Source organism: Pseudomyrmex gracilis, unplaced genomic scaffold (assembly GCF_002006095.1).
Source record: "Pseudomyrmex gracilis isolate BER0280 unplaced genomic scaffold, ASM200609v1 scaffold_144, whole genome shotgun sequence".
In the NCBI taxonomy this organism is placed as follows: Eukaryota; Metazoa; Arthropoda; class Insecta; order Hymenoptera; family Formicidae; genus Pseudomyrmex; species Pseudomyrmex gracilis.
In genome coordinates, this window is record NW_018020728.1 from 135,746 (window position 1) to 207,834 (window position 72,089).

A 72,089-nucleotide genomic window follows, 5' to 3' on the forward strand; every position below is an offset into this window, starting at 1 on the left:
TTACAAATATTTTATCCGTATAAAATCGCGCGCACATAAGCGCTTGTCGTCATTAAATTAAACCCGCGCGCGAATAAATCATCGTTGCTTGCGCAACGCCTAAATTATTTAATATTTTTGTCAAATAAGACAAACGGTTAGTCACGTTCTCTCTAACGGTTGTTGAATTCACTTTCACAAATACGGGCGTAAAATTAATAACAAAATAACAAAAAAAATAATAATAATAAACCCCATTGACAGCGTAATCTAGATGCCGTCATTTACAACAATAACACACCGTTCAATGATTGCATCACAAAATTAATGACGTCGAGCGGCGATTCGGCGGAAACTCGGGAGAATGATCGATGACGCCGTATACAATTCTCTCACACGGGGTTTCTATAACTCTCTTTCTCTCTCTCTCTCTCTCTCTCTCGCGCCGCGGAGATCATAAACCTCACCTCACGATCAGATTCCTCTCTCGACTGGCTGCGGCGTTTGTTGCCTCTCTCTCTCTCTCTCTCTCTCTCTCGACGGACAGTTATCCCTCAGTCAGAAGTCGAAATGGCAGCAACGGCCGCGATATCGCGATCACAGCTCTCGCCGCGATGTGTTCCGTAGACGGAACGTTATTAGCGAAGCATCGAGAAAAAAAAACTCCCCCGACTGTTATTGCTCGCGGATTGTATAGAGAGGCAGTCAATAGACCATCCACGTTTTATGTGGGTACACATACGCGCGCGCGTTACACAAACGTGTGTAAATAACATGCCGTTGGTCCAGAACCGAGACATTATACAAGGGAGTTTCTCATTTTCTCCGGTTATATACTCGGGGCACCGGGAGAAAGAGAGATGCTTATCGAAAACCGAGGGCTTTGTGTTAAAGAGCCTAATTCCCAAATGAGTTATTACCTATAAAACGCGCGCGGCCCTTGAGAGAGTGGACGGTAATATTACCGGCGTAATAAACGGGCATTTATGATGAACCAGAACTCCCTCGGTCTCTCCTCTCGCGCTTCGTCGTTTCTCCTTTCCGATTCTTTTTCCACAGAAGCGAACGCGTTTAATACAACAGCGATGCAAATAAAGCGTCGACGAAGGTGGGAAGCTGATTCTCTTTTTTCTACGTGATGTAGCGAGACGTTAAAACGGCTCGCGATTGCATCGCCACGCGGCGTCGCGCGCCTAATTAATTAGCGCGTAACAATGCGGGCCACGGCGAAACACGCTCGCGCAATGTAACCCGAGAAAATCGCGAACCACCTGCTGTTGTGTAATTAGACGGCCGCGGTCTTTAAGGTGTGGCGAATATCGACGCGTTTGCTTTCGAATGCAAAAGCGTACGGGGTGGGTCCTTCACATTTAAAGAAAATATTGACGATATTATAAATTTAATTCTCGTAATTATATTTAACGTTTTTCAAATAAAAACCTTTAAATACTACAAGCAAAGCGCAATTTTAATGATTTTAATGTGAGACGCCGATGTCAAAAGACGTTGTGTAAAGTCTGTATTTTTTGTTGCGTGTCACATAAATAACTGAGAAATTTAATATGAAGATTATATATTTTACAAGAATGATATATTTTTTCTTTTTTTCAATATTTCTAAGAAATTATTTTTTAATAAACTTTTAATCAAATTTTCGAATTATATCGCGCGATGCAAAAACATGTATCTTTTTTTTGTATCATACAAATGTTAAATAAATAATATTGCGAAATAAATAATATTATATTAAAATAAATGAAATAAATGAAAAAACATCGGTCATATTTTAAGAAAATAACATTTTTTTTTTTTTTTTCGACCAGCTGATGCAGGCCGTAATAAATACGACATCATTTCGGAAACTGGGCGCTTCTAAATGAGCCTCTTTAGGTCGGCATTAAATTATAAATTATGACAATTTTATCTCCCGCGCACGCATTTGATAAACCGAACGTTTTACCGTGATCATTAATTTCTTACCGACACCTAGTAGGAACCCACGATATATATTTCATGGCTCTCGAAAAACTGGTTCGACCCCAATTCAACAAAAAAAAAAAAAAAAAAAAACCGGACGATGCAGAAGCTTTAAATCATTTTAAATTCACATATATCTCACATATCGATATATCGAGAGATATTTTATTTCTTACCACACTTTCTATCTTTGAAATGAAAATTATCTTCAAAAGTATATTGCGCAACATAAAGAGACGTAACTGAATTTCAAACGAATTTACGGACGACAAACAATCGAACGCTAATTGTGCAAAAACGAATCTGAAAAACGGATCTGAAACGAGTCTGAACGCGCGTTCTTGTCATCGAGAGAGTTTGCACATCCTCTCACGTTAAATAAAATTTTGTTATGTTGTTACCCGTCATCGTCAGCGATTTCTCTCGAAACACATCACGATTTCTCGCGGAGCGCATCGGCAGTGTCCAGGTCGTCTTCACCGGCGTAAAAAACGTTATTTGCGACGCGTCGCAGCGTGTTACCGATTAAAGTGCGTCCGAACGTATATACGGGAACTTCGATCGCCGATACTTTATGCGCGCCGGGCATTAAATTTCGCGCACGGCGGCGCACGCACCGACTTCGTCGCTTCGCGCACTCTCGGGAACGCGTGAAACAGGGCGCTTAAACGCGGACTAAGGAGACGTAAAAAGCGATTCTTATTGGCGCAGGACGGATATATACGGATCCGTGGAAACGATACGGATCTATGCAACAAGACGCGACTTAATCCACGGGCCCTTCTTCCCACGTGGCGCCCCGCGGTGTGCACGGCGCTTTATTAGCCGTCAATTGTTTGTTCAACATTCTCCCAAAAACCCCCGTAAACGTTTGCCGGCCTGATTTACTGCCCGCTCTTTTGCCGGGAACTCCACTAACCCACCTCCCTTCTCTTCTCTCGTCTTCCCCGCGCGTGACGAGGATCCTTTAAAAATCCTTCTCGCATCTTTCCGACCTGCGGAGGCGTTTCTCCAGGAAATCAACTTTAATGTAACCCCATGGCGAATTTCGTTCGCTATATATTTTTCTTTCTCTCCCGCGGTCTCCCCCCGTAGTATATACCTGAAGTGGTATATCGCGGGAGGCGATCGATTTCGACCTTTAACCCACGCGATGCAAATTAATGTCGACAAATGGACCGCTATTAAGCCGTACGTCTTTGTGTCGGTATTTACCAGCGTGCCTCTGACGTTCGATAATCAATCATCGCTTTTTCTAGAGTATTTCACGAAAAAAAAATACATAATAACAAATACGTGCATAAAGTTTTATTAAGGCTGTAATTGAGTGAGTGAATTGTGAAACACTATCTCTCTTTCTCTCTTTCTCTCTTTCTCTCTCCAAGGCTGCGGGAATACGTGAGTTCCGTTTCGACGGGAACAAGCTAATATTCAACCGAGCACCGAAACGATTTAGATAAGATCCCCATCGATGACCCCTTCGCCTCTCTCGTCAGGGTCGATCCTCGTCAAGGATCACGGGAGAGAGGGCGAGGCCCCGCGTATAACTATAATAAGCCACCGCGCGCGAGCCCATTAGTTGGATTATTAAATTTCTCGGTCGCGTTTCACTCACAACGGACGAAGAGAGGAGGAGGAGAAGGAGGAGGAAGAGGAGGAGGAAGGGGAGGAAGGGAAAGGAGGGTTCGAGACCGAGCAGGTTTCGCGTTTAGGCAGCCATTAGCTCGAGATTTACACCGCGCCGTAACTCATCGTGTTCATTTGTTCGTCGGGACTCTCTCCCGCTCTCGCGCGCCTCGCTCTTCGCCAACGGAAAGGAGAGAAGAGCGCGCGCCTTCTCGCTCTCGCTCGCACAACCCGGGTCCACCCTCGTGAGCCTTCGACAGACTCCATTCACCGTGGCTACGCGATTGGTTGATCCTTCATTCGGCGCGTATCCCCCTGTCACGTTTCCGTTCCCTTCGTATACTGCCGTGTAAACAGTCTGTTTTAACGTGTTCCTCTCCCGTGTCGACTGCGGCCCGAGCTTCCCCGGAGAGAGAGAGAGAGAGAGAGAGAGAGAGAGGCTCTTCGAGTATGCGTGCCGGTGACGCGTTATTAATTCCACGCTCACATACATCTCGCACCGTGTCGAAGAGTCGTCGTTTCTCCCAGTGGTAGCCACGGAAATTCACTCCGCCGTCAATTACACGAGTACCCGAGCGTCGAAGAACGCTTCGTTGTACAAACACGGAGGTTGCGACTTTTCCGTCCTTCGCTTTAGCAGCGTTTCTCTACGCTCTTACGTAATGTATCTTTTGCGCGAATTTTAAAAGTTTCAAGTCTATGAATAATTTTTTTCAACAGTTCTGACTTTTTTGTTTTTATTGTTCGCGCAAACGGCTTTGCGCGATAAATAAATCTCAGCGAGAAACGATCGTCAGACGTCCACAACAACGGGAACGTCTACGTCGATCTCGCCGATAAGATTTCCGCGGGCGAAAGGTGTGTCGGAGCAGGTGTCGAGTGACTATATAAAGTTAACTTCGAAAAAAAGAGTGTCGGCGCAAAACGGGGATATACTAACGAGCGAACGGAGCTTGGCTATTTTCGGCGAACGTTGCCGAATGATTTGTTGGCTCTTCTCGGTTTTAACCGTGACGCGATGCATTCGACGAGATGAAACCGGAAAGAATTTTCTTCTTTACTATTTTTATCTTCACACATTTCTTCGACGCTTATAAATAGAATTTATTCTCTTATCGCACATTACACGATACACGAATTTTTCCGATAAAAAGCTATTTTTTCCCATCAACTCCTCTTTTAACGTTTTTTTTTTTTTTTTTTTTATCAGTTTTTATTTCTTTAGATTTATTACACGTAAATAAGCGCGTGAAAAAGAAGGCACGAAAGCGACGCAAGAGCAACTCTTACATTTTTCTGGTTGCTCGGAGAGTAGTCTTCGTTCCCGCGTGGATGGTTAAAGGGATAATTCGCCGATACTTCGCGCTGTAACAAGATAATGCGCGGTTTGCGGCGACGGAAAGACACACACAGTGTGGTCGATATTATCCTTTTCATTCTCGCGCTTCACGTGCAAAGAAAGCGTCGTCATTACGAAACGCGTGTAATGAGGCCGGCGGAGCGTGTAACGTTGCGCGCGGTACGATTACATTTGCAACTTTTCAAAAGAAATACAGGTTGCACACCGACACTCGTGTCGGAATACGAAAACGCATTATCTCATTTGCTTTCCCGGGCAAATGAGATAATACGCGGTTTCGGAAAGGAAAATAACTCGCGGCTAATGGCGCGCTCTTCTCTCTTTCTCTTTCTTTTTCTCGCGCGCGCGCGCGCGCGCGATGTACACCACTCGCATCCGCCGCATTTTGGGTCCGGTTGGTGGCGAGTTTCACGCGAGAAACGCTAAATTGAATTCCCAGAAGAGCGAGTCGCCGCGCATCGCGAGGTGACGATGTAGCTGTGGAATAATAACTGTGTTTCGCGTCGGTGCGCGGCAATAATAAGTCGTAATCGACGCTTATTTCGAGCCTTTTGCAAATTGAAAATTTATTTTCGTATCCCGATCCTTTTCTTCGTCCGGCACGAAGCGCTACTATGTGATGATACGTGAGAGCGCGGACGTTGCAAATCGCGCGTATAAGAAACGCGCAAAGGACCGCAAAAGTTGCAATATAATTGCAGGGAATGCGCTCCGTGCCTCGCTGAGACCGATGTTTCCCATGGAAAAATGATCCGAGTTGTTAAAGTGAAATTTGACGAGTTTTTTTACGAGAGACAACAACTTACGCAAAAAAAAATATGATTGAAGACACAAGCAGATCTCTCAAATAAAACTTGCGAATTAGGGTTTTTTTTTTTTCTATTCGAACTGTAAGTAAATATGCAAAACAAAGAGTTGTTGCGGCGTATACGGTGATAGTTTTTAACGTTATTATATGACGTAAATGATGATCGTTGACGCAAAATCCTAGACATTGTTTGCGACATTTGACGAATGACGGGCGATAAAACGGCGCGTTCGTGGGCGCGAACACGGGCGCGCGCGCGAGTTCGACGAGTGAGAAAATATCACTGCGGCGCATCGACTTAATGGCTCGCGCCATTATCCTTATTTATTGCCGCGTTGAGTTGCCAGCATCAAACATAAATAATCTGCAGTAATTGCGGGTGCGCGAAATACGTATGAACCAATACGCGCGTTTGAGATTCACCAAAGCGATAAGATATGAAACGCTGTCGGTTTCTTTTTTAATGAAAAATAAAAAAATTAGTGAAAATATCAATCTTCTTGAGACGTACAACATACGAGACGCGAAGTTCTATACGATGAAAAGTAAAAAAAAAAATGCACGAACAGTTTTGTACAAAGTTATCATTACAGAAATTATTTTGTATACGCAATAAATATCTGCTTTAGAGATCGCTGCCGCTGATGATGCTAATTACGCTCGTAATGATCGACAGCAATTATTTCTTTCTTTTGTACGTGCCCCGCGGCGCACGCTCGTCCGCTCGCGTGATCGACGTTCGTGTCGACGTAGTCAGTACTTTTCCGATGATAATAAGAGCACGATTCGTTGAAGGGATTTTAAGATGCCCGCTTTGTGTGTAACTTTGTGAAAGATTTGAGAAACCGATTAACATTCGAGCAAGTCTAATATCTTTCTATCGCAATAAAACTTTTTTCGTATACTTAGAAGATTATTTTGTATCTCTTTTTTTTTTTTTTAAACATAACAGAATTTTTCGGATGACGAAAGATGTCACAATGCAGCATCCGCGAGCCAATCGCCGAGTTTTCGAAAAATCACGGAGAAACATTTGTCACGTCATTCTTTTAACAGGCAACCGGTGAATTTCCCTGGTGCCTGGAACGTTGCTTTGTTCTCGTCATTCGATAACTTCTGACGTATTTCGTGACATATATATGGGATACCTGTATAGGTATGTATATACGGCATCTAGATGGAGGCGATCTCTGTCGTAAATCCGGTCGGGATCCGAACGGCGAAGTTACACACAATGTACTTACAATCGCGTCAAAATACATCTCAACGGATACTTAAGCGGCGACGATAAACCCCGGGTCAGCCGCCGTTACTCAACGCGGCGCCATTAATTCGGTAATTTATAAACTCAAGCGGGGATCGCGTGAGGCGCCATTATCGCTGTGACGTAAGATATCATTACTGACGATTTTTGTTTTCCTATTTTTTTCATATCCGTTGGTCCACAACACCGAAATTTCGGCGTGATGAAGATCAACCGGCCGTCAACGGTGCAAGAAAATGATGATGAAGCAGAGAGAAACGGCAGAGAAAGGAAACGAGGGGAAAAGAAGAAGGAGGATGAAGAGAGGTAAGAGGCGCAAGAAGAAAGAGAGACGCGAGATGGAACGGAGAGACCCCTGATGGAGAACGGAGAGGATGGAAAGGCGGGGAAACGTTTTTTTTTACACCGACGAATGTTGGGACCGCGGCGTGGCCGGGACCGCGATGATTTGTACGTACGTCGAGGGATTGTTTATGGCGGTCTAGGCAATTGTTTAACTTAATTGCACGCTGTTACGTCGGCACGGTTAGTTTCCCCATATAGCAGAGAACGCGCGTGTGTATTAACCGAGCGAAACGAGCGTGCGAGCGAGCACAAACGAGCGATCGAGCGAGAAGCGAGTCGGGAGAGAGGATAGAGTTATTACCTGTCCGAGACTTTTAGAGCTCCCCTCTCTCGACACGCCCTTCCAGTGTAGCGGTTATTAGTAATGCGGACTATTAGGATTTTTCATGCGGCACGCGGGAGCCACCACCTAACCACCCCGAGCAATCGCGGTGGAACATTACGCGATATGTACGCGCACGGTATCGGCTGTCCGGTTATAATTGCGTTCGTCGAGACATTTGTCATACAATTATCTAAACGATCGCTGTTCAACACAATTTGTGTGGTACAAATAAATGTAAAAAAAATACAATAAAAATGATCCCATCTTTAACATATATTATGATCCCATCTTTGAAAAGCAAATGAATGCGGGAAGTCCGGGACTCTCTGGTCAAGAGGTGTTCTTTTTTTGCAGTGATTTTCTTAAATTAAAAAAACATTCGCAGAGGGATAAGAGGATTATTGTTTCTCTACGTACGATGATACAAGTCAAGATGCATCCAATGTAAGACTTTCGAATTTTAACGCGTCTATATTGATTTACACTTCACAAGAAATATTTCACAGCATCGAAACGTTTGGCTCTCGTTCCGGTCTTTTTATTTCACATGTAGTTGAATATTAAGAGAGACGTGCGCGCGATCTGCACAAATTTGTATATTTGTTTAAAAAAAAAGCACGTTCCGCTGCCAAAAGATTTCACGCGATATTAGCTACGTGTCGCGTTTGTTACGTTTCACGAAAATAAACAAGATTTATTCCGCGAAGAAAATGTTTATATGCAAGGGAATGGTCGATGTGAGAAGTATATCTCGCATATTATTTGTTCTCTCGCCTTCCTTCTCGCGCGTAAATTCATCGGAGTTACTTTCGGAAGGGCGAGAGAAGGCCCGTCTTCCCCCTCTCTCGTTTGGAAGAAGCGCGCAACAAAAGCACCCGAGGCGAAAGACGCCCTTTATCGCGGAATTTTCTGCCCAATAAAGTTGCGCCGAGCGTGGTGGTAAAACCGACGTCGGTACCACGGCGCGTTTGGGGATCGTTTTCGACGATTGAGAATCTTTCTATGGGCTTTATGACGTGGCATCGTCCCCGTCGTTTCCCCACTCGTTCGGCTTTCATTCGTATCGGCGTTCGTCGCGACGACGACGACGACGACGACAACGACGACGACGACAATGCGAAGTGCGTTTGCCTCGCGTTCTCGCAACGACAACGGTCATTCCTCATGTCCGCTCGTGCGTGTACGTACGTATACATATATATATGTATATATATATATATACATATCTTTCTCTCGGCCGAGAGCCATTTGTCCCCGTAACTCTTCGTGCTAATCCAAACGTGATTTTCACGAGCGAACGCGTCCCAACGGCGTGCCAAAACCTCCCAGCCAGCGCGCGCGTACAAGCGGAATGACTTCCTTAACGCTGAAAAGCGCGACGATTGACCCAGTTAAATTGCCGTTCACGCTGGTATGAAATTTGAGAGATACTTCTTCTCGCGTACGCTATATATCATTTCTCCGAGGAGAGAAGTTACACGATAAATTAAACGTTGAATGTATCAACCAATTATTTCAGAAAAACAGATAAAGCGCTGTGTATTTGTCTTTTTATATATATATATATATATATATATATATATATATATGTATATATATATATATTGTGTCGCGAGAGATAAATAAATTTCAAATATATTCGCTTCTCTGTAACGCCCTTGTGTGCATGACGGTATCCTATATTAAAAAAGGCATTTGAACCGAGAAGTGCGCGTTTAAAGTCGAATATATCCCACCTATTGTTGCCTCTTTTCCGCGTTGCCGATTAGTTGGTTGGTTGATCGAGTCGAATCGAATCGGTAAGATTGAGAGAGTAAATAATGAAAAGCGATTTTGAGACAGTTCGTTATATTATATATAACATTAAATAATACATATTATACATATAATTTATTATATATTTATAATATTATACTTTATATTGTATTATATGTATTATATACATACAGTAATGTCATTGACCTCCGCCGCGCAACTTTGGCGGGGTCACTGACCTCGGCCGCGCGGCCTTGGCGGGGTCATTGACCTCGGCCGCGCGGCCTTGGCGGGGTCAATGACCTCGGCCGCGCGGCCTTGGCGGGGTCAATGACCTCGGTGGCGCGACTGCGGTGGAGTCATTGACCTCGGCCGCGCGACCGCGGCGGTGTTACTGACTTCGGTCACGTGATTACGGTATATATATATACGGTATATATATATATATACATATATGCGTATGTGTGTGTATTATATATAGATATAGAATATTACATATAATATATATAATATTCTCTTTTTTACCCTTTTCCCTGTCACGTGACTTTAGTTACGTGTTGTTTTTCCACTTCTCTCTCTCACTATTTTTTGAGTTTGATTTTCATGCGTTATTTCTGACATTTCTCATATGTATTATATGTTTTATAAGACGTATATATTATCTGTCATCGCGGTGACAGGTTGTGATCAGTGACAACACGTTAAATAAAAATAACAATAGCGTGCGCGTAGCGCGCGCCTGTGTTATGCTAGTAAAAAAAAAAAGAAGAATTTTGTCTGCATTATATCCAAATGAAAATGACGAAGCTATATACACGCTAGCAAAATGTAACAGTTATTCACGCGATATTTTGCGCCTCTTTGCTTTCTCTCTCTCTTTCTCTCTCTCTCTTTCTGGAAGCGCCATCGATCCCATTTCACGATTCCCCCTGATCTCGAGAGTGGCCTCTTTTCCTTGCTGGCAGAAACGATTCTTCCAAATGAATTGCTCCGACGTGAGATCTCAATCTGCGGCGTCGTCCTAGAGCCGCGCCGTATCGAATATTAGATGCTCATGAGAAGTCCATAGAAAATTTGTTTGCATTCATTCTGCCGCGCGGTCAACGCCGGCCGGGGCGGCAGGTGATATCTCTCGATCCCTTCGCTCTCTCTTCCGTCATCGCCGTCAGAGAAAAAAAAAGAACAGCCGAGAGGGATCTTCACCGCGCGCGCGCGAAGAAGAAGAAGAACGACCATCGAGAGGCTGTTCTTCTCTTCGTGCGGGGGTCAACCTGCGAATTTCCACGCGGTCGATCTCATTGTTCCGCGGATTCCGTGGCGAATGAAGAAAAAGGGGCGGGGCGGCGAAGCGCGAAGGGTGGAAAAGTCTCCGCGAGAATTTTGGCTTTTTGTTGCTCCGAGTGTGGATTTCAGGCCGTCCATTGTCGGGGCCTCGAGTGCCTTCTTTACGACGTAGCGATCGAGAAAACTCGTGCTCTGTGTGATAGATATCCCCGGCCCGTCCATTGTCGGAGTCAATCTTTGCCTCGTTAGGCGCTTATTTTCGCGCTTATTTACACGCCCTCGACAATACGGCGCGGCTGTGGGACGCTCATGCGGAAATCGATGAATCTCGCGCTCGCGCGCGCGTGACGCTTATGGAAGAGACACATACAGAGAGAAAGAGAGAGCTCGCGATTTGTTTGCCTTTCTTTCGGAACGATGTCATCGCGTCTATGGGACGATCAGTTCCATAAAGAGTATATACATCGAGCAGATGAAAAAAGGAAATCGAAGACGAATGGTTTTTCTCGGAAAAACGTCTCTGTTATCGATGAAGCGAGTCAATGACGCGGCTGTCGCGATATTATCGCGAGCGCGCGTTGGAGCTCTTTTTGAAAAAAAAAAAAAAAAGATGGAAGAAAATGATAATTATCTCTGCCCGCGCTTCGGAAGAATCGCTGATTATTATTTCAGGAGAGAATCGAGCGAAATTGAAATCTCAAAGGTCACAACGCGCGTCGAACAAACAGCGAGTTTGTTAACAGGAAGCTTCACACATTTTTTTTCTCGTTCATGAACTGTTTATTGTGAGAGCGATACATCAATTCTCGCTCGACATTGCACCTGGCGTAATCATCCCCAAAAGAAGATCCACTAGTTCGGTCCACAAGTTCCAGACAGAAATTGAAACGATTGACACTTCCTGATACTTTTGTACGGCAAATCGTTCGCATTCGGGTAGTTGCAGGGTAAAATATGTAGAAAAAGATTTGATTTCGATTCTGTTAAATAGACACAGTTTGCAAATAATTACAGTCAAAAGCTTAGTGCAGTGTTCATTCATGTTTCCTTTTCTCAAAAAGTTGACAATAAAACGTCATTAAATTCTAGCACCCGTCCATTTAACTCGCGGAAGAATGGCTTATTGTCAAGTAAAAGACCTCATTAAAATTAGTTCCGGACCGTGGACAGCGTTTTGTAGAGTTTTACGGGCGCATTCAGCGCTGGTTATTTTTTTCTTCAAAGAAAGGACGATCATCGATCGTTTTGTAGCAAGGTGCGAAAAGAACGGAAAAGTCAAGCCGCAATCGTTTAAGAAGCCTCTCCGAGCCTAACGAGGAAAAACTTTGTCGTTACATTTTATGGCGACTCTTTTTTTTTACAACAACGGTTGATTTAGTGGCGCAAGCGGTGGTCCCAAACAAACTTACGAGGTAGTTATTTTTTCCATTGTAGGTTTCATTGCCACGTGGCACATTCAAAGTCACGTACCTACCAGCCGCATTGAGAACTCCTTTTTGAAGTCTCCAAATTTTTTTCTACCCGAGTAATCGCACGATAATGGCATCTATATAAGGAAATATTAAAAGTGTGCGCGTGTATATGACTCGTACAACACGTGATAATGATTTTATAGAGCGGAATTTCTCGGTCATTTGTTCTCACTTATTCAAGTTTTCTTTCGCGCGGTTGCACTCGGTTTTAAATTCGCCGATCCAATTTTTCGATCAAAAGTTTTTTTTTTTTTTTGATCGCACGCGCGTCAAAAGTTACGGGAACGATCGTCGATCGGGAACTCAAGTATCAGGACATTGATCGTGATCGGCGAACTGTCTTCGCGTAAAATCGAGCGTAAACTTCTTAATTATGACCGCGTATACATTTGTAACGAACAGCCGATAACAGCCACGAAATAAAAAAAAAAAAAACAGACTCGCCGTCTCGCCGGTCCAACGTCGTCGTTTTTTATATCGCGCCATCTCGTCGTCGTAAAAGTCGCGCGTTTGCGAGCGCTCGATTCGCGATCGTTATTCAAATCGAGGGTGCGCGCGCGCTCGCTCGCTCGTCTCGTTCGCGCTCGGCTCGGCTCGGGCGCGTCAAGCGTGTGCGACAGGCTTATCTGGCAAGGTGGTCGGTTTACGAGTTTCCTTTTCGAATGCAGCCTACGGTTAAACCAGGTGGTTGATACTCTTTTGGACAGGCAACCTCCGCCCCGAATCGCTTTTCTCTTTCTATTCTTCTTTTTTTTTTTTTTTTTTTTTTTCGGCTATTCTTTTTTCGGCGAGTGAATTTTTGCCCGGGCCCGTCTCGTCGTCGCGCGTCGCCGAATTTACGGCACGACGACCCTGACATATCGACACGGACGATCTGCACAGTCGCGGCGCAATTTCTACGAAGATTGCGCTCCGTCCGGAAATTTGATGGCCGTATACGCGCGCGGGGACCCCGAGTTCGCTCCAACTACCGATTCGGTAATGAATATAAAGCGTCACCCCTATGTACAATAAAAACGGACGTCCGCCGACGGAATAAACGAGCCGCAATAAAGCGATGAAATTATGACAGCTCTTTGTGTCGTAAACAATCAAGCAGAGTAATACGCTCCGAAATTTATTTACCATCTATCTCGCGATCTTTCATGTTTACTATACTATATACTTTAGTAACTGCGACCATTAATATAAATGCGTGTGTACAGCTTTCTCGTCGTTGAAAATTCTTTTGTTTGTTTGAACGCGCGAAACAGGTTCTCCCGCGCGCGCGCGTTCGACTTCGCTCGGACACACTCGCGCAGCTGCAGCGCATTGTGAATTAACGCGACGTTGTACAACTCAAAGAGTACACGGTAAAAGATCGTATACTTTCTCGCGTAATCACACGTTTCTTCGTATATACTTATATACACTCAGTTAATTCCTGAAAAAACCGTTACGATTACTCGGTACAGGGCGATCTTGATTTATTAATGAGGCGAAAATAATTAAGAGCCGTCGGCGTTATCGGTGAGGCGTGAGAGGCGCTTTCGAAGCGGCGCGCGATTAATTTCGGACGATCGTAGAATTAAGGTCGGGCCCGGGTCGCAACGGTAGTATTTAAGAAACCTGTTCAAAGGAGAGAAACGAACGAAGAGATGCGAACGAAGAAGAGGAGAAGGGAAGATTCTCAGAGGCTCGAGAAAGAGAGAGAGAGAGAGAGAGAGAGAGGTGGAGAGTGGCAACCTGGCAGCGGGATGAACGTGCTAATATACGTACGGACCATAAACAATCATCATAAATATTTCGGTCGACACATTAGCCGGCTCGTCTGCCAACACTGGAGCCCACCTTTTGCAATCCCATGCGTCCTTAATCACGCGGAGAAAGGAAGAGGAAAGATCCCGCGCATCCCTGGCACCCGCTACCCGTCCCATCGGGGGGTTCTCTCGAATGCCTCGTTTCATCTAATTAAGATAATAACGTTTCGGCCCGTTCGTCCAGGATTTCACAAAATCGCGAAATTTTCTGCGAATTCATTCGTCATACATATCCCTCGAGCGCAAAACATTTGTTTTCGAAATTTGTTCTTCGCACGTAAAATATTCTCACGTAATTGAAATTGAAGAAGATAAAAAATTGAAGAATGTGATACTGAAATCGAACGTTTCTTGTAGCTCGCGCGTATTATCACGGAAAGACACGATAACGATTCCGGATATGACGAAAACATAGTGATATCAGGTTTCCTCTATAGCTGGGTTTCTGTCTCATCCTGTCGATATAGAAGCATTATCGACCATAATCGTCTTTTCTCCCTCTCTCTCTCTCTCTCTCTCTATTTCTCGACGGGCGCCATTTGAATTATTATCGCCATTAGGCGGTGTTATTTTTTCGTAGAAGTTCGTCGAGAGCTCCGTTCGTCGGCAGCAGAAGAACGGGGATTACGGCTCACGAGAGGCTATCAATGCGCCCACGAAGAGGTGAGGCGCTAATGATATTGAAATGGATGCGAGTTATGTGCCGCATTTCGGTTCTGCCCTTCGGCTCCCTCTCGGGCTCTCTTCTCTCGGCCCGAACCCGCCTGTGGAACCTTCCGTCCAATGGTCCAGTTCCCTCTTTCCGGGTCCCTGGGGTTAGGTTACCTTGTTAGTTCTGGCCGCTTCCATTGCCCGTGTGCCCTCTGGCCAGCCCGTGGAATTGCTTTCTATTGTAAATAACAGCTCAAAATATATACCGGTACCCCACGAAATTGATTTTTCGTATCACAGCCCGCGCGAAAAGTAATCGTTCCGCGATCTCTCGTTCGTTGGCGACGATTTCCATCGGGACCCGGACCCGGGGAAGATTTGTGTTCGATGACTCTCGTGTGACGTTGGAATAAACTTTTTTCAAAATCGAAAATGAAACAAATCCACGGTGTTTTTTTCGAAATAACTTTGGAAACGCGCAGAAACAAAGTTGCAAATGTATTATCGCGAGAAAATAGTTTTTTTTTTTTGCGTAAGATAAATATGCGATTATGCACAAATAAATGCGCAGTATCAATACGTACGTAATTAAATGTGCGATTTAATTTGAAAAAATGCTTATCGCACACGATAAAAAGCAATTTCTCACTTTGTCCGTGCGAAGTTGGCTTTCACCGACTCTCACCACGCGCACACACACGCGCGTGCATAATTGCCAAACGTATTAAATTAAACTCGCATAATCGAAGAACGCGCGACGCACGTCGCGCGCGAAAGGGAAACGCGCATGATTTCTACACCGATCGTTCAATTCTTCTTGCGATTCCGCGGCTCGTCCTCAAAGAGGTAATCGCGCGCTGGAATCGTTATCGCGCCACGGATCGAAGTGGGAAAGTTGGATTTCTCTGCGATCTTTTCGCGACCCCCCTCGCATAATGTCAAATGATCCGGCGTCTAACTCGCCTCTAACGCAACAACAACGCACTCTCGATTGCGATTGGCGCGCTTTAATAAATTCCCGCGATTAAATAGTTGGTTATCGTCGCGCTAAATTAATTCGTTTCCCGCGAAACGCGCCTTCAGCGCGCGTGTGAACAGTCGATTTTTCTCTTGTACCTACTCGAAGTCTTACAAACTCACCTCGCTCGGAAAGATAACGACAAACGAGATTTCTGATTAACTATCTCTCTCTCTCAGTTCGGGCTTATCTTCTCTCTTGCTAATAAAATACTTACAAAATATATCGTTGCGTCTACGGCATCGTTTTCTTCACGCTTTCCGCTTCGCGCGTGCGAAAGAAACAGGAAGCTCGAGTCACGCTACACACATGTGCGCAACTCCGTCGCGCGCGCGTGTGTCACAGAAGAAGAACGCTGCGGGCTCGGAGAGGAAAGGGAGGAAGGGAGGTTTTGTGCGTAATATATATATATATTTCAAAAAAGTTCGTGGTTCATTAAAGTAGCGACGGCGTAACGGGGTGTATCCTTTCCGAAGCGGAGAGCTGCGTGAAAGGATTAAAGCCTGGAAGGCTCCGGCGCGCGGTCAAATTTGTAGCCACTAAAACCACCGGTTTTATGGGACGAAATTTACTGCGTTTTCACGCCGGAGTAACAAAGTAACCGTCGTCGTCGTCGTCGTCGTCGTCGTCGTCGTCATCATCGGTCTCGAAGTCGCACGCACGCATCCAAGTAGGTACAAGTGGGCCACGTCGATTTGATTTAGCGATCTTTTTTATTATCCGCCGATATTGATCATTGTGACCGGCGTTTCTCGGGAGGAGAGACTCGCCGCGCGAACTCACCTTCGCAGACGTGTCCGTTGCAAATGGCCCTTTGTGCCGCGCTCTTGCGAAATCGCTGCCGCGCGAGAGACGCGCCCGCGCCACGACGCGACTTCTGCTCAAATTTGTACGTTCATAAATCTCGACGAGTCGAGGTGAAAAGACCCTGGTTCAATTTCGGGACGCGCTAAGATGCAGCATTTTACGAGCGTTGCGCGTGTTTCTCTCACGTGCAAGTAATTTTGTAATTATTCTGTAAAATTGTCACGATTTCGTAAATAAAGAAGCTGAAAATTATCGACTCTCATGTGCACCTTTTAACTTGGCGTCACTTTGACACAAGCTGCACAAATACATACATATATATGTATATATCAAGAAGAAAAACATTTCAGCGGTGATCTGCACCTATAATGACTTTTATTTACTCAGTGTAATATACTCGGGGAGAGTTACACGTAACGTAAGCCGGAATTAAGATAATTGCCGGACAGAGAGAGTCGCGCGAATCGCGAATAATAATAATTCAGCGACGCGTCTCGAGGTCGGAGATGCGTTTTTTTTTTTTTTTTTTTGAGCAACGACCACACTGGGCGTCATCATTTCGCGATCGCTCGTTATTAATGTCGGCCATTTCGCCGCGGCAGTGCAAGTTATTAAATCGAGTTTTATTCGATGAATTATGCAGGGCGAATCAAGGAGACAGCGCGCGGACGACGGAAGAAGTCGAGCGAGAAGTCGTTTTGCAGAAAACCGCGTCGAATCGCAGCACGCGAACAATCCCCGTCATTATAACGACATTAGTTGCATTACATGTTTATGGGTTCATTTCCCTTTCCCCTCTTCGGACCTTCCTGTGATTTATGCGCACGACGTGTACATGTATAATATCCTCCGTTTTAACATGTTGAAATACTCGGCTCTTTCATTTTTCATTTAGTCTGATAACAAGCGAAAAAGAAACGACCGCGCGCGCGCGCGCGCACACACACACACAACTGGAATTAAATTAGTAAACTTACAATTGTGAAGTTTTGTGAAAAAAAACGCTACGCGCGCTGCGAAACGCCGACCTTGCAGCGCATAGCTGCAATTAAAATTAAAATCAGCGCACGAAGCGCAGCGTGCGCGCGCGTTTCGCATTGAAATTTCCGGCGAACTTTTTTTTTTGTTCCTGAAACAAGCACGCACCGCTCGTATCCGGGCTGAAACAATTGTTTGTGATGTCGGTGCGGGAGAGAGAAAGAAAAAAAGAGAGAGAGAGAGAGAGAGAGCGGCATGCAATTGCGACCGATGACGTCGCCGATAACACGGGCGATCTGCACACGTGAGGTCACGTGGACTAGGTCCATTAAATGCCCCGCAAAGCGCATTATCTGTGCGCCCGCGCGCCGCTAATGTCAGGCAGATTAAGACGAAAAGGGGGTAAAAAGAAACGGACGTTGTGCCCGCTAATAAAGCCGGGGGGCTCACGCGAGAATAAAATTCCCCGCCAAGGAAACGTGAATTGTCTAAAACGCTACCTACGCCATCGCGATAACGAAAGACATCGGATTAATTATAAACATCTCTGTACAAATAAATATAGATAAATTATAAAATTAAAACCAAAATGTATTAATTATTTACTCCCTACATTAAATGCATTAATGTAGGGAGCTGATGCATTGTTGTACGTATATATTAGAAGGTAAAAAGAACTTTCACATATCGTAGCTCCCTAGATTAATTTTTAATTTTTAATTCGAAAAAGTGAAGCTTATTTTATTATTAAATAATCGTAACTATAAAAAAACAGAAATTGTTAGTAAAATAAGGTTGCAAACAATATTTGTAAAAACTCTTTCGGCGTCATAATAAGCAAGAGATAATATCGGTGTAATATATATAAAAAATCTATTTACACGAATACACGAATTATTTGCGAGAGTATCACGAAGCAAACGCGTTCAATTAAGATTCGATGAGATAAAATTCGAATAATATTCATCGCGACATCGTTACACATCTTTTCACTCGACGAGACGGTGGGAATCGCGCGTGTATCTCGCACACGGGTTACGACGAAAATTTGCGGCCGATGAGTTCGCACGCACGCGAACAAGTTAACGTGTAGGCATTCAGAATTCACGTCGAAGGTGCGACTCAAAACGAGGCAATTTGAATACATATCAATTAAATTTGCCGTGGCGCGTCGTAACGCCTGTTGAAAATTCGCGCGGATCGACCAGATCGTATCGGCGCGGGCGCGACTCGATATTCAAATTTTCAAACCGGTGCCGTGTCAGGGAGACGTAATAATCCGTCCGATGGCGGATCGGGGCCGGAGGAACGGTTTCCAGGATGGTTCGTCCGCGAAGCCACCAGGAGCGTACAATTTTCATCGTTGCCTCCCATTTCTTTCCGCTTCTCTCCGTCATTCCCTCATGTCCTCCCGCTCTCTCTCTCTCTCTCTCTCTTTCTTTCTTTCTCTTTTCTTCTTCTTCTTTCTTCACTGAAATCCCCGTGGCGCGACCATTCGTCATGCTTAAGTATACTAATGCAAGCGTAACGTATTAATAAACCGGGCCCGCTCGAGCGCGGCCATAAATTCCTGCGAGGCGCGGGGCACCGCGTCGTGCATGCTCCGCGCGTGTGTTGTGTGTGCGCGCGCGCGCGCGCCTGTGTATATCCACATACTTATGCTAATGATAGCCGAGAAGAGAAAGGTGTAAGCCTTTTTCCCACCTGCTCTGCCCTCCTGTAGAGTCCGTAATGTACACGGAACGTCCCCTTTCTTCTCTTTACCCCGCACTTTTGCTCGAGAAACAGCTTGTTTTTCTTTCTCCCCGACTTTCCAGCGTAATATCCCACTTCGGCCTTTCGGCAATTTTTAAGATCAGTTACAGAGGCAAACAAGTATCTCAGAACAATTAACCTGTCAAGTTTGAACTCCACTTAACCAAATTGCAGCGACAATGACAACGTGTTTATACCCCAATCCCTTTAACTAAGACTTTTTGTAAAGAAATTTCTTTACAAAAAGAGATCAGGATATGAACATTGTGCTGATCCTTGAAAATCCTTTTTCGGAGTAAGATCTCAATCACAGACATAATAACGAAATCGAGCCCAAAAAAGATTTGTCAAATTTCCACGGCATATAAGTGATTCAAAAATAAAGAAAGAAACAGCTTCTTTGCCAACTTTGAAAAAAAGAATAATAGACAACGAGTATTATCCCCTATTACTAAATTATACTTCAAGCGAACTTTAACATTAAAAAATCATTTATAATTGCTAATTACAAGACTGACTGTAACGTTAGAATTATTAACTGCGGATTTCTTCATACTTCTTGATAGCTATCCTCTATATATAGATAAAGATGTTTGTGATACATGTGATATCTTTTAGATAAAGTTATCGCGAACTTATCTAGAAATGAAAAAATTGGCTGTAAGACGTGTGTCTAAACGTCAACTCGTCGGTTTAATCCTCGGCGCGCATTTGTCGAAGTGCGATATACTGCGTCTTGATATTAAAACATTAGACTCCGTTTGGCGCCAACGGTGGTGCGAAACGTGTACTTTACATTTCGATATTTTTCGTTCGAATTCACGCGGCGATAATCGTTTCCTAGCCGCGAAATCAATAAAGTATATACGCGAGGTGGCGCGGCGGAATTCGCCGTACAGCACCGGGACGCCGTCACCGCGTACAGAAGTGATAATTTCGTGATTGAATATATATCGAAGGGGGCCCACATGCTGGGCCAAACCCGTCCGAGGCGTTCGAGGCCCCGGCGAAACGCCGAGTCGTGTACACGCACATAACCCGAGTCCGGTGGTGCGCGCTACGGCACGTACATACATTATAACGCCATTAAAGCATCCCGAGCGAAACACCGCGCGACTTGCGAACCCTTATTTTACGTCCCGTCCCGACGCTGCACGTCGTTAAAACATTTGCGAAGATGCGATTTCTTTTCACGGTCACGGCGCTCTCATTCGAATCTGGAGCGTTTAGATTTTTGCTCGCGCAGAGATTAGCATTGCAAACGCTGACGGTAAAATTAAAAGCTGTTCGACATTAAGGCAGAAAGAGAAAAAAGTTTATAGAGAGAGAGAGAGAGAGAGAGAGAGAGAGAGAGAGAGAGAAAGAGAGAATTTTGATAACTTACTTAAAAATAAAAATAAAACGATTGTGTACGCGCGACAAAGAAACGTTGAAAGAAAAATGAAGAACGCTAAGCTTTTTGTTTTACAAATGTCTCTATAATCTCTTCCACTTTACTATCTTTTATTTTTTGTCTTTTCAAATACTTGGAAACGTGTTTGCTACGTGTCTTCCGCGTCCTGGCGGGAGGTTGAAGCGCGTGGCTGGAGTTTCTTCGCTTCCCGCGTGAAGGGCGTCATTAGATTCCTCTTAGAACGCAATATCTCATATCGCCGTTCCCGCTGCGTGAATTCTCTTATACGAGGTGATAAGTATCGCCGCGATACATCACCTAAACAAACAACTCGCAGGGCGGGACCAATGAGGAAGGAGAGGAAGTGAGACAAACGGGTCGACGAGGAATGAGAGATTATTCTTATAACGGGAGAGGGTCCGTTTGACGCTGTTTCTAAGCTTGTATATATTTAGGGCCCGTAGAGAGAAGAAAGACATCCTTTGCTACCGCAGGAGGTCCGCGGAATAATTGTCTGTTCAGCTATCCAGAGCCAATCCGATGTCTGCTCGTCCCTCTACATATATTATTGGGAGGAGTGAAAAATTTCTCCCGTGATTCTCTTCTAACACATCTTCTAAGTCGAAATAAAGTATACATTCTTGCATACACAGAGAAAGAGAGAAAAAAATTATCATTAATTATCATTACTTTCTCATTCTTCCTATTATATATAATAGTGAAATTTTTTGAAGTTTTTTTCTTTACACTTTCCGAACACAATCCACAGTTATTATGGACAAACATGTGTAAAAGGATTTGTTTAGAAATTAAAAGGTTAGGTTTTCTAAAAAAATATTTTTTAATCTCTATTATCCTTTTATAACTCGATCATGTCTTATTTACATTCTATTTCAAATGTATAAACGTCACATTCTGAAAGGAAAAAAAGATGTTTTTTTTTTTGAAAAGACTCAACTCCCAGATGATTTTTGAAACGATTCATTTTACATTTAACCCCTTGGGTACGGATTTATTTGAGAAAATATTTGCATGTGGAACGGATATAATTTTTGGTTGCTTGGAGTAGTATGTAAAAGCAGTACATTTTACGTAAGAATTTATTTATTTCTAAAATATTGGTGACATATGTAGTATTAAGATGTCTTCAAGTAATTAGAATTGCAAAACAAAAATAAAACAAGTGAATGACGTCTCTCAGACGTCAAATGTACCCAAGAGTTTAATTTTTGGTTTGACGTCTTAAACACGTCATCCGCTCCTAGGGGAAAAAAGTGAATGACGTGTCTCAGACGTCAAATGTACCCAAGGGGTTAAAAAAGGATAATGTACAGAAGAGGAAACTCTTCTATAGATAATTATGGAAACTATTAGAACTGATTGGTGAGAGAGAGAGAGAGGTAAGAAACATCAGAGATATTTTCATTTTACTTTTCACCGAGAGTTAAGATATTTTTGCTTCAAAAAGAAACACCAAGTCAAAAGAAACACCAAGTCAAAAGAAACTTTTTTCTTTCAAAGTAGATGACGTTTTCTAAAAAGTCATCTTTGCGCCGGGAAACGCACAAAGTGCGTTTTGTGTGAGTTTTTACCAGGGTCCGGAAAACGCATATATGCGTTTCGCGTAGTAGTATATAGTTTTTACAAAAACAAATAGATAAACGCCATAAATGGTTCAATCTTTTTTTAGATGCCATACTCAATGTTTTACGAGTTAGAATAATTGAATATGTTTTTTCTTTGGTTTTTAACAATTGTTTTGAAAATATATCTAGCAATTTCTCGAAATTCTACGAATTCGTCCCGTATGGGACGTTTGCGTAAAGGTCTGCTTCAAAATGCCCCGGCGCGAAAGTATCAAGAGTATAGTTTTCAGCTAGATGAGATACTAAATTATCTAGGATTTGTGAAAAATAGTGAAAGAATTAAAAAAGGAGAAAGAGATTAATATTATTATACCTTTGCTCCCTTCTAGTAGCCGTAATTTTGTTGCGAACGATCGTTGGAGGTTCTTATTCAATAGTTACCACCGCGTAATTGCTATAGATGGTCTCATTAACACCGTAATTATATTCGCTAACCATGCGTGCGGCTATCATGATTTCCAATTATAATGATAACCTGAATTCACTCCACGTGTCGTCATCGCGCTGCTTGTTTGCCCTCTTTAAGCGCCGCCAGGCAAATATTCCTGCGGTTCTCACCAGATTATTATCAGTATATTATGGTCAACACACACAGAGTGCAAGCGCATAAAATACAACTTCACGAAGCTGTGTATATACATGTATAAATTCTAGCTTCTTTGAAGTTGAAAATAATGTTCTATCAACTACATTTATTTATTTGGTTTTATATTTACGCGCGCATTTATTTAATCATCTATACCGGCGTTAATTAATTCACCCAATCGTAAATCGTGTGAGAAATTTATTTTGAAATCGATCATTATCGGTCGATTGAGCACCGCAGCGCACAAAGTACGCTGAAAGATGTTGTAACAAACGACTTAACGCAAACAAATAATAGCGTAAGGTCCTGCTAACATCGCGAAATATTGCCATAAAGACGTAACACATACATACGTACATTTCGACTCGACTTGGAGCCCTCGCGAATTCACAACGTACTTGGGCTCTCGATATTTATGCATTTATGTGCTCACGCGTGTGCTGGCAACGGGTGCCCCCGCCGAGTATCGGTATTTATGTGTTTCATGGTGTCTATAGAGTTCGTGCGCGCAACACACACACACACATACACACAGACGTGTACAAACACAACACACAAGTGCGCAACAACACGTCGGGGGAACCGAGACTTTGCTCGCGAATGCCCGCGAGGCGAGAGCCTACTGGCCCACAATTAAGCCGCCATTATGCGCCATAACCAATGCGTAAAAACTTATTACTCGAGATTTATGAAATCCGCTTCGTATTAACGAGGGTAATTTTTACGAGCAACTTTACTGGATTCCGGCCAATGAACTCTCTTTTTCTCTCTCTCTTTCTCTCGCTCTCTTGCGTCTCTCTCCCGCACAATTCGCGAGCAATCTTTTTCGTCTCGAGTCATCTTTTCTCTCGGTCAAAAAAAGTCATCGCTAATTGAATGTATCGTGCACGAGCACTACGTGCGGTTTACACTTTGTAACGACGTTAAATTTCAAGATCGCTTTTTGACGCTCCGACGATTCGAGTTTCTTGCTCTCTGCTATTTAAGTGAATTTAAACGCGAGAAGGTGCCTCGTTTTTTTGCCTCTACGCGCAAAGTATATGTAGATATCTACAATGTTGCGAAAAAGCGAATTACAGTCTCGCACGTTCGTTGAAATATTGGAACATAATTTAATTATATAGCTCCGCGCGAGGTGCACGTGTTTTAAAAGGTTGCTAAAATCCGCTTTTCTTACACTTTCACTCAATCGATCTTTCGAGAAGAACGCAAGATGAGATCCCGACAGAGATCTTATTAAAGAATAATTAACTCTCTAAGATGTGTAATCAACTCTCTGTGAATTCATTTAAAAAAAAATACAAGTAATATAGAAACTTTAATGATAACGTTGGAGAATAAAAAATATATGTGTATACATATACCGCAATAAAATACAATAAATCTAAACTTTAACATCGAGTGTGTTTGAGATTTCGCAACACACGTCACGATCGAGAAGTGAGAACCAAGCAATTTCTAGTGAGAGACGTTTGTAATAAAGACGATAAACGTGTTAATTATCTTAACTAGGCAGTTTCTACACTACCAGCAAATATTTAACTGTCCGGGTGCTTTGATCTAATAGACGAATGCATTCCCGCGATTTGATACATCAATCATCGCTCAAACTCCCGAGGTACCGTTAACATCTCATTTCTACTTTGTTGGTCTTCATTAAGAAGGTTAATTCAGTTTGATGCGCATGACCTTTCGCCGTGACGCGTATTAGACTTCTCGAGTACGCCGATGCGAGTGAGATTAAATGTGAAATTATTTTGTTTGGAAAGAAGCGATTAATTATGACCGACAAATATCGGAAGAAAAAATGTTCCGTTCGTACTTGTTCAGTTTTTGTCTCTAAAAAAAACGACGATGATCGATGTTGCCGCTTCGTTCCTCGCGTTCTTCGACATTTTAAAGAATTAAATTTTATAAACAATATTATAACAACATTCCTTTCTCGGTATTTACATAAAAATGATTTTCTCAAAATGATTTTTGCAAATAATATCTTGCTTAGTACACCGAAAAATGGTGTTCTCGAAGGAAGAGAAGAGTTGAATCTTACAGATTCTTAAGTTAAAAGATTCTTTTGACGTTAGTAGAAAATATTATTAAAAAAATTTAGTCGGACTTTACTAAAGTGAACGCTGCTAAAGCGAAATTTGTGTAAAAGTGAAATAGATGACGCTGAAGTAAAATTCTCGCGCTGACCTCTCACTCGTTAAATGTTTGCTCAAGCACCCTGGAAAGAGATAAAAGACAATTTCTTTATAACAATCATGTCCGGTCTCGAAGATATTTTACTTTAATAAAGTTCGATTATGAAAAGCCAGAATAATTTTTAAGATGAAAACAGTTTTTTTTCAATATACCTACCTTTTTTGAATTTTCCCCTTGACTGTGTCAGGAAATATTTCGATGACTAGCCAAACATTCGGTCATTTCCACGCTGTCATAATATGATCGATTGTTCTTGTCACGTAGAGCGCACCGCTGAAACAGACGTCTGTTCTCTCGAACGCGTCGTTTATCGTCGTAAATCAATTGTTACACGGTCGCTAACCGCGGAGACGGTACCCGAGATGTCGGCGAATATATCGAGATATCGGTAGATCTTGCGCGAAATGACGCGCGTTTCGTTATGTTGATAAAATACTTACGGAATCGAGCTTTTAATTATCTCATCGTGAGTAATAAGTTAACAGCCATAGGGCACAAAAAGCTTACGTCAATAGAGAACGAGAGACATTCGCCTCCAAAGGCGAAGTGTCATATATGCAAAGTGCATATACACGCCAGAATGAAATTACTGACAGCACATTATTCACATTGATAAATCATTTGGCGTAATGAGTCAAAATGAAAAATAGGAAATCCTTCGGAACGTTTGATCGCTGTGTTATCGAGCGAAGAGCTTGTAAATTCACACACAAGATAGAACTCTCTCGTTCCGGGATGAGAGGAAAGCCGATATACACCTCGACGACGCCAGGACGATTAACTTCGCATCGATTTCATTGTATTAACTTGTCTCGGAACGCGATCCTAAACCGGTTTAGACCAGCTGTAGCGTACGAATGCCCGCGCCGGCATTCGTGGCACCTCGGCTAATTGAACCGGTCGGGGATTAGTTAGCGCATACGCACGACCTCTAAATATTTTGGCATTAACGACGAATAAATCACCCTCCTTCTATCTCTTTCTCTTTCTCGCTCGTGCGCATTTTCCCGCACGAATAAATCCTGGAATTAGTCGAGCATTAGGCGTCTTCGTTACCGGACGCAACGACTGTATCACGCGCGTGTGCGCTCACATAAATTACAAGTACCGCGAGAAGAATCCTTTCAAGGATCGGAGATTATTGCTCCGGGATTAGATTTAGTTTGCTGTTCGATTCTATATCGATTCTCTAATACAAAATCTTGAGAATAAAAAAAAAAAATTTAGTGTGTTGTAATAAAATCGAGATTAAACTAATTACAATTTAGTCTTGTGAGAAGCGGAAATCTCGTAAATATATATTGCGCAAGGTTCTACTGTGTTTGGTTGCGCGGGGCAGTCGAGAGACGCAATTCGCGATCGATCTAGAACAGATTAGTCGCCGCGAGAAATCGATATCGAAGGCGCGGAATCGTGTCTCATTGGACACGTACACGTGCACGATCGAGCAAGTATAACTGTTAACTGGCAATAAACCCGATTCACGATTGGTTTCGCATGGCGGTCATGCAACCGCGGAGAGGATAGCGCCGTGGAATACGAATGGCCGCCATTGTTACCCGGCCAAATCGTTTTAATGGGCTCTCATAATAGCAATAGCGAATTCCCCCTCTCTCCTATTTCTTCCCCATTCTAGTCGCGATGACGCGATTTGACGATCGCGAAGAACCAGATTTCTCGAGCGATCGATCGGGGCGAGTTACGACTCGCTGTAATAGCGCGGTTAATCGCCCGATCCATTAACGCTTCTGATATTTTATTGCCGTCTTATTAATCACCGCCACATTAAGTCTCACCGTTTCGATCATTCCGATAGATTAGCTTGACTCTAAATAATGATTATTCAAGTTCTCCGGAGATCGAAAGAATCTCTTACATAATTACTTATATATGTATATAAAAAAAACTTATATCATTATACGTGTAATTGTAAATGAAGCGCGTATTAAGATGGCAGATAATAAGAATTAATCAAATGGACTATCGAACGTTGTTTCACTGAAATATAAATATACGTTACTTAAAAGAAAAAAAGTATTAAAAATATGCGAACAAATATACCTCTTCTCGATCAAAGAGAAATGATCATAATGAAGATAATTCAGAAAGGAGGTTTTAAACACGGTCACACTTCTCACGAGGAGAGGAGAGACACGCAAGGCATGACTCGTCGATGCTGGCTTATCGATAAGAACGGCGGAAGGGAAGGGGGGAGGGATTTTTTTGTACGAAGAGCGGTATAGCGTTATCGACGGCACGAAATCGTCGCGCCGAGATGCAGACGTTAAGACGCCATTGTGTCAGGTCGACGCGTGATTAATTTGACGAGGTAATAATTGCTGTTCAAAAGCAGATTCGGTAGATACGTGCGGGAAGATAAACGGCGCGGAGTCCCGCTGGTTTCTGTTACTTTTTATTTCGAAGCAGATGAGGGGAAGAGACGTGGCGCGGATCTCTCTCGTCCCTCGTCACTGGCCTCTCCTCGTCAGAGCCATCGATTTATCTTCGAACGATCTAGTAATTAATTTTAAACGCAATATAATTGGCTGCTCGTAATTTAGGCGGTGCCCGCTCTTCCCTCCGACAATGATTAGGCCAATGCATTTGTTCGTGAGTCTCTTAATTGACTCGTTGCCCTCTTTCTCGCTTCTCTCTCCCTCCTGCGCCAACCTCCTCCTCGCGCTCCGCTCTCATCTTTTCGCTCGACGCCGTCATTACATCGTCACATGTATGTATGTTGCATGCTGCAAAAGCGCGAGTCTAAGAAACATTTGCATAAACTGCTGTCCGGAATTGCTGTTTACTCAGTTACTCTCTTTTCTGACCGAGATGAGAGAGACGTACACTCCTCTCATGTACACGTTTCAACAGCTCGTCAATAATCTTCAATGTTTACAATCTTACAGTACGAAAGACTAGAATTGTGCGCGAATTAATAGATAACGAGATCGCTCAGATAAAAGATCTATAAATTCTGAACAACTGAAAGATCGTTGTTTTACTTTTACGTACATTGTTATTTGTTTCGCAGAGAAGAACATATATATAACTTACATTTTTACACTATGTATCGTCGATTCTCTCGTTTCAAGTTCCCAGCTGTGTGCTCGACGATCGTTTCGCTCCCCGGCAGCCGAAGATTCTCGCCACGTATCAGCGGTCGCAAAAAACAGCAGCTTGAAGGAATCCGACGTGAATCGAGATGGTTTCCGCCTCCGTCCGCGCTTCGCGTCCTCGCGCGTTCGAGTTTCGGCTTCGGTACGCCCGTTTCCCTTTTTCTACCTCGTTTTGTCCCGACGTCGCGTGGAATCCGCGACGTTCGGTTTCCCCCTTTCTCCCGTCCCCGGGTGTTGTCAGACCCGTCTGCATTAAAAATGTATATCAATCTCGTCCGACCGCGGACGGGGTGGTTTTGTCAAGGCGGCACATGGCGTGGAATCTTAAAGGTGTCGTAAAGAATAACGCTTGCCCGGGAGACTTTAGCGATGACGGGGCCGGGAGAGAAGATCGCGTCATTCGAAGTCCGTGCGTTTTTCTGCCACCGGAAGCGTTCGGTATCACGTGTTGAATTATGCAGAGATATCCCGAAAAACGTAGTGGCTATTTCCAAATGTATCGCACGCGTACGCGATTTAGAGAAGCGAAGTGTGTTTATGCATTATTGTAATTTCTTTCGTATAAAGATTTGTTTTCGTTCTATTTATATTCTCACCAATGTTTTTCGACTTTGAGAATCTTCTGCTAATTTTGTAAAATATCACTTGATCATAAATCGGTTTATTTATTTATTTTTTGACTTTGTCAGAAAAATTACGTATCTCGTGGCTTTTTGAACGCGCGTATCGCGGCTCAATACTCGGCGCGAGTAGGATCTTTCGAATTTTACATCAGGCTGAGCCCGAATATGGTTCGAATCCGAAAGGGGGAGAGGAAGCGCGAGACGGGAGCCCCACGGTAGAGGCAGGAACATCACTAAAGTGTCAGCGGCATCACAATTCGCGAGGAGCAAAAGAGCGCTTGTTAGCGGGTCTGAAACCGGCAAAAAGTCAGCTCGCCTCACCTCAACGAGCAAATAAAAATCGCCTGCATCTTCTTCTCACCCCCCGCGTGCACGCGTCTTTACGTTTGGAGGAAAAGACGAAAGATTGAAAGGGAGAACGAGCCGCGCGCTGGTTTGTCCAGCGAGGGGCCTCAAAAGTTCCCGGCGAGACCAAAGGACGATTGTCTCCTCCCTTTGATCTTCTCGGGCGAATTGTAAAATCGTTTGTTTTGCATATATTTTACGTGTGTAGAAAAAATTGTGCGAGAATAATGAAACGTGTCGAGAAAAATAACTCGCTAGTGATCAGAGAAACACGAAAAGTAGAAACGTGCGATCTTTGCGATTTTCTAATTTCACGAAGTATCGAATAACTGGTGTTCAAACTTTATTGACGTACACGTTGTGTAACGTCATCGTATTTTAAACGCACATTGCTCGAATCTCTCTCATTTCATGTATGAAACGCGCGACGTGTGTCCGTATATAAATTAAAATTTATTCCAAATTTTTCACGTTATTTCGATTCACTGTTTCTCCGATTCAGCTTTAACGACGATCGAGAGAAACCCGAATAGAGGTTCCGCTCTGATCCGCGCGACGAGAGCACGAAACTCCGCGGCGGGACAAAAGAACCTGTGATGGCCACGCTCCGTCCTCTTCCGTCTTTTTCTCCGGATTCCTCCGGATCCCGCCGAAGGACTTCCTTCAATTCCAACGGGCCCAGTTTCTTCGGGATTCCGCCGCGCGTTTCTGACTTACGTCGAATCGCAATCGGTCTTTTGGCGAGAGCCGACAGTTTCTCCGCGCCGCGATGTTTCGATACAAATTACATGAAGAGCGACACGGTGAAAAGGGGGGACAAAGACAGAATCTTCTCTCTTTCTCTCTCACTCTCTCTTTTCCTGTTTCCACTCGTAAGGCCGCTACGACACGGAGACAGCGGAGACTGATGTTATCATCAGCCGTCTTGCGGGCCCCGGGTCTTTTTGCACCGTAATGCAACCCTTCTCGTTCCTGTCTCCCTCTTTCGTCGCGTCGCTCTTCGCACTCGTCCGTGCGTTTTGCGATGCCGATCATTTGCGATATGCGGGGAAAGGAACGCGCGATAAATTCGGCCCGTCTCACTCGCGATCGGAGATGATTTATTAATACACACATTTGAAAGCGGGTCTCACCCCACCCAAAAAAAAACTGTCGTAAACATTCGGCCGTGGTTATTACCTTAAATTAAATTTCGATCGTATATATATAAATGTGCAAAAGAGAGAAAAATTCAAAAGTGTAAACTTGTTATTATATAAAATATGTACACCAATAACGAGGAAACTAAACTGCTCGGTAAGTAAAATATCCCGTAATAAACCGGCGGATTACTTCTTCTCGTTGCTCAATCACCCGCGAAGTGTATATCTACCGACATCACCGCGAGGCTATGTGTACTCGCGCGATATACATCGATCTCTGCTTAGATCTCTGTATCAGCGCCATTCCGAGCTCTCATTATCTCCGTTCTCGCGAAACAGGTAGAAACCGAACGCTTTTACGCGCACGATCACTGGTCCGCCTCGCAATCACTCTAAGCTGGGAATTTGAGTAACGCGATGTAATTTACGGCGTTTCTTTTGCTCGGCCACGGGAGACCGCTCACAATCATTAACGGGCGGATTCGGTCGTTGCAACAGAAATATATACACAAACACATACGCAGGTACGTGTTCCCATATCGGCCGAACGAGGAAAACGCGCCGATACATTCGAGTTCGCGCCGTGGAGAGTTCGCGCTCAGAATAAACGAGACGAGCTCGTAATCCCTCGGCGCGGCAGTTTTACGCGAGTTTATGGGGTTTCTTGCGCCTGTACCGGCACTAACAGCCGTTTCCTCGTTTCCACCCATCCCCGCTACGAGCCCGCGCGAGTTATTTAGTCGAGTAAAGGCCTTGTCTCTTTATGGCGATTTAGCAAATCGCTTCATTGAGCTCGCCAGGCCAGGAAACTCGCTCGGCGAGTTCGGACGTCGTGGAAAAAAAAAAAAAAAGTTGTAAATGTTCTCAACTATAGTTTTTAAACTCACTCACGTACTTTTCCGAGAATATTGAGAGAAGAAATTTGTGTGTAACAAATTGTGTAATCTGGAAAGCAATTAAAGCCATCACAACTTTAAGCGGGATATAAAAATGCGCTGAACGATACCAAGCAAAACATGTTTCTCTAGAAAAATAAAAAAATTTTTTGTCGATATGAAAAACAAAAACAAAAACTTACACTGTTATTGTTACTCTCGTGTCGATTTCTGGTAACCCTGACAATAACTTCCTAGGACGCTTTGTGTCGAATAAATAGAAGCGCGATGCGATCACGAGTCGCTCCGACCGCAGTTGGAATATCGTACGTACAATTGTCGAGGCGACACGAAGAAAGTCGCGCGTGGATCGTCGTTATCCGCTTCCTCTTCGTTTCTCGAATGCCGGCGTGCGTGGTAAATCACGCCGCCTTCGTTTAGTTGCGCTACGATCGGAAACGAACGATCGGAAACACACTCGCTCGTGCCGTATGCGAATCGCCGCGGCGGCGGCGGCGGCGACCTAAAACCCAGCAAATTGGATGACCGGCGAGAGTCTTAATCGCGGATCTACCGCGCGAAAGCCGTCGCCGTTGTCGTCGTTGATTCCGCGATCGCGCACGTACGACAAACGCACGTGGTGCGTGTCGCTTCGACTCGTTAGTAGCGCGATCCGAACAAAACCGACGATACCTGTGTGCCGACTTTCTTCTGGAAAACTTACCGTCTTTCTGAATTCCAAAGCTCGGCGTGACAATTTTTATTGCAATCTTAATTAAGTTAAAAGAAAAAAAAGAGAAGCAACACAGGCCTATCTTCTTTATCTGCTATTCATTTTTGTTACGAAAAATTCTAGGAAATTTCATTTCCTACCAATTATGAATATTACAACAAATTCATGTGTTTGTGTAATTTTAATGTACATATAATTGATGTCTATGCAGCTATTTGTGCTACTCTTTCCCGTTCCTTCGTTTGGATTTGTTTTCTTCGTTCGTTTTTTTTTTTTTTTTTGTTTCTTTTTTTTAAATCGCTTGCGTCGGTCGTTAGTTATATCTCTCTAGCTTGTGTATGCATTATGTATCTCTTTTTTTCCTCGTCTCTTGTAATTAGAGTAATTCCCAGTTAACGAGCGATCAAAGGAGTAGCACAAGTGGCTTGCACGCTCGCACAGTGACTATTATCGCGTTATTTTCTTTTATTTTCGAACCGCCGCCGCGGGCAACTACGTGTTTACTTTCACTTACGATATGACGTATTGCGCTTATTTATCTCCGCGGTTGTCATTGTTCTTAATAACACAGTAATGGAATTAAACTTAATTATCGTGCCGACGCGGTAATACGCACTTTGTACGCCCGGAGAGATTTGCGCCATGAGAACCGTGATATTTGATCGTTTACATCAAGATAACTGGCATTTACACGGCATAAACAAATCCATCACACAATCTTTTCATTAAAAAAAAAAAAAAACTCCTTTTCTAATTAACTCCGTGTGGTATAATATAATTAATAGAGCTATAAATTATGTGACGTCGCGCGCAATATATGTGTCATGTTACTCACAGTATTATTAAAATACGGAGAAAAAAATTAATATATAAACAATAATATTACGTCATTTTTCATATAAACACTCCGGGACAAAATAAAATACGCTAAAATAAAAAAGAAAGAGAGAGTCAAGGAAAAGGAAGAGAAAGAAAAAGACACTGCAGTCTTATAAAACAATAATATCCGTATTTGAATTGGAATTAAGATAGCTCTCGGTAACAGATCGGTCAACGCAGACTCGAAGATAATAACGGCCGGTTTAAACGGTGGCGGGCGCCTTGATATGCAAACGCTGGAATTTCCGTGAGCCAGCGCCGATTGTGCTTCCCGGGCACGAAACCAGCTCCGCGGAAAAGGGCGGCGGAAAGAAGGAGGAGACAGATAAAAGAGAGATTCTCCCGTCGCGGAATGCCGTGTGCGCGAGAGCTATTCCGGTAATAGCGTCCGTTTACATCGTCCCTTTAGCGTCCGGCGTTTCGCGCACGGTATTTTCTGCGTGTGCGTCTTCGATCTTTCACGGTGGAAGGATTACGCGCGATGCTTCTCGCGAGAGAGAATCGCTTTGATCCTCGTCCGCTCTCTCGCGAGTGACCACGGAATTCCGCGATAGCACACTCTTCCCATTTTCGTATGAGATAAAGAGGGAGAAGAGGAAACGCGAGATGTGCCGCGACAAATCCGAGCGCATTCCGCGCTCTCGGCTGCTGAACACGCTCGACGATGGAATGATTTAGACGTCATTAGAATCTAAACCTCGGCGCTGTGTCTTACAAGATATATATCTGTTCTTAATTGCCTGGATACGTAACTCGGGGAATACTTCAAGCAATCATTTTATCATTTGCGTTCGAATCGCACGGACAATGAACAGTGTCCTTACTACCGCGCAACGCGCGAAGTAGGTATATAATCACGAACAAAGCGACCATGTCGTGTCTAGCAAGTAGCCGATGAAGTAATCGATTTATCTCGAAAGAGAGAGATATATATAAATCAATCGCGTCTAATGTATTCCGAAGGGAATATCGTATAATTCGCAAAAAGTGAAAGCGTTAATCAACGCGTGCGAGGTATCGCCTTTTTCGTCGCAATCCATTGGTTCAAAGTGATTCCGTTTCCCGTCTAAGAGCAAATCAAGTGGTTCGCCTACGTGATATCGAGATCTCACATTACACAGTGCCGTGCATTCTTTCGCGTGTATCCTAATTATCTTGTTTCACACGAGGCGGCAAAAACGCACGCCTAATTCCGGACCGCGCGACAAGAAGGAGAGAAACGCAGGACCGAAACGACCCGCAGTGACTTTTTGGAATGCACCGGGTTTCGCGGGACGCATTCAAATCGCTTCGTCGCTTCGTTTTGCGTCCGCCGCCGCATCGGATTGACGTTGAAGGATGACACGTTCTTCCCGCGGCAGCGCATCAACGATCCGGGCCTTGCGTCGCATCGTGGGACCGGTCCCCACCCGTCTCCACGAGAATCGGCTCGAGAGAGGGTGACAAGTCTTGTATAGAGCAGCGAGAGAGAAAGAGAGCACGCGATGTGACAAGCAAAAAGAATTTTGTGTTCGCGCACGTGGTTAAAACGTCCAGATTCTTGGAATTATAGTGGACGTTTGTCAAGTAACGCTACTTGCACCGCTTTGCCAGCATTTTACGTGGACGCGTTTTATCCCGACTGCTAGATTAACATCGAAGATATAAAATTTAATATATTTCGCCGAAACAAAATATCTTATCAGAGGACAACGATTATAAACATGTCCAAATTTTTACAAGAATAAAATCACAACGTGTGTGTGTGTTATTTAACACTCTCTTTTGAAGTCAAATCGGTTACTTCGCAATATCGCCAAGCCAACGCGATAACTGACAAACGAGTCAACTACTCACTTCGATGCGCTAATGTCCGACTCTCCGCTCCGGAATTCAAAAAGCTTTTTGCATTTTTCTGTTGATACCACGCGTGCCATTTCGTCACGGTTTATTTTGCGAGTTACAAATCGATCATGTGTGAATTTTTATCGTTACTAGCACAACACAGGCGCGCGCTACGCGCACACAGTTATTGTTTTTATTAAAAGTCACGTGTCAGGGAAAAGAGTAAAAAAGAAAATATTATATATATTATATATGATATTCTATATATAATATATATATATAATATTATATATATTATACCGGTGTATATATATATATATATATATATATATTATATTAAAAATAAATAAATAAATATATATATATATATACATAATCATGAAACCAAGGTCAGTGACCTCAACGTAGTCACGCGACCAAGGTCAGTGACCTTAGCGTAGTCACGCGACCAAAGTCCAGTGACCTTACCATATAGTATATATATATATAATACATATAATACAATATAAGGTATAATATTATAAATATATAATAAATTATTTATATAATATATATATTTAATCACGTGACTATAGTCACGTAGTGTTTTTCCTCTCTTCCCTGTCATGTAACTTTAAAAAACACAAGAATACTTTTGTTTTTTAGTGTTTTGTTCTGAAGCGATTGGGACTAAAACGAAAGTGATCGGTTCAGTCGTTCTTGAGATATTGCTCCATAAAAATCTCTTCACTTCTCAATCGCATGAATTTCGCGTATAAAAGGCACTATCGTGCGTTTTGATATGTACGACGTGAATCGAGAGACTCATCCTAGAAACGTCCAAGCGTGGAGATAAAAGTGGCAACAATCAATATCGAGAGAATTGATTGTGATTATCTACACACTTTTTCTGGTAAGATATTTATCGATCTGTTTTCTTAGAAGTTATTCTCAGCTACTCGTTACAACTTAACACGAGTGTTTTTCCAATATTTTGAAATTAAAATAAATTTTTGGAACTAATAAGTTTCAAAATAATTTGAAAATCAGATACAAGAGAAATAAGTGCAAACTGTTATTCAAGTTTTGCGTGTTTTATTGCAAATCGAATTTACGAAGATTTAAGAAAACAACATAAGTGTAAGTAATGTAAGTAATGTACACACGATAAAAAAAAAAGTTTCACAGAAGCAAGTTGAAAGTCAGGGAAGGAGGAAGGACACGTCGGCAAAACGGTTTCTCCCATATTGTATGCAGGTGGAACGTCCTTAATACCATGATAGTTTACGATCTGTTCTGCGATCCATTCCACGTCGTTCGGTCAACGAGGAAGACGAATCGCGGATTCTCGCACAGTAAGAGCCGCGAGGGGGATTGATGAAAGAGCGCGACTTATGCATACCGTGTAAGTGACACGCATGAATAATTCATTCTAATAAAATAATGCAGTCTGCTTCCAACCACGAGAATCGTCCAACCAAAGCGCAAAAACGTACCGGGGATCGCGTACGACGGTGTATTGGCACAAAACGCGAATTTTTTCTTTTAAAACAAACTTCTCGGAGAGAAGTGCGATTCTAGATACATTTTATATTGTCGATAAATTGAAATTAAAAAATAGATTTAAAAAAACTATAAGAGTCATAAAAAATTACTCAATTTACACACGATGGTTTTAGATATACATATTGAATTCACAGACGTTGAGGAGATGCGAACACTTGCTGCAGATGTGTCGCAAAGTGAAACGGAAGGAAAAAATCTCGAGAGAAAGAGAGGAATATCGAGATAGCTATCGGGAGAGGGACTCTATTTTCCAGAATCACTATCTTACCTCACAGAGTTCTTATCCCCTCGCCTTCGACGTCAGAAAATGGAATTGTTGTGCGGTAAATCGGAAACTGTTTTGTCGTCGATCTGCAGTTTTCTGACGTTTTGCACGTTTTTCTGGAATACGAAGGATTTGTCGCAGAAAAACGTTGATCTAACTTTGGAACTAAGTTCGCAAATAAACAATCGTGTAATGTTGACATAAAAAAATTATTACGTTAATCTCTTGTGGTTTCCCGTGCTATACAATTGATATCGCAATCTTCTCCGCAAATCTCGTACGATCGCGACAATTCGGTCGGGGGTGGATATTACGGGGCGTACTCCCCGGTACATAAGGGAGATAACCTATCCCATTTTCGCAACCGGATTCGCCGTAAAGATTTTTATCTCCCGTGCGACGTCGTCCGGAGGAAAATAGAATCGCCGTCGCTTTCGAATCGGCCGAATTGCCGGCGCTTTCAATTCCCGCGATGCGCGGGAGAAAAAGAGGCGAAATCGTGGGGGTAGAGTGAGGTGAGAAAAGGGTCCGAGGCGATACACAGAACTCGATGTCCGCTTGGGGAGACATTCAATCGTTTGGCGGCAAACGCCTCCAAGATGGCGGATTCGGTCCGATCGGCTCTAATCGCGACGAAGCCGCGGATACGCGAACGACGAACGAGTTGCCTCGCACGATTTATGGATTCCCTGGGACGTTCTCTCGCGAAATTGTCTTGTTTATCGGGATCCGGTCTTAGAGCACCTGGAGGACCTTGCGGGAAATCGATCTTCCGGAGAATCTGTCTCTCTACTCCATCTCCCGGTGAAATCCCGGCTGAGATGGAGCGTCTTAGAGAACGATTGCTAGATGACATTGTAAGCCAGAGTTGTACCACTTTAGAAAATTAATTCTATCAGTGAAAAGAGAATGTTCGCAAGAGTAACAATTTTCGGTGCGCCAACAGAAGCATTTTTGTCAAAAGCTTTTTTAAAGTACCGACACATAATTGTATAAATCGCCAAAACCATCTATTTCCCCATCAAACTATCACACACTTAACCTATCTCTGTCCACAATCATAAATAGACTATGATCACATTCGATTTTGATCTTGATCCCTCGGCCGAAACAGCCATCGTCCCATCGACAGTTCATCCCCCGGAGAGTATTTTCCCAATTCGCCGGTTGTGGAACATAGGGTCGTCAGCGTGGCTGCCGCGGAAGGGGATAGCGAAGGGACGAAGGGGGAACGAGAGTGGCAAACATTATAATAAATCAGCGGGGCTGTGACGTGAATGTAAAATTGCCGGAACCGATCTGGTCGTGTATAACACGAGGGGGTTGGTAGGGGACCGAGAGCTGGCGAACTGCGAGAAGAGCGGCGGGCGGGAGCGGGGGTGGCCGATGGGCCATTGTGAGAGTTATTTGTCATGCTGGCTACGGGTCCACGGAAGAGGGGAGGAGAATCGACGATCCGCGAGGGGTGGTCGTTCCTATTGGCCGATTATCGATGGTTATTGCCTGTACTAAGCGCCATATGTAAAGAACGGAAAGGTTTCCTCGAAAGAATGACGAGCCACCCCTTTACCGCTCTTCTTCCCTCTATTTCCTCTTCTTTCCTTCTGTAAGCTCGCGAGCGTCGATCTCGATTGTATTCGATAACTCGTTGCTCGTAAATCCGGAAGATAATGTTTACAAAAGCGTAAAAATTTTTCGCGGAAAAATTGAAGATTATACTAGGATTTTATATCAGGAAATTTAATTCGGATAAATTTTCACGCAGAAAACGAAATTTTTTAAAACGCAAAACAACGCGACATTATTTTTCTCATTATTTTACCGTCACGATTGGGATTTTTCCACACCATGTGTGTCTTTCTTCTTCTTTTTTTTTTTTTTTTTTTAATTGATGTAAAATCTGACTGGGAAAAAAATCGGGCAACCATGGCCGTTACTTCGTAATAATTGAGTTACAGGTGCGCTTTTGTGAGGATCGGCCGGCCAATTTCGATTTCGCCCCCGTGCCGATTTCGATTGCGTCGATACACTTTCGCGCGCACGTATAGCCGAGGTGCCGACGATATCCAATCCGCCTGTTTGGTTTAAGTTTCGGCGGTTCCCTTTTTTTGTTTGTTATTTCGCGCGTTCCGAATTAAATGTACCACCCCGGTTGGGTCCCGGTCGCCCCGTTCGTTTTGCTCGCCATTTTTTTCACCTACGCACCCGAACTCTCGTTAACGAGCGCTGCGGAGCAGAAAAAAGTGGAAGCGCACGTTTTTCGGAAAAAAAAAAAAAACGAACGATCGTTGTTATATTCATTTTTCAAATAATTTCTTTTGAATCGAAAATCTGAATAAAAAAAAAAACAGCAAACGCAATTTATGATCACGGCCAAAACTATAAAATTTGGACGAGCAACATCGCGATAAATTAAATCGTCGAAAAAACGCGGAAAAGTTATAACCGTCAAAGAATAATTCTCGAATAATACACGTATCGGAATACAATTTCGGCCTGATAAATACCCGCGGGAGAGAAGTAATTAGTGCGTGTTCGCGACTCGTCGAATTATCATGGCTCATTCGGAAGGTGATGAAATTAGCGATGCGTTTGCGTGTGTACGAGCGGTAATTCATCGGTCCCGGCGTAAACATTCTTACCGGTGTCCTTCGAGGCGCGGAAATTACAAGGCGGATCGCGCGCCACGCATACGAACCGCCACCTCGACTAATTGGCACGCAGGACATCGGATTCGCGCCGCTCACGAATTTACATGAAATCCCGATAAGCGCCACGAAATTCCCGGCTTGATTTAATTAGCCGGGCACGGGCCGGCGAGCAGAAATATCCATACAGATGGTGCGAAAACGTGCGTTCTCTCGAACGGGGCGACAAGCCGGCTCGTTATGCCGCGCAAATTGACAACTGTTTGCGATCGAGCGGAAGGATATTCCTTTTCTCCCCTTCTCTTCCAGGATTCTTTTTTGTACGCCCCTTGTGAAATTATGTAAAACCGCCTTTTCAGATTTAAAACAATGTTTTTATACAAATGAACATTATATAGTAAATTATTTTTCATATGGCGATAAATATTACATTTAACTTGTACCTACACACATTTTTTTCTCTCTAATTTATATCTTACAATCAGTTATACTTGTTTCTCATACAGTTGACTAAGCTGTAATTATTTTTCATATTTATCTTATACATTTAGAAAAACTTTCAGAAATTTTAATTTTTTTTGAATATACTTCGTCATGTTTTACGAGTAAATATCAATTTCACTGACAATTATACTTTTTCGACTAAAAATTACACGTAAAAGAAATAATTTTGTGCATCACGAATGTTTTTTTGTTACTGTAAAAAACGGAGGGTTGACGGAAGAGAGCGCGAATCCGCACGGTGACTCGAGTGGCACAAAGGTGAAACGCGGCACCCTCAGGGGGTCTGTGGGAACGCGGATTGAAGACTTCATTATTTTTGAGGGGAGAAGTGCCCTTTCTTGTTAGAGGATTCCTCGCCCAGGGCGACGAGAGAGCCCGTCTTGTTAAAATTCTCCGAACTGCATATAAGCGGGACCGAGAGCCATCCTCCTCCCTTTCTATCTTTTCTCTTTCTCGTCTTCGCTCTCAGTTATCCGGCCTCTCTTCCATTCTACGCACCCCGTCGTATTTACAGCCTCGAAGATTGTTCAAGAAAAAAGAGAGAGAAAGAGAGAGAAGAGAGATTGAGAAATATCACAATCCGTTTATACGACGTCCGTGGTTATGTTAATAAAAACATTCTTTATTTTAATGGGGTAAGGAAAGAGTAAAACTGATATTTTCGGGCGCCTCGAGAGAAACGATCTCTTCTAATGAAATCTTCGAGGACGTTGAATCGAGATAATCATCGATGTGATTCGCATTTTTTATGATTCGTAATTTTTTCTCTCGCAACGTGCAAGTCCGGAAAAAGCTTATCTCTAGTTCTCTTCCGCGCGATAAAATCCGCAGAGCCATTCCGGTAGTGTCGTCCGTCGTTTCCCGAAGGATTCCAATTTGGCATGATCACCCTGCCGTGCGATAATCGTATCCTCCTCATGCCGTTCCCCACCCTCGGAGAAATCCGCAAAGGGTAGCAACGTAACCACCCCGTTGCGAGCTTGCTGCGATTGGCCAGCCGTTTAGGGGATGAATCGACGCGCGATACCGCCACCGGTTGGCCGGATTTAATTAATCGATCGCACGTATTACCGGCCGACAAATGGTGGGCAGGCGGTTAAAGCGCTCGCAGTTAATGTCGGCGATCGTACGTCATGAAGAATAAACAAGTTCCGTTCGCTCGCGGCCGGCCGGCCGTAATTGCGAATTACATTACGCGGGATTTCGCGGGCGGCGGCGCACGCCGTAAACGCGACGTTGGAAAATTACTCGACCAGAAGAGCGACCGATCGATTGGCGAGGCTTCGTGTTACATTCGCCGATTAATAAACACTAAAATCGGCGAGATATTCGCACGTAAGAATCTAGATTTTCTATCGTTTTTAGAAGAGAAAATTTGTAAATTTTTCAATCTTTGTTCGGTTTAAAAGAATCGACATGATTCGACAATATGATTAACTCCGATAATCTATATATTGATTTTATCTCTTTCAGTATTTCGTAAAATAACACCTGAGTCACTTATTTTCAACACAAGAAGAGTTTAACATTTTACAACTCAAGAGTATTTGCTCTTATCGAATCCATTATGCAGTTACAACGCTACGTGCAGAAACTTACTGTGATAACTTTTTTTTTTTTTTTTTAACTCACGTAAACATTCGATGCGTCGCCATGACAGGAAGCCGAGTCGAGCATGTCAGCCAGTAAAGGTTACGAAGGTCGACGGGGTGAAGAGAGAATCGGTGTGCGCGAGAGACGACATGTACGACGCTTTCATAAGTTATCGATTGAAAGGGACGAGCACTACTGACGATGGTGGGGAGCAGCCTGTGGTCGTCATGGCGACCGAACCTGCGCCCTGCGAGTTGGACGTTTACCTTAATGCCCGGGAATTACGGGACGTGATTTTCGCCCCGCTTTTCTGCCACCCTCTCTCCCGGTTCTCTCTTCACCCCTCGTCGCTCGCCCTCTTCGTCGAGGGCGCTTTAGGCGATAATGTAATTTTATCTTCCTCCCCGCGGTGTCTTCCCCCTTCGACCGCGCCAACCCTCCCGTCCGCGCGCGGCCGAGAATGGCGGCGCGAGCGTCTACTTCGACAAACAACGTTAGTTCATTGGCCGTCCGACGAATTAATTGGATTCCGGGCGAATTAATTGCGGCAGAAGCCACGGCGGGAGCGGAAATTAGATCCGGCAAAATAGAAGAACCGCCGCCATTAAGCGGCGGACACAAAGCGTGTGGCTGAAAGAGGCTACTTTTTTTTTGCGCGCGCGCGCGACGTCCGTGACGGAGAAAAGCCGCCTCCGACTGATAGCGTGAGAAGAGGAATTAATTGAATTTTAAATAATTAATTGGTCCCGACTGCGCCGTGATATCATTGACGCGATCTGCCCGAGAGCGAAATAATTATATATGAATGAGGGGAACATTATGAAATGATGAAAACCGTTTTAGGAACTTGGCGGAAATAAAATATTACAGGTTTTTTTAAGAAAAAATAAGAAAAAAACTTCTCGTAAAAACATTTCGGCGATTTCGCGAAGTCCGAATATTTTAGATTAATTTAGACGATAAAAAAAATTGCAATAATACATTCCCGGGGTTTTTATCTCGATTTTCGAAACGTTACATCGTATATTACCGCGCGAGAATTCCGTCCGTGGATTAAGCTTTTTCGGATCGTTACCACAGACCACGTTTCATCTCTAACTACGTCGGCGGAGTTCGAGCCACCCCCTTGGGGGCTGTGCCAACGTAACCCCGCATTAGCTAACTGCGCCCTGATTCGTTGTCGGATCGATCCGAAAAACGGGGAAACTCGGTGCGAATTACAGCACCTTCGGTCAATGCGCAGTTAACTACGTGGAACTGAGTAATTAAACGTAAAAAAAAATCATATCTTTTTCTTTCGTACAGTATATTACGATAATAAAATAGAATCTTCTATAAATCAACGAAATTTTAATATTTCTATTAATTGAGCGTTTGTGTGTCTAATCTTATTTCTTTAATTACAACAATTCGATACCATTTTTTCGAGACAGTTCCATTTGTTGTGAAACTATTTAAAAATTCTTACATACGACAGAATCATCTCTCGCATTCTCTAAACTGCCGCCTAATGAAAAGCTCATTACTGGACGTCTGGATACATGTCATTAATTAAGACGTACCATCCACGGTAAACAGTCACGAGTCCTAAACAACCTTATCGCGTCGACACGATCGATCTCTCAGGGAAGTGGAATATACCCTCCTCTCACGCTTTCCGCGAGTACACTAAAGCTCGGGTTCGCGGCAAAGAGCCTGACACGGTTACCATGGAGTTATGTAAATCGCCGGATTACTCGTCCCTGCAAATTGGAAATCGCAGGGAGAGAGGGAGAAGGAAGAGAGGATGTTCCGAGCCCGCCTCTCTCACTATCCGACTATCATCCTCCCGGGTGGATGAGACCGGCGAGAGAGATGGGCTTTATACGAGGGGGTGGTATGGTAAGGTGCCATCCTCGACGGAGTTACGAGCGCCACTAACCGGCACACCACCCTTCGTCGAATCATCCCCTGGGCCACGTTACACGCATTAACTAAACGGCGGCTCTGATTGGCTCGCCTCCTCACCCGGACACTGATGATCTCTCCGCAACCTCCGTTGCTACAGGAGGGAAGAGCAAAGTAGGATGCGCGCTCGACCTCGTGTGCTCGAGACCGCGGCGAGAAAGGAATTCTTACATAAGAGGGAAAACGTGTCAACGATCCACAATTTTCTACGCCCCTTCTTTCACACTTTCTCGAGACTATCTGAGGTCGATTAAATTGCTTATAAAAAAAAATTACTATTTCACTATATGTGATGTACAATCGCACTTTTGTTTTATCTTTTGTTTTAGCTTTCTTTACTGATTTTTTACTTCTTAAAATTATTTTATTCTCTCGTACCGACCCTATACCGTACGAATAAATAACTTTTGAAATAACTTTTCAAATACCTTCGTGACATACTTTTTAATGCGTTGTTGTAACTAAAGAATACAAATAGAAAAGATATTAACAATACAAAGACAAAGTAACAGAGAGTTCGAACGCATTTATAAATAGGTGCAGATACTTTTTTGTTTCGAATTGTTTGTTTTTGCACCACTTAATTTATTTTTATATGTTTCTTTCTGACATTTGCTTTACTGAGATCGCTGTCAAATATCGACAGCTTAAAATTTTACATTTGTGGTATAACACGTTACATACAATGTAGTTACTATTGATATCTAAAACAAACTTAAAACTGCTTCATCTAAAATATAATTTTTTTTTCTGCAATACATTCTGAATTTTGAAGTCTTTTGTGAACATTTCGTATTCAAGGTCCCTGAACTTTTAAAACATTAATTCGACAAGTAAACAACGAAAAAGGCAACTATACAAGTAGTCAAAACAAAACAAAAAAATACCAAGAAGGAACAAAAAAAGGAAATTAGGTTAAAATCGGCTGCACATAAATATCGAAACTAACCATAGATTTTACATATTTTACGAGATGAAACAAAGAAAAATCCGTGAGATACTCGAAAAATAAATCTTAAAGAAAAGACTAATGGTTTAACTTTATACTAAAAGTTCGACTAGAGCTGAGATAAATGACAAGTTAAATACCGTAGTAACGATAACGGAGAGTGTCCTTAACATGTGGTTCTATTTAAAACGCACGTCTGTGCGTTTACGTTCTCGAATTTCTCTCTTCTTTTTTATTTTTGAAAACAGATATGTATTGCGTAGTGGCACTAAAGAAAACTCTCGTTTCTTTCTTCTTATCAAAGTGTCAAGAAAAAAATGTTATCGCGATACGACAATTAAGAAGAAATATTAAAAAATTATTGAATTGAAAATAAGAGTCTATATAGTCGCGATATGTATAATATAGCAAGATTATAAAAATGTAATGACGTTTGATATTGTTCTACTGATGATATATTTTTCTTCAGGAAGAACCGTATAAGATTATTAAAACATATTTGATTTTTGAAAAAAATAAACGGCTGAAACTTCAGAACTTTGCTAGTAAAAACAGTCCTCTCAAAGAATCCTTCTTTTCAATTCTTTCACACGCGCTGAAACTAATCCTGAGCCTGGGTCACTTAGACCCGGTTATTCGATACGACTAATGGTTACGACACCCGTAATGACCGAATAACATATCCAAAGTGCCGACAATATTCGGGGATATTAATTTTACGAAAATCTCAGACAGATGTCTGAAAAAAGTACAATAGTTATTCTCCGGATCTTTAGTGTGCGTGAACACTTTATTTCGTGGACATTTATCTCGAACATTAAAATTAAATAAAAATATCGTATGTAGAAAATAATCGCATTACAATATTACTGACACAATATCTCTTTTTAACGGCCTGAAATGAACACAATTGTATGATAATATGTTAACGTGTGACGTAATTGCAATATACAAACATGTGATAAACAAAACTTATCATTATTTTAATTTGCTTCGGTGAATCGCGGCGATCGACCAAAATTGATTCAACCGACTTTGTCTTTGCATTAAAAAAGAATTTTTTTTTCTTTCGCAAAGGGAAAGAAGAAACGACGACATCGCGGCTATACCAACAAGACTGCGCACCGCAACCGAAAACTCATAAAGACGAGATTGCCTGCTCGTTTTACGATCCTTCTATCGCGTTTTCTGGATTATTTGAGAAAATGGAATTCTTTGTGAGCGCCCGAGTCGAGTGGTTTTGGGAAAAGCCGCGCACGGAGGAGAGGGGTGAGCGGGATAAAACTATTGCAACGCGCGCGAGGACGACGATCCGACGGAAGGGGAAAGACGTAAAGTACAGCATCCACCAACCAGTGGCGGTTCGAGAAAGCATACAGCTAGAAGTGGAAAGGGTGAGAGAGGGGGATGAGAATCGAGAGCGCAAAGTGGAGGCGAGTAAGAGCCGGCTCTAAAATGCAAACCAGCCGGAAAATCGTAAAAGCGAAAATGTTACAAATGTAACAGCCCGCTCGCGGTCCGCCCTGCTGTTTCCCTCTCCCTTCTGCTCCCTTCGCCGCCACCCTCGTCGGGCGACGATGGGCGTTGCGGGGTCGCAACCTGCGCGTCGTGGAAACTGACAAAAAAAAAAAAAAAAAAAACAAAACAAAAACTGCAGAAGGCAATGAGAATGTGAGAGAGGAAGAAGCTCCTTTCCGCCAGTCACCGAGAGAGTTCGCGGGGGCGAGAGTAGGTAGGGAAACGAGATACCCGCTCGCATTCGTCAAGCGTTTTATGGCGGCCTGGCGTGTTCCTTGAGCCCGAGAACCCGGGAAAAACGCCCGACGAGAAAGGGCGGAGGCCCTGTAAAAAGACCGCTACGAGTGAATGTCTCGCACATTTTGTCGCCATCACACGCTGAACTATATTTCTCTCTGCTTCTTTTTTTTTCAGGAACGCGGATAATGGCAAGACTTCTGAGACTTTCTGAGGCTCAAGAGGACTCATGAGATACGCTCTTCGATCACCGGGGATTAAATCCTAAAACGGCTTTTCAAAAGGCAAAAAGGTTGCTTGACACACAACAGCAGAATATTCTTTTCTTGTAGGCTTTTTCGTCATCTTACAAGAAATTAAAGAGTGAATCGACGAAGAGTCGGACAATGTTCGTAGTGATTTGACATAATTCTGTTGACTTTCAAAGAGCTAGGAAAATCAAGAAATCATTTATCTTGAGGGCGCGATTATGGTCATTCAGACTATCAATTACTGTCATGTTTAAAAACACATTTGTATATAAAATAACATTGAGATGAACAGAGCTGAGTAAACAAGCTATCGATAAGATCTATAATATTCTGCAACAAAATTTGCTCTGAAACTGCTCGTAAAAATGTCAACACTAGATAAAAAAAAGTCAATACGAGTAACAAGATGACTTAGTTAAAACTTGATCAAAGACGCCCGACTCGAGAACCGGAACGTCTGATGTCAAGTTATAATCATCTTTATACACAAACATCCAGCATTGTTGTTTGACTCTTTTCGCCTATTATTATTGAAATTTGCTCTATAAGGAATAATAAGTCTCTCTTAACCGATACAATATTCATAAAGGCTTCGTTTTATGGCATCTTTGCGGTTATATATTTTCTATTGTACATATTGTGTTACAATACGCTTTGCTTTTATGTTGATAAAGCGTTTGAGAGAGAGAGAGAGAGAGAGAGAGGAGAGAGAAAGAGAGAGAGAGAGAGATTGTGTTACAATGGAAGGAGCATGTACATACGAAAGAAAGTTGCATCGAACTGAATGTGATTTAGGATCAATTGCATCCGCGTCCAGCGATCGGACGTGACCGGACGGCCGGCATCGCGCGAGCGTCGTAAATTCATTAATAAATTACGCGAGCCAATTATAATTCTGTCCAATTCCGTGGCGGGCGTGTAGCTAATAAATCACGGCAAAGTAACGCGAAAGCGAAACCGAGAAAGGGAGGGAGAATCAGCGGACGTGAAGAAATGAAAGAGAGAGTGAGAGAAAGAGAGAGAGATAGAAAATTCATTGTGTACCGACGGCCGATGAGAAGTTTTACTTCCCACTTCTGAACGACGGATGAATGAGAGTGTGATCAATCGCGGGAGATAGCGAGTAAAAGAAAAAAAAAAAAAAAAAAAAAAAAAATACACATCTGACGCGTTCGCGACGAATTAAAGAGACAATTCCCGAGAAGGACTTCTGGCAGATTTTAGTCTGTGCGTTTCACCGATCAGCTTTTGAGATCGAACGTCGCTTTGTGATAATAAATATTGACGGCGCGGTTAATTGAATAAATTACTTATCATTTTACACACGAGGTGTATTAATCTCGCTGTCACGACAGCCGTCAATCGCCACAACAAAGCATATAATTAATGAGGGGTTAAAGTAGCGAGTATTACGGAATAATGATTTCCTCGCAAAAAGCGCCGGTTCAAAAGGGAATAAGAGATGAGGAGCGTTCCAAGTATACCTCAAAACAGTCTGTCAATCACGCACGGTGGCGCACAATATCGGACGGCACGGTAATAAAAACGAATATAATTTCCATATAATTGCGCCCGCGCGCCGGTCGCGCCAATCTCGTTCCGCGAGTGAATCGAGCCGCGCGTGAAGGAGAAGCGTGACGAAGGGAGCGTGTCCCGGGTGATCGACAACACGGGCGGAATTGCGCTCGGTATATGAATGGAGAGCGAAGCCGCCGCCGCCGCCGCCGCCGTTGTGCCGGTCTTTCTCTTCGCACACGGGGAGGCGGTTACGCATCCGGTAGCCGAGGTCCATTCCGGCCGCTTAAAGCGTCGAGGTGCTTTTTAAAAGACGCGTCGGAGAACCCGGCGCGCTCCAACCCTCTCTCGACCGGCGAGGCGAGAGAGCCCCTTACTTTTTGCTCGAAATCAATTTGTAGAGCACAGTCGATTAATTCCGTGGCCCCGGCCCAGGTGGCTGCGCGGTGGTTCTCCGGAAAGGGAGAGGAGAGAAAAGGGGAAAAAAAAACATCAACCACGAAGCGTTGCGACTACGCAACGTTTACGTGTGCGCGCCGTATATGTCGGCCAGGACGCGATCCCCGTAAGGTCATCAGGGTTCGCGTAACTGGCCGATGAGTGCGCCCGGGGTGGTCTCGCCTTTCGGGGTAACCGCCTGTCTCACCTTCCAGGCTTCCTCTATTCCTGGAAGCCAATCAGAGATCCGGCAATTAACTAACATCCACGCAAAGGGACGGACGAGTCACATGTCGCCCAAAAATATCGTTTGCATAAATCTCTTCGGACGTTGTGTCTCAAATAACATTCTAAAGAAGGCAAGTGGCTTGGAATTTTGTTTCTTCTCGGGCAAGCTCGCGTAATGCGTCAATTTTACATTATGGTTGTAGATCGCGTAAGACAGGTATCTAAACTCGCGGGAGTGCTCGGTACCGGCATTTCTCACCGAATACGCGCGCGCGCGAAGGAAACTCCGTCCATCTCGCTTTTCTCTCTCGACTGCCGGAAACCATCAACCGGCTTGCTCGATTTCGGCATGCTCGAAGTTCGCGCTGAAAGTACGCGCTAGTAAAACAGCGCTGCGAATTGCGACTGCAATTTCTCAGATCGTTTTTCTACGATCCTGACAGATTCCAGAGGACGCCTCCGTCCAGAAGGGATGTAGAAAAAGTGCAGTAACGCGCAACACACTCCGTGTCTATCTAATATATCCTCGAATAAAGTTGCAAATTCAGAATGTGACTGCAATCACATGTTTTCGTATAGAGTTTTTTTTTATTTTTGATGAGAACGAATGTTTACAAACAAATATCGCGTATTTGCTGCGCGTTCTTGCCGTAAATCCGTCGGTCTCTTCGCAAAGACGAGAAATATCGACGCGGGAATAGACGAAGAGAAAGACGCGCCGAAGGGACGAGAGCGCGCAAGAATGCATTTTTCGCGCAGCGCTTACCGCTACACGGCGGAGGTGCACAGCCGTTGAAAATTGCGAAAAGCGTCGGCAGTTTCGCTGGGCGGAGTGGCGCGCTAAACAAACAGTAGTTGCGCGGCGCGAGCAATCACGTGCGGGTTAGCGAGGGATCGTTCGTTCGGCGAGGAGAAAACCGGGGCATGATCGCCGATGCCCCGCCGCTATGACGAGACTGCAAGGTGAAAATTGCCGGTTTGCCGCCGCGAACGGCGCGGTTCGGGCGCGAGGGGAAAGCGGAAGGTTGATGTAAGTGAGCGAGTTGAAGAGCAAAGGCCGGCAGCAACCTTCGGTTTTATCGACTCAAATTGGCCGGAAAGTCGAGTCCGCACGTGTGCGCGCGCGTTCCTTCTGTGTGCTGTCTGCACCCTCTCTTCTCCCTTTTTCCCGGGCACCTTCTTTCTCTCCCCTCATCGCCGGGCAAGGAGCAAAGCTTCTTTTTCTCTCCGGTTGAGCGCGCTCCGTTAACGCGCTTCCGAGATGGTTTGTTTGCACAACGCAACAACGTAAGGGCTTCCAGGTCGCCGGAACAAATCGAACAAGGTCGTCGAAAAGAAGATCGTTACTTTCGAGAAACATTGCTCCAACTGTGAGTCTCCCTTTATACACAACAGAAACAATATTTTCTCATTTTTTTATGATTTTTGTTACCCATATTTGTTTATTTTATTTTTTCACATTTTCGCAATTGTCTTTCAATATCTAATTTTTATTTAAATAATATGATATCTTTTTATTTTTTTCCCGTAACTATCTAAGTTATTTACTACGTTGTTGCGATGCGACTCGATCTCGCAATATTTCCGCCAAAAAAGATACATTAAATATTCCACGCGTAAAATCGTGATTTAACGTATCCGATTACGTTTGATTAAGTGAGCGCGCTCCGCCAAGCGAATGATCATATTGCGATGCCTCACCCTCGCTAATCGATATTAGACGCGAAATCGCGGAATTAAAAGTAGTGAAACGGAGGCGAGCAGGCGAGAGGCTGGTACAGTGCCCTCGGGAGCGATTTATTCGAGAACATAAAAGCTCACGATGCTCGAGTTCCCATTAAATCGATGCTGTGCCACCGTCGTTGTGCTGCTGCTGCAGCGAACATTAATTAAAAGGACTAAAAACCGTTCTCAATGTTTCGGATGGACATCGGCCAAGTGAGGTAGTTCGCACATTGCAGGACGCGATTAAAAACTTCAATAGAAAAAAAAGAACAAGAAAAGATAGGACGAGAGAGAGAGAGAGAAAGAGAGAAAGGCGAGAGTCGTGGCATGCCGATGCGGCCTACGAACGAATATTATTTATACGCGTACACGCGTGCGCACGTACACGCACGGGCAATAAGCAATAATTGTGTGTCTCGCGTCTTGGCCGAGATATTTATTACTGCCGGAGGGAGGTTCGAAAGAACGGGCCGCGAGGAGGATGAGATAATACGTCCAGGAAGTAGCCAGAACGACGCGATTTGGCGTATAGTCCTCGCGAGCGGAAAAATCTCGCGAGGAAAAAGAAAGAGAGCGGAACGGAATTCGTTTAAGTCCGAGATCAAATCGTAAGATAACGTAAGAATCCAGACGGACATTAATGCAAAACTCATCTGAGTGAGTTAATGTAGCGTAAAATAGCATAATTCGTATTAGTCCGATTGCCCTTTCACGTGTCTACGTGTAATTGAAACGCTCTGTTTATATCGATCGCGATGCAACCTTAAAATAGATGCGCACGATTGAATTTCACAATTAAAACGTCTTGTTTTCTCCGATTAACAATTTACAGTTCCGACTATCACCAATTATTGAACAAACGGTAATACAGATATTATGTTACGAATTCACTTGTTACAAACAAAAGAAGCCATAACATCTGCAATTGATTTTTCTCTTTAACAATATATATACAAGGTGTCTCGTAATTGCCGTACAATGTCTCGTGGGCAGGTAGAGAGGATATTATATCGAGTTAAAAAGTCCTTTATCAGTTTGCGGGATTCGTAATAACTACCGCAATAAAATCCATATAATACACATATGAGAGGTGTAAGAAATAACGCGTGAAAATCAAACTCGAAAAATAGAGAGAGGGAGGAGTAGAAAAACAACACGTGACTAAAGTCACGTGATTTTACTTTAGTCACGTTTTTTCACTCCTACCTCTCTCTATTTTTCGAGCCAGATTTTTATGCGTTATTTCTTACACCTCTCATATGTGTATTATATGGATTTTATTACGGTAGTTTCTGCGAATCCCGCAAAGTGGTAAAGGACTTTTTGACTCGATATAACCCTCTCTACCTGCCCACAAGAATTGTACGGCAATTACTGAACAACCTGTATATATTAAACGTCCGGAGAGAGAGAGAGAGAGAAAGAGAGGCTGGCAAATACAGCTAAACGACCGCGAAACGAATGGCTGTCTTGCATTTTTCAGTGATGGCCGTCTTCGCACAGCTCATTACTCGCTTACGGAGCGAACAATGCGCCACGCGATTCGCGGGATACGTTGCGTCCGATACGAACGCGAGGGGGTGGTGGGTGGTGTGCAAACGCCTGTGTGTGCCGATGATATATGTAATTATATTACAGATAATATTGACGCGCGCGGCGGGTTGCGAGATTTATCGCGCATTGTGCCGAGAAGAGCGCGCGCGCGCTCTCGATAAAAAGCTTTTTGGAGCAATGCGCGCAGGGCCGCGTAATTGTGGCTTATAAGAGGCGACTATTTACGTGCACGCGAAGCGCATGCAATAAGCAATAATCGCGAGTGCACGTCGACCGAGATATTTATTGTTGCCCGGGGGAAACGAACGCGCGAAAGAGAGATGCGCGCGCGCGCGCGCAATAATATCCCTAGAAATTAAATACAGATTAAGAGAGAGCAATAAAGCGCGCGGGAAATCTCAGGGCGTGTTTTACAAATCGTCGCTCACCTTTTATTTATATCATCCCGGAAGAGAGGATCTAAAGACCAAAAAATAATAATAGAATAAGATCGGGAAACGGAGTACGGGAGGATATAAATTCGCGCTCGCGGAAAACACCGAAAGAGAGAGAGAGAGAGAGAGAAAGAACACATCTCAACGCAGCGCCGTAATATTCGTGATTATTTTAACACATTGCGCAGCTAACGATCGAGTCGATTGGAAATTATTCGCCTTCGTTGCGTCGAAGGTGTGTTTGCGAATCGTATTCTTCTTTTCTCGCGATCGCGGTCGCGAATAAAATACACATGTATATATACCCAACGAGGCCGAGCGGCGATCGAGTTGTCAGTCGGAGAAGCAATCGATTAGAGTTATGAGCTGCTCTTAACGAGCATCTGCAACAAGATCGCGCAACGACAGAGATACCCGCGAGAAGTCGTGTAATAATAATCAGCCGAGACGAAACGGCGCGAGCAATTACGACACTATTTCCGCGGATGGATATGTCGGCCGCGGTCGGATGCTGACGATTAACCTTGAACCGCAACTCTTTACGATCCTCGTTTAAAATCACCGGATTGCCCCTAATCGCTACTAAGTATCGGCTCGCGGCTCAGTTTGCGTGACGTTTTTACGACCGAAGTACGTCCTTACGTGACCGATCGAATGCTGTTAATCGCGAGACACGATACGCACGTATATATGTATATCTCTCTCTCCCCTCTTGCCGCAATTTTACGCAATGATCGTATCATGCCTTAATGACGCCCGATCGTTAGGAGGATTCGCGCGCGGAAATTGTTTGTCATTGGCAAATGCGCTCGTGCATAATAATCGCATATCTTTATTTATTGTGCACAATATGTCTTTGTACGCGATGAAACAAAATTACAACACACCAAGGGCATCAATTATTGTGTGTGCTACAACGTTAATCAAAAACGCGAGATCAAACATATTGTTATTAACCTCTTTAAATTCTCGTGAACTACAAAAGTTACTTGTAACGACTCAATATTTTACAATAACAATTTAGTCTGCGCATAATTTTTGTTTTATTAAAATACACAACAATTATATATGTATTTTTAATAAACTTTTAAGGATCTATATATTCTCTCGCAAAAATAATCTCGACAGTTTTTACGGGAGCGACTTGACAAAGTAAAAAAACAAAAAAGAATTTTTCATCACGTTTTATATATCTGCGTATTATAGAAATAAGCAAGTGTGCACACGCGATTCCTCTATCGAAAAATCCTTATGTCGCAATGAGATCGCACACGCCTACGCGCGCACGTGTCTCGACCCGATACACCGGGAGAAGGGTGGCAAGAACAACACGACCGTCCACCACCTCCCCAACGTCCGCAAGGACAGCGATCGAGTACCGCCGCACGTAGTACATTACGTATTGTGTGCTTACAGTTTATAGGATGATGCGCGGCCGAGCGATCTCATTCCCCGTGTTCCTCCCTCCTTCTCTCATCCCTGTCTTCTCCATCCCCATCTCTTCTCCCCCCCTGTAGTTAACTCAAATTGCATTATGGCAGGGCTGGTTGCGTTCTGGATGCCGATTGGGGTGGGTTCGCGCGTAGGGTCACGGGAGGATGAACGCACTACTACCGTGTGTGCGATCCGCAAACACGAGGTGGTTGCGCTTCCATCTTACGTGCGTATGTGCGCGCGTGTCCATGTATCGCGCGTCACGCACGCTGACCCCCGCGGCGGATCAGGACTATTTGTTTAATAGGGATTATTGTGTCGGTTGGCGGGGATGATAGAGACGCGAATTGAAATCAAATGACACGTGACGCCCCTCTCGCCAATGACGGCCTCTTTGTGCCGTGATGCACGGCGATGCGGTTCGTACGCACGTATATCGTCCTTGTTACCATATTGCCGCTACTGTGGTGCGTTTCGAGGATACATATAAGTGCGTCGTGTATATAATTCGAGCTGCTGCCTGCAAATTTGCAGCTGCAGCTTTAATTCGATTATTGAGGGCTTAGAACGCTTCTGAAAATAAGAAATTTCAGCGCGACACATTTTCTCACACATGCGCGATACGATATTTTCTCGAAGCAAAATTAAATTATCGAATTTAATAAATCTCTTGGATATATTCGCGTAGAAAGAGAGAGGGAAAAAGAGTTGGTCTTGTGTGTTGCAAAATTATTACACAAATTACACGGAACAACGTGATCATCAAGGCAATTATTTTTTTCGTTTGCTTTAACTGTCTCTCTAGGTGTACACGACGCGGAGAGAAAATGACAGCGTTTTACCAAACTGGATTTACAGCGGGCGCCGTCGCGCATTCGCGAGGATCCGTTATGTTGTAATTGGCCGGTCGTACAATTACCGCGCGATTACTTCCCTCCTACTTCGCTTTGCGTAGTGACGTTAAATACAGGTAAGGGGTGTTGTAACGTTACCGGAATTGCCGGTGCGCGCGTTGTTTACAAGCGACACAATTATACGTGTGTCCAACGTGTGTCGCGGCGATTGAGCCGTGAATTTTTCAGCGCATTAAATTGCTTCATTATGTAATAGAAAAAAAGATCGGAAAGAGAGCCGGTTGTTCGAAATGCGCGCAAAACCGCCCATCCCGCACCAAATAAAAAAAAAAATAAAAAAGAGTAGCAATCTGTGCGCGAATTTCCGGCTCGTTCGTTGCGACATTGTTTCTTCTGAAATCAACTCGTATCGAGGCGAATATAACGAAATTATTTTATCTCCCGCGTCGATGGTGTAAGAACATGTTATCAATTCGAGTGTGTTTTTGTCATAGCGTCGCCGTGACGCGGCCAATTAGTTGACGATTGACGCAATTATCACTCGTCTGATTCCTGAAAAAAATAATACCTGTATGACGTCGCGGAGTTTCCTAATTGTTTGTTCGTTTCTGCGAAACACAACAGACTTGGGAAACAAACAAATTTATCTCATAGGGATAGACGAGGTAAAACAATCTCTAACGCAAAATGTATCTCGAATTATGATAATATCGAGATTTAATGAAATAATTTGGACGCGGATCGTTTAGTTTAAATTCATTATCCGAATCCGATCGACGGGGTGTCGTCGTGAACCGAGACGAGCGATAATTCAATAAGCAATTCCGCAACGTTTCGTCACAATTACATCAGCTCGTTCTAAACGAGCGACGATGAAAGCATATCGATCTCTCTTTCTTTTTCACGGCTGAATTATTTCTCGCTTCCGTCGTTATCGGTGTAGCAGCGCGTCGCGATTTATCTAATTAGCAACGCTGAGGCAACGTATAATTTAAAAAAAAAAAAAAAAAAAAAAAAATAGCGCGTTTAACAGCGGAACGGCTGTTTGCGACGCACTAATGAAGACGCCGCTAATGAGAGGATTAATAAATTACTTGATATTACGAGATATTACGACGTCAGCAGCAACGCTCTTCTTCTGTATCAATGAAACCGTGTCACGGTTGAAACGCGATAAACTCTTAATAATTACACAACCTTTGCGTAAAAACAGACCTAGTTAGACGGCACCGAGCGATATGAGAAATACGACAGAAATACTCTCTCTTCGATATATCTTTTATCGTCACCGACACGAAAGACACATTGCAGATAAAACGGGTCCGAAATACCAAGGTCATTCTCCTTCTTCTGACGAAACGAGAATAGTGGCAACAAAGTGCAGATATTTCCTAAAGCGCAATCGCGCGGCACTCGCGCCGTTCGATCGCACGATACGAGGAATTCGTCTTTTCGGAGGCAAAGCGCTGTGCTTTTCCCGGGCGCTGGAAGGCCAAGAGCCAACGAGAAACGTATTGTTGCGCGAAGAAAGAAGGAAGAGAGAAGGAAACGGAGGAAAGAAAGGCTCGGATGGCGAGCAAATGGAAGTCGGTGAATCACGAAACAAGCGGTATGTAAATCCGCGTAACGGGGCCGTTTATTCGTCCCATAAAAAGGCCAATAAAACCTTCTTTCGCAGTGGAAGATACACGCTCATCCCGCCGCAGCTTTTCGTTCGCCACCCCTCGCGCGTCCTACCCTTCCTACCTCTCCCTCGGAAAAATGACAGAGAATAAATCGCCGTTGGAATAAAGAATGCGAGATTCTAGAAGTCGGGAGTGAGACGAAGAGAGAGAGAAAGTCATGTCTCGCGCGCTCGCTCTTTCTTCCTGTTTCTTTTCTTTCTGCCTCCCCGTTTTCCAGTTATTTCGCCCTTCGTACGGACGGATTTCCAGAAGCCGAGAGAAATCGTTCTACATATTGCCCGGAATTGATCCTCGCGTATCGCCTCTCTCTCTCTCTCTCTCTCTCTTTTTCGCCCCCGGTATAAACCGGTTCTTTTTTGCTTGAAAAGAGCGGGAGGTTGGCAAAGTTACATATCCTCCATTCGACGCCGCGATCTCTCCGTGTCAGCGAAGGGTGACGAACGATCCGAGTGATTGTGGAAATTTCCGTAAAAACGGGAGAAAATGGAAGCGCCGTTTCTTTAATTAGGCGTCTCTCGAGTCTCGACTTGGTGATTTATCGCGGCTACCGATCGAGATTTACAAGCCGAGACATATTTAGATGCGGCTCGAAATAGCCTTCGCTTCTTCTAATCGCAATCGCGAGACAGTAGAAAAAAAAGTGAGCTCTAATTGAGACGATAATTTTTATCGTTTCTTATGTGATGAAAAAAATATCTTAATTCACGGTTTTACAGTGATTTTAGATTACATTTAGCGACATTTCTTTATGATGAGTATTAGTAACGAGCGCGTGCAAAATTTTCGTAATTAACGAAAACTTTTTGTTGTATCGTATTTCTCTTTTTTCTATTTGTTCACCTATCGATCGATCTTTCGTGTAGTTCGCGTTTGATTGTGTATATATACAATAATAATAATAATAATAATAATAATTTGCAACAGTTCTCGGGAATACGGTAGCGATTTTCCCGCGGTAAATGGACGTGAAAGGTGGCGAGGGACGAGTAGATAATCCGGCGGGTAGCGCGTTTACACTGTAAACAACGTCTTCGGTGTTGGGAAAATATTATTGTAACGGGGGTTGGCAGCCTCGGTGTGTCTGAATCCTCGTGAAAGCGATACAGCAGTTTATATCGCGCAGCCAGGTGCCAACTTTCGGAGATAATGCTCCAGGCCAATGAAGAAGGAAAATATAACCGGTAGCAACGCGGCTCCTCGCCGCCGTCCGACTGCGTACAACCGACAGTCGTAATTACAACAAATCGCCACATCATCGTATTATTGATACGTTCAAAATTGTATTTTGCTGCGTTGCGCAAAATTTCGCGCGTCGTGACATCGTGATGATTTAAATGCTCGTAATCATTCTTAAACCAAATAAATCAAGTTGTATTAACTCCGTTCTTAAATTATCTTCTCTTATCGCTTCTACGCAAAAAAAAAAGAGACGACGAAACGACTTGACGCAGAAACGATTCATTCATCGAGAAGTAAAACTATAATTAGCGCCTATTTGTCTTCGTCTACTCGAACGGAAAGAAGAATTTTGATTTCGAATGACTGAACAGAAGGCAGCACGTGCCGCCCGTGATTCGAAACAGATTTTCTTCCAAAATTTAGATGAAACGTGAACTCTCTCTCTTATTCTGTTAACAATAAATATACGTCTCTCTCGTTGATTTTTCGCTACTGTTTACTTCGTTTTCTCTGACTTTTACGAAGTGAGATCTCACATTATATCGCGAGAGACAAAAAATACTTTACACAACCGACGACCGAAATACACATGACGAAGAAATTCGCCAAACTTAGAAAAGTATTTTTGTTCGTTCACATCAAACATTGCATGAACAATATTCAAATGTCAGTACGAGTTATTATGCGTTATTAAAACTGTTATCAGAGTGCGAGAGAGAGAGAGAGAGAGAGAGAGAGAGGAAAGTTAATCAGAATGCGTTCTAATGACGTACATAAAACCGAATACACACCGAACACGCAGAGTTTGCAATTAATATAAATCTCACGAAACTGCGCGGGCGACAAATCCCCGCCGTCAATTTCTTGCTCGTATTACCGCCAGATAATATTGCGGGTACGAAGAAAGAAGATGAGAGAAAGAGAGAGAAGACTCGGAGGGTACGAAAGCCATTCCTCGTTCGGATGTTGAACGGCTACGAGCGGAGTAGCAAGTTGCGCTCTCCGCTCGCTCTCTTCTTCCCTGCCTCTTCTCTCGTTTCTTCGTCGACAAATCGCTCGAGGCGTGCTAACGAAACCATCGTAAGCAGGCACTTCGACAAATTCATAAAGTACAGTTCATAAAACGCGTACTTAAGGTGCGGGGCGCGGACGGGGAAAATGCGCGGGGCTCGTAACTTGCGGCGTAACCGGCGTGTTAAGTTGAGCGAATAAAACGACGGCGCGTGCAGCGCGCGCGATATTTCTGTGCGCCGATATTCAGGATATATTCCGGATCATCGAGGCATTTATATGGGCGTGGTCGTGAGGATTTTCAAAACCGATATTTTTTATTAAAAAAGACCAAGTAGCTTCAATAAAAGAAAAAACCCATCGATAGCAATTTCAAACTCTGCGGAATTTCTTCTCGTCTCGGGCTCCTTCGGGGATATGCAAAATACAATGAAACAAAGTGTTTTCTACAAGTACGTCATTTTTTTTCGATTATACGCGATGTGTGCGAATAATATATATTACTGCGAGAGAGAACGCTTCCTTTCTGCTTCAACGTGCAATAATAATGGCAATAAAATTCCTACCTTTAATCGTTATTCTCCTCCTTCTTCTCCTTTTTCTCTTTGGACACTCCGCACGCTGGACGCGCATCCCGAAGATCCCAGTTAGACATCCTGAAACAACGGGCCGCTTTCATTGTTAGACAACAAAGGCGTGATTCATTAATCGCGCGTGCAAGCAAGCGGCACGCGAGTGAGCATAATGACGGACAATGGGCGCGAGCATACGTATGTATGTACTACACAATACTCGATCGCACGCTGTAAATTCCGGCGGATGCATCAGTGGGATGCATCAGCCGGGCGTAACAGAATCTCGGCGATGGATGCGCACCGTGCGCAATCTCTCTCTCTCTCTCTCTTTCTCTCTTTCTCTTTCTCCGGAGATGCGTGAGCGTTTGTTTCTGGGAAGCTGGACAAAGTAACAATCGTCCGTAAGGAAATCGCCCCACACTCTCGGAGAAACCGATATTAATTACCCGTTCGCTTCTCCTCGCAGTCGGAAGAGAGCACGGTAATATTCGTCACTGGGCGCGCACACGGGGCCCCGCGGGGCCCGAAAACATTTATACGGCACTCCCGCCACCAGGGCGTAAAGCGAGAGAGATCGAGAGTGTGTTAAAACGCATTCTAATGCGTGAATGCGTGCGTGCTGGTCCGCGCGAGCGTGTGCACGATGCTTTAACAAGGGTCTGACAGGCTCGTTGCCGTTGTTATTTATCGGTTATGTCGGCGCATCTCCCCATCTCTCGACGAGAGAAGCCTCCGCTATCTTCTCTCTCTTCCTCCCTCCCTTCCCCGTGTGTTTTTCTCTCTCTCTCTCTCTCTTCCTCACTCTCACTCTCTTTCTTTCGCTATCCTCCTCGTCTTTCTCTCCGTAGCTTCGCACCCCGTTATTCGCCCTTTCTCTCTTTCTCTCTCTTTCTTTCCCCGTCTCGCTCTTCAACCCCCTCGCTCTGACTCGCGTGTGTAAAAGTCGTACGCCCATGTGTGCATACCAACAGCGTAGTCGTGAAACGGGCTCTATATATACGCGCGAGCTTCATTCGCCGATGGTTAACACGGGATGAGCAATGAGAACATAATTGGTCCTACCGCTAAGATTTAGCGCCGCGAATATCCGCATTTGCATCGCCACGGCAAATTGCAGTTGTGCTGTTGTGCGTGATTGCGCTTTTAAAGTCTCGACTTCATCAGATAGTGGTAAATGAAAAGTTTTTTTTCTTATTTTCGCTAATGTGTCTTCTTCCCTCTCGCACCGAACTCGCCGCACTCAATAAGTCAACAACCTCAAAACATTCGCTTGAAGAAGAAATGGTATTGACATTTACAATGTATGAAGAAGTTGCTATTTTTACTTTTTACGTCTGGTGATGATAAAAAAGTGCACGGCGTGACAGTCAGCGCACTATGTATGGTAACAATATAAAGAGGTTTCTATAAAAGTTTCCATTTTTTTTTATATTTAAATAAATTAAAACAATTTCGAAGTTTTTAAAAACACAAATGAAAAAACTTGACAGTAATGCAACAACAAATGCAAATAGCAAAACAAATTTGTGACACAATCCCCGTGTTTTTACGCCACTGTCAACCATAACGTGGCTTATGGAGATGGCGACGGTGGACGAGAGCGTGTTTTCTGCGATGTATCGCGGTACACCACGACGTTAGAGCGCGCGAAGAGTGCAGGGTGGTTGCAAGGAACAAACTGTTAGCCGCTAGCACGTGTTAAAAACATAACCACTTACTTGAATGGGGTTAGAGTTTATTTATCGTTCTCGCATGTCCTCCCCCACACACGCGCATCATCCCCGGAGATAATTCGCCCGGGTATATACGCCCGGAGAGCAGCTGAGATTATCGTGGAAAAACCACCGCCGCGCGCGCGGAGATATCGCTTTCTCCCGCCCACTGAGTGATTTCGGCACTTAGCGTTGGCAAACGATATTGGAGAATGACGGAATTACGACTTCCAGTTGGTTCACCCTCGAAACGGCATCATGCTAATTTCGAAACCGCTCGGGGCCGTAAACCCGCTCGCTTTATTTTCGGAAATTATTATTTCTCGAAGAGTGTGTGTCGGTTTCTGAGAAATAATTTTTCCAAGCGAGACGTTGTTCAAACATTTTTTTTTCTCCTGATTTTTTTAGCAATTTACTAAGATTACGATAAACGCACACACGATATATATGATACGTATTATGTTTTTAAAATACAAAAAGAGTACAATTTTTCATCGCAATTCGCAATGACAATCGCCGGGTCGCCGTCGTAGCAATGTGAAAGGACGAAAAGCCGCGGTTAACACCAGATGGACGGATTTATCAGGGTAGCGTCCCGCGGGAGACGACCCGACAGCGCGCGTTGACCGAGAGCTCCCGCGGGAATGCGGTCGCTCATACATGCGAATTGGGAAAATTTTCAAGCGCGGATTGTAACAACAGCAATCACACCGCGTCGGGTCGCGGCCACGGGAAGGGGCTCGTTACGGTTTTAATCGTTTCATCAACTTGTTGTTATCGCGCCGAATGGCCGACAATTTTGCGAACGATCGGCCGACCGGGATAGCAACTTGTTTTGTCCCCTGTGCGTTTTCGCGCCGATTTACGTGGGAATGCAAAAAACGAGGTTGAGCGACGAGCAAAAGTTCGCGCGCGATAGCGAGGAAATATACACAAGAAAATATACACACGATAATCGTAATGCGAATTAAAGTGAGAGAAAAATCTTCCGTATTTTTACGTAAGAATAAGCTGAAATTGAACGCGTTCCCCGAGTGATTTACAACATGTAAAACGATTCTCAAAGTTAAATTACTATATAAAGTAACACGCGTGTAACAATTATCCGCATATCTTCACATTTTATCTCATCACACGAAGTAAATACATAGATAATGACCTTTATGAGGCGGGCATGAAACAACATCCGTGACACAAACCTCTAATAAAGAGCAATAAAGAGAAGAAGAAATATGTAAAGTGGCAGCTGATGGGGAACAGATCTCGGATTAAATGACCGTTGTTCGGCGTTTGGATCGCGCTTTAACAATCGTGCTTAATACATCTGCGACGCGTCGTTAATACCTACGTATATACACAGACCTGCGCACAGTCCTCTCGGAGCCTTAACGAGGCCGTAAATCGCGCAGCGTACCTTTTTTTCCCGTGAAAGATCGTGAATCTGCGCGCGCGGAGCTGAACCTGAGAAACCGACATTCGATCTGTTTTCGAATTAGACGGGGGATGGCGAAGAGGACCACGCTCGTAAAGATGGTGGTACGCGGACGCGCGCGCGCGCACACGCGGAGCACGACCGAGATGGGGAGAAGATCCTATCTCGTAGAATTATGTCTTTATTAGACGGAATCTCTCTGTCCGATGGCTATAACGGTTTCCCGACTTGCGGAGAACCGCAGGTGACTTCTCCCGACGGAACAAAAGCAAGCGAAGCGATATCTAGGAAAGAATGAAAACGTAACGGACGAAGAAACGGGAAAAGAAACTTTTTCTCTCTGGAAAAATCTCTCGAAGCTGGTGTTTCTTTTCTCGTTTAAATTTCTATCCCCTTATCGATCGAAAAGACGCACGGCGGAATTTGTCGTTCGTTTCTCGAAGGTGTTCGCGTTTGTTCACAATTTTCAAGCTAGTCGCGATACATTTTTCGCGCAAACTTCGCACAATTCCGAGACGTGAGAATCTCTGCTGCAAAGCTACGTGTATCTAAGGCTTTTTTTTTTTTGACGTCTATCTACGTCAAATGCTGTAAAATAGTAGCTTGTTAAGCGATATTTATAACAGTAATAATTTTCTGGATAGGTGGGCGACGTATTTACAGACTCTTTACATCGCGCATTATTAATCATTCGGAATCAATAAATATGCTAATCGCATAACCATATTCGTCACTGCGTTATGTACGACTTTCGATTCTTCTTTTCGAGGCGCGTGAGGATTGTATTTGAATTAAATAAGCGATGGAGATCGCGGGGCGCGCGGTTACTCAATTCCCCCATTGACGGGTCGGATCAGTCGGCGATCGAGTCGAAACGAGAGATATCTCTCCACCGTGTGGCGTTATTGATAAAATATGACTAATCGGTAATCATGTTGTACAACCGCCGCCAATACACGCGCAGTTGGCAGCAATATTCATCTTGCGAGAAGGTTTTTTTTCGCGAGAGACGGCTCGACGGAACGAAGTCGTTTTGTTGGGCTTGCAAACGTATCGCGATCCGCGCCGCGCGCAATTTGTGCGAATGTATTACGCATAGTCCGTTGCATCGTCCGTCGGAAATCGAGAGAAACAAGTTAATAACAAAGGCGAGATTATATTTTCGATAGACACCGCGTCAATACATATATCTTCATCACGCGCAGTTACCTTTTCTCCTAGATCTCCGCTGCTCTCATCCAAGAGGAATAATTAATTTTTTCTCATCTCTATTCTCGGTCAAAAATAAAAAAGAAAAAATAACGCTCTCTTCTTCGTGTGACACGTACCGTTACATCCTTGCGCCGATTAAGCCCGCCTTTTAATGCCAGCTGGGTGAAAGAATAATAATCTCAACTTCTGATTTCCGTCTGGGAGGGGAAAAAAATTTATAGCGGTATTTCAAAAAAGAGCGCAAGATCGTAAGCGCGATATCGGTGAAATTAGAAAAGCTCCCGGTACGACATTTATCACCTAAACACGACCGACCCTTACTATATCTAGCCGATCTTACCGAATCGTTGGGAATCTGTATACATATTTTGGTGAGAGTTGTGACACTAAAGTTCACTAGCCCTCACGATCTTGCGTATCAATCAAATTAATGAGTTCCAATTCGTTTAGGAATGTTTAACCCACTCGACAATATAATTAAAGAACACCTTTTACGGTTCCGCTATTTTTACTGCGCTATCTACTTTTGAAACTTATTATTTTTAAATTAATATCATTCTGTGCGATCTCGCATAAATTGTTATATTATGCAAAACAGTGTACTCTGCCACAGAGAATGTGGAAACACAAAAAACCGTTCTGCTTTATTTAGTGAAAGCAACGATACTTTTGTGCAAATAGCAAAACCATCAGTTACAAATTCGGAAATAAAACATAAAAAGTTAACTGAGAAACTTTAATATTTATTAACGCTTTTCTTTATTTTCCGATTATTTTTCCGGTTATTAGTCTTCTGCTATTTGCTCTTGGTTTGAGACCTCTGTGTAGATTTATGATCGTACAATTTCTTCTAATGCATTGGTTATTTTGTAAAATTCTTTTGTGCCTTTTTGCGATAATTTTGTATTTTTCTTTTACTTCGACAAAATCATAAATTGTGAATAAAAGAATTGTCCAGAGAAATATGACTGAACGAACAGTGTATTTGTGGTTTTCTCGAAGAGAAAAGTTTACCTACAAAACATATTGTAGAAATGATTGACATTCGAAAGACAAAGGAGGACCATTTGTTATAATGTGAATTACTTCTGAATTTATTGCCTTCAAAAAAGTAATAAATTCAAAAAAAACTTTAGAACAGAAGACTTCTTCAAAGTAAATAAATAACAGCACCCTCATCTTGTGCTTTTGACCACTTTGTTAGAAGTCACGCAATATTTTTGGTATATCGAAGAAACGAAACAGAGATTCCCCCCAAAAAAGTAAGACTTCTGACGTAATTACACTACATCACGATTAAAATTAATTACTCGAACATATTCACGATGAACGACATTAATTGTCTTCTACATTTATCCCATGTCTTTTTCTTTCACTCTTTTATGTCTAAATATAAGATTTTTGTATTTTTACTACTACTCTCCACACGCATACCGAGATACCAAATGCAGAAGTGCCGAAGAGAAAGCGGCGCTTGCCGCGATAATTAAGACAATTAATATCTTGTTTACCCAGGCGGAATCGCGGTGTTGACAACTTAATAATAATTAGCCGGGCATCCTCATTTGAGGCCCGCGCCGTAAATACACCGGACCTTTCTCCTTCTCTTCTCTTCTCCTCGCACACACGCGGCCGCCTATACGTATATATTTTACAGCCGATGCGCAATTTACATACTACGGAGTAATGCGAGTTATGCAAATTTTAATCGGCATAATATACATGCCATGGCACCTGCGCCACGCGCGATTCCCGCCAGTCTTTCGAACGTGTTTTCTATAGGTATATCGCCCTACGCCATTGGCAGCAAGCCGGAGCAATCGAAACGCCATTAGTACCCGATGGCATTAAATGAGCATGTTCTCCAAGCGGGTAGCCGTCTCCGCGCGGCGCCTTCCACGAAAATTAACTACTCGCGGTGCTTCGATTTGAAATTCATTAATTTTTCTCCCTCCTCTTCCTCACTTTCGAACGTGCGTGTGGAGATGCACACGCACGCAGCAATTCACTACACAACGATCACCCGCGGTGATCCGAGTGCCTATAATGCGCGCCTCATTCCTTTCGAAATACAATCACGTACTGCTTTTCCTCGCGATCGAGCGAGCGTATATATTTGTCGCTTACGTCTGCCTACACGATGACTCCTAAATTAACACATTAGTTTTTACATTTTATTACAAAACGCATTCAATCTCCTCGTATACTCGAAAAATTACGTCCTGTGGAACGTAGATACGAAAACAAGTATAACAGTTATCTATTTCTTTCTTAAAAAATATCTACTTTAAAAACAGTTGAAATATTGTTAACAATATACATATTTTTCTCTTAAAAACTAATGTGAAGAAACATTGAATTGGAATTTTTGTTCCATTCATCGATTAATTATTTTCGTGGAGGCTGGAGTACAAAATTATATACTGTCGAACGCGCTCTCGCGTTATCGGATGTCCGTTTGATACCCGATAAGAGTCCGCATCGGGAGTTCACTAATCTCGCGCGTTTACAGTTGCGCACACAGCGAGAAGGTTCACGGCGCTGGCGACCTAATCGCGGGTTATCTAAATTAATGTGAGTCGCCATTTGTCAGAGCGCTCACGCACGCGCGCGCACGCAATCTATATCGCGGCCGGACGCAGTAAGAAAAGTGTGTGGATTGGTAGAGTCGCGATGTTACTTAATAGGGAAGCAGATAAGATCACCCTCTCCGGGAACCCGGATTTGGATTCACGCGTATACGTCGAATAGGCGTGTTTTTCCCTGGGGTATTACCCTCTCGGTTTTCTCCACCGGGTTATAAATTCCGCGATAACGCCGATAACGTCGCCGAATTGAAGGCAAAAACATTCCGTTGGCACGCATTCGCAATTCCAACGTAGAGAGATAGTTAGGGCGAGTCGACGATTTGTCGTCTGAGACATAAATAGCCAATTTAAAAGAGACTAGATAATAACAAAAGTTTCGGCTAGTTCTCACAAAGCTTTTCTAAATTTTTTGACTTTATATATATTAGAAAAAAATATTTTAAGAAATTTTTAACACATGATTTTTAATCGCCAAAACAAGTTTATAAAGTTACTGACAATTTATTGGCCAGATCACTAATAAATTAAAACAATCTTTCGATTAAGATAATCTGTCGATTTCTATCTACTTGATGTAATTGTAAAAAAAAGATATCGAGAAAAAACAATTATACACGTGTAAGTAACACACACACGTTTCGTGTCGAATAAAACTTAGAAATGCGTGTACGTTGGAAAGCGATTGAAACTAACTGAAAGCGGTGTGCTGCGCTTGGGTCGTTCGACCAGTTTCTTAGATGTTAGCATTTCTCCACATCACCGAATGTGCACAAAATACGTGTGTTTTGAGCGATATCGCATGATTATTAAGCGTAATTGTGCGCGGCGAGATTATCCAATTTAGATTAAGATAATTCAAAGAAACCCGCGCGGTTTGACGCATCGGTCCGGTTATTTTACAAATCGCGTGTGAAGATCTAATAACCGTTTTCTGTGTATGACAAATCGGCGCGAGACGACGCGCGCGAGTAAAGCGGTCGCGCCGCTTCACATGGAGAACCCCGGCGCGCGTATAATTCATTGCGTATAACTAAATCGGAATATTTACATAATTGCGCGGAAAACTCGTTATCGCAACCCGTTAATGATAGTTCCCGCGAGAATCGCTGTAATTCCGATCGCTAATAATTAGAGCGATAATTGCTGAACGCGGCTCCTTGCTCGCGCAAGATTTACCAGCGCGCGATTCTAAACAGTCTATCAGCGCGGTCAAAAAATGCGTTTTAATATATCGTAACGAGGTATCGATTAGCGGCAACCGAGGCAAGGGTGTATGTATGGAGCAAGATCTGATCCTGGCGCACTAACCTGGCATTAGACATTTAATCGCCACTCGTTAATTACGGAAACTCCCGGTTACAAGCACGGGCAACCTTCCTTTCAAGTTTTAAACATAAATATAGCGGTATATTTAGATGTACATATATATGTCATTCTGACACGAGCAATTCGTAATCAATGCGTCGAACGCAATTCAAACTTCTTGTCATAATTATGATCAGTAAATAAATTTTGTTCTTTGAAAAAAAAATATAATAAAAATATTTATAACACACTTTATGAGTAATATTAATCATTACAATATAAGATATACTTGTATATCTTGTGTGATAACTTTTAACTCTTAATAAAATCGTTATTTCCTACGCACTTCCTTTTTCGAGCAAATGTGCCCGTTATCGCGTCGTATCATCACCGCATTAGGTCGTGATAAATTAATCGAATAACAAGAATAGTTTTAATAAAATCCCATCACGGTGTCACTCGCAGCGGGCGTCTTAATTTTTTTTCACCCAAGAACGACGGCGTAACACACGTTATTATTATTCATAAACCGGTCTATATTCTCACCCTAATCGAAATCAGGACGCGCCATTAAATTCCGGGGGCCGCGCCCTTTAATCGTCGCCTGACAGAGCGTTACGGGTGCGATTTGTCATCCACGAAATTGAGTCGCATCTGCACGGATACATGTCGAGAGAGAGAGAGAGAGAGAGAGAGAGAGGAGAAGAGACGCAGGACGCACGTCCGGGATGCTGCGCTTCCGACGACACACGCACGCAAATGTGCAAACAAGGACTTGTTCGTGTATACGTATGTACATAGCGTACACACACATACAAAACATGGAAGCCACGCGTACACACGTTTGATCGAGAATCCACGCGCTCGCGCCACTTGGAATTCGTGGCTGCTGCTCTAACATCAGCGCGCACGATAGAGGACAATCCTCTAGGACAATCTATAATGTCGGGAGTATATATATATACGGGCACGGATCATTAATATATGGCTGCTACGGCCATTGTTGCGAATTAGGTGCCATTGAAGGACGCATTGTCGATGACAACGGGGGTCCGAACGAGAATGCAGCGTGCCCCCATGTACATATATATACCTTACCAACCGCGATTTCGACTCCCGTTAAGGACCCCCTCAACTCAATACGAGTCCTTTTATGTCTGCGTGATACATTTCCCGATCTTGTTGAGAAATTCTTATTGAGAAATTTTTATTGAGCATAAAAATGGCAAAGGGAAGAAAAAGTAATATTTTAATATATATTTTATATATTTCGCGGTGTAACATTTTTATATTTCGTTAAATCAAAAAAAAAAAAAAAAACAAACGAAAAATTGTACTTACTTAATTCTTGAATTACACGTACTACGACAAACGTTTAAGTCAAGAGGAACGATAGTTTTTTTCAAAAGAATGTTTCGTAGTATATAATATCAGAAAAAACTTAAAGCATATACTCTTATTTTGACACATTTATATTACAATGAAAATATCTGTATATATTTATATACTATGTACTCACACAACACAAGTGACTGATTGTCAACTCATAGTCGACCTTTTTGCGGTCACCTTATAGTTGCCTTTTCAAAGTTGTCGACATTTGCCGAAATTGGCAGATTTCATTGCACAAATTCTAATTCCTACTGATGGATAATTCGACATTTGGTTTTGGCCAAGTGAAAATTATAATTTCCGCTATTGGATTTTTTGATATTTGTTTTTGGCGAGGCGGAAATTATAATTTCTGGTGTCGGGTTATCTGACATTTGGTTTTGGTCAGGCGTTATTTTATTCACTTTTTATTTTTATGTTTTTTCATTATGCATATGCTACTCTCGCGAGAGAAACAAAGTAACGATATTTTTTAATCTTATTCATGATAAGAGGAGAATTTCGATTCTGAAAAGTTATTCACTTCTTTCAATATTGTGCTGCCATCTACAGTACAAATGTTCAATTGACAAGTTATCAAGTACAATTGCCGATACAATTGTACTCAGCTGTCGGTAATGTTGCAAACTGCGAAATGAAATTCTCCGCGGTTCGTCTACTCGAATTGCGCGCGCGAGAAAAAGAAAGAGAAGACAGAAAGAATGTATAAAAAATATTTTAGATTATACATTATAATATTGTATATAATGAGTGTTTTTGCGTTTTTTACAGAAGCAAAATATGTATAGCACATGTTATTGCTACCAGAAAGAAGACTGAGAGCGAAACCTAGTCGATCAAAGTGTGAACCTAATTGGTCAAAATGTAAACTTAAAGCCTCTTGCACAATGCGAGGGAATAGTGATAGCGATAAGCAATAGACACGGAATTTCAACTCGTCGGAAAATTTATCGCTATTGCTTATTTCGTTTTTTGATCTGCATTGATACATGTGTATTTTTGTATGTTGCTAGATTGCGCTGTTTCTACCGTTATTTATAAATATAAACTCTTTAAAACTGGTGTTATATTTCTATAGCTATCGCTATTTCTTCCACTGTGCAAGAGGCTTAATTTGTCAGGATGTGAACAGAATAGAACCGTACATCGTGGATATAGCGCGAAATAGAACTATATCCACGTTTGAACATAATAACGTACGTACCGACAAGTCGTTCATGGACATGCTACGTAGTTGCCAATGTGCGTCACCCATGGACATTGCGCCGGCTTAGAGGGCGGAAAAGCAATTACACATTGGCTGCGGTCCGTTTCATGTTTAAGCGCGCATTCTTTTATAGGCCTGGCCGCAGACACTTTTGAAATAGAAGAGACGTTGTCGCTCATAGAGACAAGAATATATTGATATAATGTATAATATGTATAATCAAGAATACACATACTTAGTGATGAAATGATATTTCTTCGGGCTTTCGCTGCATTTCGGCGAGACACCAACGCGACACGTACACGATCAACGCGAAACTCGCGGAATATTACGTCGGATCGCGATTTTTCACAAAACAACAACTTGCACAACAATGCATAACACTCTCGTTGCGTTTTTGACGAATTTCGCACGATATTTCGAAAAAAAAAACTTGCAACTTACATCCGCAACGCGACACAGCCAGTGCCGCGTGCCGCGGCGCGAACTGAAATGGCGGCCGTTTCGAAATGTATCGAGGCGATATTGCGATTCTCGAAGTCGGAACAGCGCACCAATCACGTTGAAGTAATCGAAATGCGAGTATCGAATCGAATTGATATTCGATAAGAGCCTACTTTTCGCACATTCTATTCCTACATAAATTTATTTTAGGAGGGAAAAGAAAAACAAAAATATAAAAATACTACTGATTTAAATAAAATAAATAACATGTTTATTTGCAAAAGACAAGAACGTAAAACGCGCTGTTTTGGAATAATAATGTAAAGCATGCGTTATGAAATAGACTCGTGGAATTGAAAAGCAAGTAATGCAAGATGACAAATATAAATTCTGTTCACAGAGTAGGGCGAAACAAGAAGAAACGCTCTCTCTTTCTCCCTCTCTCTCATTCTCGCCAGTCATACTTGATCATATCTAACCTAACCTAACCCGACATGAGAAAACGGGATTCATTACTTGCGGGTGAGTATCGGATGCCTCTGTCGATAGGGTTAGTCTAATGAAATTATGCGAAAATTGCATCTGTCTTTGAATCAATAGTACGTTTCTTTTCGCGGAAATATGTGGCTGGAGGAGTGTGACAGTTTCGCCGAGCTGTGTCGGGGATATTTGCCGTACTATTTGCTAATAGTCTTACCGATCTTCATTATCATTTCCCCGGTTAATCCCGTGGCTGCCTCACACGAGTTCCCGGTGTATCGTATGCACCAGTACGATCTGCACGGGATTCCACACGGTAAATCGTTATTACTGTCTGTGATGATCTGTTTGAAAGTCGCGCAGTTCCTAAATAAACGATGATGATGTCCCACCAGGTTGCCGAAGTGCGCCCATTTCCCTAGAGGCGAGATCGTTGACCGGATGGAGCACCTACAGGCATTGTGTTATCGCGAAAGCTCTAGATATCACACCGTCTGTCTTCCAGCTGGTCAAAAGCAAGGCTGGTGCATTGGTGATTGTCCTACCCGAGAAAATAAATGAACTTACATCAGAGGAATACCAGGTTGGTAATGGAAACGGTGTATAGGTTTGATGCATTTTAAAAACAATTCAAACTGAATTGATTACAAGACACATTATCATTTATATATATATATATATATATCACTTGTTTCAGAAAATTATAACTCTGGAAGAGTCCATGATGCATGGATCTGAGACAATGATACCGGTATACTTCGCAAAATGGCATCCAAATCTCGAGATAATTCTGACCGACATTAATGACAGCTTTATCACCGATGAGAAAGCTGGTACTGCAGTGGAGGCGATGTTCAATTCGATTTCCGCTAGCGGTTACCAGGTGGTGGTAGCCACTGCACAGGCGCTTCCTAAAACGGACGTTAAAGTTGTCACATTACATGGCAAACTGGCTGGAACTGGCGTCGAGGAGAAATTGCCCACTATTGCGATAGTAACGCATTACGATAGCTTTGGTGTAGCACCTGTGAGTAATGAATTTAATATGTTTCTTGATACTAGCAAAGCCTGACATGCGCTCAAACGTAACGATACTTCACTGTAGGAATTGTCATTTGGTGCGGACAGCAATGCTTCCGGTATAGCTATGCTGTTGGAATTAGCAAGATTGTTCTCCGCTCTGTACTCCGCAGCTCGATCAAGGCCGCAATTCAATCTTGTGTTTATAGCAACTGGAGCGGGTAAATTAAATTATCAAGGCAGTAAGAAGTGGCTTGAAGATCAGTTAGATGGAACTGAGGGCTCTGTTATACAAGTAATGCGATTGTGTATAAATATAATAATATAATGTTTACAATATAATATTTACACTTACACATGCTATTATATTTGTCGATATTATATTTGTTACTTCAGGATGCGGCTTACGTGATATGCCTTGACACAGTTTCTGCAAGCGACGATCTATTCATGCATGTGTCAAAGCCGCCTAAAGAGAATTCGTCAGGTGGTCTTTTCTACAAAGAGCTTAAAGCGGTATCGCAGTACCTGAATATCAGTAGCGTTGAAGGAGTGCATAAAAAGATAAATCTCGCGGAAGAAATACTTGCCTGGGAACACGAGAGATATAGCATTCGGAGATTACCGGCCGCGACCTT

General features: G+C 43.2%; 1 protein-coding gene across 1 annotated transcript in view; it reads left to right on the forward strand.

The window, feature by feature from the left end:
• Positions 1-70,385: 70,385 nt before the first annotated feature.
• LOC109857113 (nicalin-1) overlaps positions 70,386-72,089 on the forward strand; it is a 2,660-nt gene continuing 956 nt past the window's right edge. The window contains exons 1-6 of the mRNA XM_020433116.1: positions 70,386-70,473; positions 70,552-70,747; positions 70,827-71,014; positions 71,129-71,458; positions 71,537-71,746; positions 71,848-72,089. The exon at positions 71,848-72,089 is cut by the window's right edge and continues 163 nt beyond it. Of these exons, the coding sequence (XP_020288705.1) occupies positions 70,573-70,747; positions 70,827-71,014; positions 71,129-71,458; positions 71,537-71,746; positions 71,848-72,089 (1,145 nt within the window). The 5' untranslated portion in view covers positions 70,386-70,473; positions 70,552-70,572. The remainder of the gene's footprint in view (positions 70,474-70,551; positions 70,748-70,826; positions 71,015-71,128; positions 71,459-71,536; positions 71,747-71,847) is intronic.